General features: G+C 39.1%; 1 protein-coding gene across 2 annotated transcripts; it reads right to left on the bottom strand.

Moving 5' to 3' along the window:
- Nucleotides 1-6,347: 6,347 nt before the first annotated feature.
- NUDT9 (nudix hydrolase 9) lies at nt 6,348-37,634 on the bottom strand. 2 transcript variants are annotated; one of them, XM_027853367.1, is made up of 8 exons: nt 37,529-37,634; nt 27,043-27,282; nt 24,305-24,400; nt 23,108-23,194; nt 15,654-15,765; nt 10,548-10,694; nt 9,491-9,575; nt 6,348-7,242 (listed from the first exon to the last, which is right to left on the bottom strand). In XM_027853367.1, the coding sequence occupies exons 2-8, from the start codon at nt 27,237-27,239 to the stop codon at nt 7,067-7,069; spliced, it is 900 nt and encodes a 299-aa protein (XP_027709168.1). In that variant the 5' UTR covers nt 27,240-27,282; nt 37,529-37,634; the 3' UTR covers nt 6,348-7,066. The 2 variants fall into 2 exon arrangements, with proteins under 2 accessions (XP_027709168.1, XP_027709169.1); XM_027853368.1 differs by having other exon boundaries at nt 27,043-27,279; nt 37,529-37,603.
- Between the last annotated feature and the right edge of the window lie 14,452 nt (nt 37,635-52,086).

The raw sequence follows: 52,086 nt of genomic DNA on the forward strand, positions 1-52,086 counted from the left end.
CTATAATCCAGCCATATTGCCTAAAGTGCTATTTCTTAAACATGACACTACATCTTTCTCATCCGTGACTTTGCACTGGTTGAACCCACCACCACCACCACCACGTTTAGAATGCTCTCCCTCCTCACTTTCACCTCTTAGAAAACGTGGCTTACTTCAAGATTCAGTTCAAATGCCAGTTGTTGCCTCTCTTGTTCCTCCAGTTGGTTTAGCATAAGACCTTACATTTCTAAGTTCTGAATCGATTTGAAGATTCTCTTGGTATTCAGCAAAACTTAATTTCTGCTTTGCGGTTTTTGTCGAACGGTCAGTCTTTCTCTCAGTAGCTGGGGGATCTTTGGACTCATTGAACTTGGTTACTATGTATGTTTGCTTCCATATGCTGTGTACCTAACAGGTCCTATTGATCAACTTTCCTACCCAATAGTGTTGATGATTACTACTTTGTAGTATAGTATGAGACCTAATACAGCTAATACTCTTTGCCTTCAACCTTTTATTTTTCATTATTTCTCTTAAGATTCTTGACCCCAGATAGATTTTGATATTTTTTTCTAGCTCTATAAAGTAATCTTTTAGAAATCTGATTGGTATGGAACTGGATAAGGAAATTAACTCGGGTAGTATCATTTTTATTACTGGCACAGTCTAACCCTGAGAAATGAATGTTTCTCCAATCATATATGTCTATCATTTCCTTTAAAGAGTTAACAATCCAGTTAAGTGGCATGCCCAAAATATCACTGCAAAGCTTTAGCCCTAGCACCAAGTACTCGTTGAATGAACGACTAGAACCCAAATCTCCTGAGTCCCGGCCAAAAACTCTTTCCAACATACTATGTAATTTAAACTGGAAAAAAAATCCCAGAAAAACATTTGTTCAAAAAAAAGTATTAAGATGACAGTAATAATAATGATAACTGGAATTTATAAGGCTTACAAAGAACCTTGCAAATATTTATTCCTCAGAATAATCATGGGAAGTAGATACTATTATTATCCCCATTTTTACAGATGAGGAAACTGAGGGAGACAGAGATTAAGCAACTTGCCTAGGGTTACACAGCTAATTAAGTATCTGAGGCTGGGTTTGAACTCAGGTCTTCCTGACTCCGGGTCTAGCCCTCTATTCACTGCTCCACCTAGAAAACCATCATAAGAGGCCATTATCTAAAGCTTTTTCCTTAGTCTTCTTTTCTTCTCTCTCCCCTGGTAATTTATCCATTTGTATAGCATATATGTGTGTACATATGCAGGTATACATGCATATACATATATACACATACATATATACATACACACATACATATATACATACACACGTGTCTGTGTGTATACATATATATGTATATATACACTTTTTTTTCCTATCCCTGTTCCTTCTCTCAAGTTTCATATGAACACAGGCCATAACTATAACTATTTGGCACTCTCACTAGGAACTCAAACTCAACATGTCCAAAATCCAATTTACTATTGCCCAAAACCCACTGTTCCTTCCAATTTCCTTTTTTCTGTCAATAACACCCCCTTCACCTACTCTTCGGTGTTCAAAAGCCTGGACACTACTTTCATTTCCCCTGTCTCCTTGATCTTTCAGAGCTCTCTCATCATCTCCTCACTTATACTGGGTATCAATTCCCGGTTGGTTATGTTTGTGCCACCATTTCCCGTGTAAAGGTGATTCTCTTTGGCAGAGAAAACGACCCGAGTCAGAACTGAGGAGCTCTGCTTCCCTCTGTCATCCCATCCACCTCGAGCCAAAACCCTGCCCTTTCTGGGAGCCTCCTCGTTCTTCCAACAGAACCGAGAAAGCTTAGAAGCACCAAGTAAGACAGAGATGGACAAAGAGATGACACTTGTGTATGACTCTCCAGAGAATCTGCCTGTGCGGGTTGGCGCTCACCTGAGAATATATCCACGCTTGGTACTGATTTGGTTGAAACCGCAAACATCTCCTGCAAGAAGTGAATTGGCATCCAGATGAGAATAAAAGCACCAGGGTATCTCGGAGCTGAAAGGAGCCTCAGCAGCAGCTCTTTACCTAGCCCAGTAATGACCAAGAAGCCTCTCTACAATATCCCCCAGTTCATCTTCTGCTTGAAGATCCCTGGTGAAGGAAAAATCCCCAAGGCAGACCATTCCACTTTCAGACAGCTCCAATTGCTATGAGGTTTTTCTTGTGCTAACAAGAAAAAAATTTTTTTTTTCCTCTCAAAATTATGGTAGGAAGGGTGTGTGAGAAATACCGAGCATTATTTGTTAACTTTTATTTATCAGGTATGAATTTCAGAGTAGATTTAGCTACACAAGGTGTGTCATTGTAATTTGGCTTATTGAATCAGATATTAAAAGCAAGTTCTGCCTTTTCAATATATACAATTAACCATTTGCACATTTTTCTAACAAACTTAGGCCTTATTGAAGATTTCTGGTAAATCAAGGAAATTTATTTTTAATCACAGTTTAAGTAGAACATCCTTTCTATCCTGTGTGAGGAAAGAAAGGCGCCTTGTCTCGGACATCTGGATCTTCTCTCATTGTTTTCTTTCTATTAGAAGCCTGCACAAAGCTGGGAATGAAATTCATAGGCCTTTTGTTAGGTGGAGTTTCTGTCTAGAACCTAGGTAAATTAATTTTATGTGAATGAATCTCAAAATGTTTTTTTTTAGTTTAGTAATTATTTTATTTTTTCATTCTAAACTTGACAAACAATAAAGGACATATAAAAATATATGAATAACAAAGAGGACTGCATGTGAATCCAAGAAGTTTAATTATGTATGGCTTGTTTTAAAAAATAAGCATAAATAAATTCAACACATTAAATTCATTAGTTACTTTGCTTCTTGGTACCTCCTTCTGAACTCCCTTCTCTTCTGTTCATTTTTAAAATGTTTCAATAACCCACTTTCTCTTTTTGGCATAATTATATTGATCCCCATTTTCACCCCTCCCCCCTGACCATTTTGGGGAAAAACCATTATAACAAGTAAGTAGAGTTGAGAAACACAAATGCATACATTTGTCATGTGCTCAATATTTCTCCATACCTTTTCTGCCATAATTTTTAAAAGAAATTTTTTCACATTTGCACTAGTCTGACCTCCTATAAAGACTTAATAACAGTTGAAAATCAGTAAATGAAAACTATTTACCTTAAAAAAAACTTAAACATTGTTCATACTTCCCAAACTGATCTTAATTAGAAAATACGCCTTCCAGGAGAAAAACTGTGCATTTGCTGTAATAATCAGGAGTCCTGTTCTGAACATGTTAGCATCCAGAAACAATTTGTTCATGTAATTCCTACCTCATGTTAGCAGTAAAATATTTTTAGGGACAAATGGGAAGGCCAAAAAATGTAAGTCACTTATAATAAATCCAACCTGTACTATTTGTTTTGACAGAAGTAATACAGAGCTTATGAAATATGAAATATACAGTAAGTATTCTTTACACGGGACAGGTAAAAATTATAGTCTATCTGGTAAAAGGCTGAGTTTTTGCAGTTCTGCAGAAAAACTGAATGAAAAGTTTTATCTTTGTTCTTGACCATTTTAAAGTAACTCAGCGTCAGATTGTGTCTACATTGGACAACGAATGATTGTTGAAGGGAGGAATAAAAATGAGCCTATGGCTCATAAATGAGTTTCCAGCAACTACATAAACAATTTATTTTTGCAAAGACGATATTTTAAGTCAATTGGTTTACTAAAAATTACACATTTTTGTCCTTAAAAAGAGCCCCTTAGCATAATGAAACCTGTATCCTATGAAAATGATTAGTAATTAATTATAACAACTTAAGCAAACTAGCATTTGCTGTTAAGGCAGTTATGTTTGTATGAAAAAATTAAGAATTAGTTGTGTTTGAAAACACCAGAAAGACAAGCAACTGGTTGTATCCCTCCAGTTATTAAGGCATTATCAATCCATAAAAAAGGTTGTTCATGAAAATGGGGCAGTTACATTTAAAGAAATTATCCGTAACTGCATCATTATGGTTAACTTAGTATATTACATTAGCAACAAATATTCTCTCTCAACTACTATCTTTCCTTTCTATCACAAATCCTAAGAGATTCACAGTACTTAATTCCAGTGGGATACCACAGTAGATTATGAAAGCTACTCATTACACCTGATTTTAAGAACAAGCTATTAATAATAAAGTGGTAGTGATGCTTTAACAGTAGTTTCTTTTTAAAATATTTTATGCAATTTTCCTGTTTTGCAAATGGATCTGGAAATCTAAACTTATGCTCCTAATCTGAATGTGGTTTACAGTAGAAAAAATACCATTTTGTAGTCTTTAAGGGCTCAAGTAAAAATTCCATAATCCTGCCAAGTGTTAAGAATGTCTTCTTGGCAAAGAAAGTAAAATCAAGGGGCAGCTAGGTGGCACAGTGGATAGAGCTCTGGCCTTGGAGTCAGGAGGACCTGAATTCAAATCCGGTCTCAGACCAGACACTTGACACTTACTAACTGTGTGACCCTAGGCAAGTCACTTAACCCCAATTGCCTAAAAAAAAAAAAAAAGTAAAATCAAACTGTTTTGTAATCTTATGAAAACAGCAGAATATGTATATATGTGTGTATAGGTATGCATGTATGTATATGTATGTATATATGTGTGTATATATAAGTGTCTATATATATATACACACACATATATACATATATATATATATCCCTTAACAAGTGCCTATTTCTTAATCAACCATTGCTCATCATTATTTTCCTTGCTTGTCAGAATTTACCTAAACAAGTAAATATAGGCTACAAGTAATTCCAAAGTATTCTTAAGACTATTTTTAAGAAACTTCTATTTTAAAGACCTTTATCCAGCACTATGAAGGAGCATTGTCTTTTCCTCAAACAGCTGCAGGCAGCCTCCATCAGTGGCTGATTCCAAGATCTTTAGGTCCTTTCTGCAGTAACCACAATGCACAAAGCCTATTCCAAATCAGACCCACTGTAACAGATTTTCCCTCCTCCTTAAAAAGAAAAAACCACTCCCTTTTACCCAGGACCTAAGTTTTACTCTAGTCTCCTCTTCCCCGACATTTTCCCATGTGAACTGAACTAGTATAAGAGAGAATGAACAGGTTGCCCATGGAACAGGGGTAAACAATGATGTTTTACTATCCTAATTCAGAATTATGATTACAATTCCCAAACAATGTTTTGAAAGGTGGTTAGTAATAGTTTTTAATAATACAGATATAGGGCTAGGGATTGGATTTGTGATTTCATGGGTATTCAGCTAGATAATGGGCTAAACCAGATAATGCAGGCTAAACCAGATAATGCAGGCTAAAGTTGCAGCCTTGAGGCCACATGTGGCCTTCTAGATCCTTAAGTGGGGCCTTCTGACTGAATCCAAATTTTACAGAACAAATCCTCAAAGGCCTCAAGGTGGCAGGTTCCCTACCTCTGGCTAAACAGTATTTTATGGGCTGGCACAAAGGCCATCTAAAACAGTATTTATAGAAAGTCATGTTCTAAATTCCAAACAACAAATTACAACTATATTTTTGGCAAACAGCTCATTTATAAGTTAAGGGTTATCTGTACTATCAATAGCATAACCTGCTTGCCTTCCCACGCATTGAAAATCTCTATCTGAGGGGCAGCTAGGTGATGCAGTGGATAGAGCACTGGCCCTGGAGTCAGGAGGACCTGAGTTCAAATCCGACCTCAGACCAAACACTTGACATTTACTAGCTGTGTGACCCTGGGCAAGTCACTTAACCCCAACTGCCTAAGCAAAAAAATAAAAATAAAAATAAAAAAACAAAATCTCTATCTGAAAACAAGCCCTCATGGATTCAGCACCACCACTTTGGCCTTGATTCCAGGGATAAAGTTATTTCAGAATATACATCTAACACTCAAATTTTCATTATATATTAGTAACATTCTCAAGCCTTTGAATTCTCCTCAAAAACTAAACAAATAAATCCCTAAGGTCTGTCTTTAGTCCTGAATTGACTTCAGTTCCTTATTAGTGAGGCAACCTGGCACAGTGAATAAAGTCCTGAACTTAGAAGGTTAGAAAAACCAGCACTAGAACTGCATTATCTTGAAAATGGTCCTACGTGACTCTGGTAAGTACTTACTCACTCTGAGTCCAAGTTTACGCATTTATAAAATGGTAATAAGAATGACAAAAAATCTACCTCACAGGCTCATAAGGATTAAATAAGATAGTGTAGGAAAAGGATTTTGCGAACTTTAAAATGCTAGCAGTGTAAACTCTTATAATTACTAAACCATTTTAGTAATTTTAAGGTTGATTCATCATAAAAAACCGTATAGGGAGAAATAAAACATGACATCAATTTAAATTGGTCAATTCCTAGACAAGTTTTTATTGAGAAGAATTTTCTAAAATGGAAACAATGTGAACTCTGGTTCTCACCATTCACGAAAAGGCTAACTAGAATTTTTTCATAAAATTGATCCTTTTAAAGTCAAGAATGCCCAGAAATGTTCAGTTCTTAAAAGCAGGTTCCGCATGGCCCCCAAAACTAAATTTGAAGTAGGTGATACAAAAGGAATTAGGCTTTTTGGAGACTCTCCAGTGGTGCCGCTCCTTCTGGAGTACACAGCGTCCTAAAAGCAGCTGCAACACTCAGAGCTTCGAGTACAGAACAGCAAGAGGGAAGGAATGGCAAGAAAGAAGCAACCAAGCCAGCTGGGGAGAAAGTGGAGAAGATGGTCATCAGGCACACATTCATTCAGTCAGTCATGTCTTTATTTAGATCTGCAAGTCTTCAAAAAGCAGCAGTGATTTAATTTGGTTTAAGCCATGGCTAAATAAACATGTACAGAAGGCTACTTTTCATATTCCTCTTCTCCTAGCTAGAACGCTTTTCTTCTCTGGAAGCATGCCATTCTATTTTCTATCACACCCACGACGCAAAAACGTTCAAAGACAATTTCAGAAATGAATAAAACCACCATCACAATTAGTGACCTGCCCTCTCTAATCCGCGTTCTGTGCCCTCCACCACTGTTCGCCTGAAGACGTGAAACATACATGGAGATTCTCCAGCCCTTATCCATGGCAGCCCGGCTCTGAGTCCTCACTCCAGTGAGCTCCTCGCTTCTCAGCCACAAGTTTGATGAACTGGGAATGACTGGCATACAGCTTGAGCTTGTCACTGATGTCCACCCATTTCACTTTCCCAGCATCATCTCCTGCTTCTAGAGCCAGATTATCCATCGTCTCACCTGATTACAAAACAAAAACAAGCATTAAAGAAAAAGGCTAAGTATTTTTTTTAAATATTACCATATCTTTCTTCAAGCATTATTGTCAGAATTGAATTTAATACTGCGTAATGAGTGACCACCACCTCCCAACTGCCTAAAAGACAGCACAATACAATGGAAAGAGCGCTAGATTTGGGGTCAAAAGACCTCAGTTCAAATTTCTGCTCCAACACTGTGGGATCTTAGGCAAGTTACTTCACTTCTCCAGGCCTCAGCTTCCTAATGCCGTTAAACTCTAATAAGGGAGACAAATATATTACACAGCATAAAGTGAATAAATACAAATAAATCTACAATTCCATAATCATTTTCAATTAAATCCCTAAATAGAGATAAACCTGTTTAAAATAGTATCACAAAGAAAAAAACTTTTCTATTTAGGTTATCTATATATTCCAGCTCTTAATTATCCTTAGGAGTCAGCGCTAACAAGGAAAATTGAAATATACAAATAATTCAAAAATGTCACTTTAAAGTGATCTCTCCCATCCTCGATGTTTCTAAAGCACTAATTCTTAACCTTTTTGTGTCTGGTGAAGCTTAATACTACTGTGATTTGTTGCCTATATTATTAATCAAAGTAAATATTAAATTTCAGCTAGAGGTTAGTGAAAATAAAGATGTATTTTTTCCCAAAACAAGTTCACAGACTGCTTGAAATCTATCTATGAACTCCTTGGTAAAGAGCCCCTATTCTAAAGAGAATCTATCTCAATTTTTTCCTTGCTCCATCACATTCTTTTATCATATTTATTTGTGTATGCATATCCCCTATACATTTATGTGTGTATCCCTTCCACCTCCCAATATTGCTTCATTTGTTTTGTGTAATTTTGCATTTAATTATCTTTCTAAGTACAGTTTCCCACAACAGAATGTAGGCTTCTTACTATATATAGTCTTTGTATGCCCAGGGCCTAGAACAGTACTGACCCTGACACACAACATATTAATAATATTGCTCAATGAAAGGGCTTCCTCTCTTTCCTCTAATTTTCTAATTAAAGTTATAAAAAGTAAGCAAAAAAGAGATGTGGAACATGGGAGTCTCTGAAAAATCAAGTTCATTTTAGAAACAAAACGAAGTATTTACATTTTAACATGACAAATCCTCACAGGTTGAGAACAATGAATCTGCTTCTTCCTTCGACATAATTTTTTTTTTAAAATTACCCTATTTATTTGTGTAATTCTTTGTCAAATATTTGCTCCAGCAACATGAGCCAATGTTAAGCATGGTCAGAAGTCATTCTGATAAGAAGCAAGCTTCTTGAGAGCAGAGAGGAACTATTTCATTTTTGTAGTTAATGCTTGCCACACAGGAGGTCCATAAATAATGCTTGTGGATTAATAACAAATGGTGCTTGTATTCACTAGGAAAACGAAAGCAATAAGAGTCATATCTTAAAAAACTGTTCACTTTTCAAAGCAATTTTATATGGATTGCCTCACATGAGGTCATGGATCACAGTTCAGTAGATAGGATGGGTACTATTATCTCTACTCTAAACAGAAGATAACAGAGACCCAGAAAGGTTAATTTACTTTTTGGTGCTGATACAGTATAAAAATTAGGACTTGAAACCAGAACATCTGATTCCTAGTCCTATATTCTTTCCAGAATAATTTACCCAGATAAATTTTACCCTATTTCATCATTAAAATACTAAACGTGGATATAGAAATTATTCACTAGTGGTTGGAAATTTCCCTCACATCATTTTCATCAACAGATTTACTCAGAGATTCATGAAAAAGCCAGCATTTATTAACCCATAAATTTCAGTTTTCATTTTCTTACAGCATTTATGACATAAATTCAGTACTTTATATAACATCTTGAAGCTTATTCTATTAGAAGGAATTATATATTTTGATTGTCCTATACCATTTTAAACTTTTGAGCTAATAAGGTACAAACTAAAATTTTAAATACTAATATGAGTCTAGGTGATAGGCCCTATTGTTTCCATGACCACTGGGTGAACTTTTAATCTTGGTCAGCTATTTCGCAAAAAAACAAAACCAAAAAAAAACCTTGGTCACATGAGGAAACATTTAACTATGTGAAACAAATTCCTCCCCACTACTGAGAAGACTCTTAAGTTTTTTGTCTAATTACAACAATAATACAAAAGGCAGCATGTTATTAATGCAATGTCCACAATAAGGAAGGCCCTCAGTACATGCTAACAATATTCTCTACCTGTTTCATCATGGTAGTTCACAGCTTCTGTCTCCATCCATGCATTATCAGTGTTCCGAGGGTCATCCACATATCCCTTATAAACCTGGTATGAAAGGAGGTAGGTAACACAATGTGCCAAAGAGATAGAAAGACTACGTTAGGCATGGCTAGAAAAATTAATATATATCAGGCCAGTTCAAATTCAAGAAAAAATGTCGGGAATTTTTTTAAAGTTTTATAATTTTTAAATCCAAAATAACTACTGAGTTCAGTAGCTTAAGATGAATGAATGGATATACATATTTATCTCTCAATAACTCTTAGGAGTTTAACAATATGGGAAAGGAAAACCTTCATAATTCAGCCTCTACTAACCTTTGCAATTGGTGTAATTCAGATAGAGGCTGTGTGATTAAAAAGTTCCTCATTTTGTATGTATTCTATGCACATAACTTAGAGGAAGGCAGAAGGTTGTTCTTTCTATGTTCTGACTGGGAGAAAGCTATATGAGAGATAAAAAACAGTGGCCCTAGACATTTGGAGAATACTACAGAAGACACATCAAGAAACAAACAAACAAACAAAGCAACTGATCTAAGAAGGTAGAAGCAAACAGGGAAAAAGTTTGGGGAAAGTATCACCTTACTGGACTAAGCTAGATGCCAGAGGAAAAACCAGTTTAAGAGATAGAGGGCTTTTGGGTTCAAGCTGGGAATAGAAGAGGACCTTGCCTAGGTTCACAGCAGTTGTGTGGTGAAACAGAGTTGTGCCTGATCATCTTTAAACATAACCTTATTTTCCTCAAGAACTTGGGCAAAATTTCCTTGGGCATGGAAATTACTCTAAATTTTAGTAACCTAAAGCAACTATAAACTTCAGCTAAGTTTGGAGAGACTCAGCACCAGTTAAGATGAACTCTAGAGCCCTCCAAAACTCTAGGAACTTTACAAGTCTGTAAGATGCTTTTGGTAGCGCAGAGCGGAAACCTCACTTCTGCTTAGCACAGTGCCTGGCACACAAGAGATGCTCACAAAACGCTGACTATCTGACAAGCCGCTGGGAAGCAATTTCTCACCACTAAGTGTTCTTGGCTGAAGAGTTTATGCAGCTGCTCTTCCATCTCCTGCTTCTCGGCACTGGACTTCTGTAAGGAGTTCATAGCCTCTTCACCAAACTCGCGCTTTAAGGTAGCGCTGATTTTCTCTCCTGGATCCACCATCCCCTAGCAGACACATGAAAAAGCACATCTGAGTATCTGCCTATCCATCTAAAATGTATGTTTATACACATCAAGATCTAGGGGTACAGACACAATCACACTCCCTGAGGGCAGAGACTATCTTTCCATCCTCAGTACACTGGATTCTGGATGGCTGATTGATCTATCTAAAATGTATGCTTATACACATCAAGATATATGGGTACAGACACAATCACACTCCCTGAGGGCAGAGACTGTCTTTCCATCCTCAGTACATTGGATTCTGGATGGCTGATTGATCTATCTAAAATGTATGTTTATACATATCAAAATCTATGGGTACAGACACAATCACACTCCCTGAGGGCAGAGACTATCTTTCTATCCTCAGTACACTGGATTCTGGATGGCTGATTGATTTTAGCACAGGCAGCTACAAAAATTCTATCAAGTAGTTAATGAGTTCACCAGAGGAAGTTACTTCATCAATGTGAAGAGTTTATAGGGGGTTAAGTTTTTGTCTGAGACCTTGCATTTCCCCATAGGGGATGCGGATATCTCAAGGAAAGCATCAAGGATGACCTAATTAGCTCAGAACCAATTCTTTGAGCCAGACCTATAAAAGACAGTCTTTCTGCAATAGCCTCCCCAACCCCTTTTTCTTTTCTCAGAAGACAGACCACAGAGCAGCCGGGCCAACAGCAGGTTTGGGTTCAGAAGCTAGGAGTCAGGAAGACCTGAACTCAAATCCTGCCTCTTTATATTTACTAGCTATGTGACCCCAGCCAAGCGCTAACCTAGGAAAGCTGCAGGGTAGTCTCTAGAACAAATTAACTTAGTCATATATGTCTTAGTAGATACAGTTTTCCAAGCTGAAAAAAAATCATAGAGCCTTCCCAGCCTTGTTTCCTACTCATTGTGCCTGCTTGTGGTTTGGAGGTGACCTTCTCAAAGTCTCTGAGATGTACGCTCTGGAGGCCCTACTAAGTGGAAAGACTCTGAGTACAGGCCCAGAAATGAACTTTGTCTCTATCATCTGAGGCTCATCACTACCAGGGTGGATGCCAGCTAATGAGTACTGATGCCTCAAGAATCTCATTAAAGACATGAAGGCATTGTGATGAGGAAAGACAAAGGAATCACCTACAATAGCTAAATATCTTGCATCTTTTCAAAATATTCAAGAAGTATCACAGCCTATCTGTTTTGGCTGAAGATTTCTGAGTAGAGGAGTTACATGGTCAGACCTGTGCGTTAGGAACATAATCTGGCGGTCATGTGTAGAGAGGTGATTAGGGAAGGGAGAGACAGAAGAGAACAATCAGGAGCCTACAGAAGGCCAGCCAGGCAAGAAGAGCTCAGGGTGTGTGCCACAGCAGGGGCCGTGTACGTAAAGAAGGGGAAAGATGTGAGAACTGGGGTGGAGGCAGGAAGAGTAGGACGTATCCAAGGTGGGTGAAGAAGAAAGAATCAGAGATGACTTCAGGGTGTGAAGGACACGTGGCACCATCATTAGAAATAAGTCTGGAGGAGGGATGGCTAGTTTGAGATGCCAAGGATATATCCAGATAGAAATATGTAACAGGTAACACAAGACTAAAGTTCAGGAAAGATGTTAGAAAAAGATCTACAGATTTTAAAAGAAATGATAGCTAACTCCATGGGAGCTAATCACTAAGAGGACACAGAGAAAGAAGAAAAGAGTCCCAAAAAGAGCTTTTTGGAGAAACCTATCCCAAGTGTGTAGGAGAGGATGACCAGCAAAAGAAGGGTCAGACAAAGGAGAGGAGAATGAAGAGCAATGTCAAAGAAGCAAAGAGGGGAAAGACTATCCAGGAGGAGGGAGTGGTAGGCGGTGTGAATATCTGGAGGGGGATGAAGCAGGATAAAGCCAGAGAAAATACCATTATGTTTAACAATTAAGAAATCATTGGTAATCATGGGGAGGGCAGTTTCAGCTGAATAGTACTGGTAGGAAGAGAGCTGAGAAGTGAGTGAGAGATAAAGAAGTAGAGGCATTGAGTGGAGACGTCTCCAAACTAAAATGGACCAATAAATGTTTAAGTTAAATTGAAATAAAAACATACCTACTCATCTTAGCAGTCAAAAGCTCTGAGTTCAAGTCCTTGATCCTCTACTTACTAGTCACACGGCCATGGGCAAATGACATAATTTCTCTGAGCCTCAGGATGCTCCTCTGTAAGATGAGAACACTGACTAGGTGACCGTTAATTTCCTCCTAGTTCAGACCCCCTGCCTCGGGCCATAACAGTTATGTGACTGAAGCCAAGGCTCCTAACCTTTAGTACTCCAGGCACCCTTAGAAGACGTAGACTGCAGGGCGAGAGCTACTGTGCATCAACAATAACTCACGCTCTGCAAGCACAGCACTGTGCACACTGTAGGTAATTAATGTTTGCAGAACCTTAACTGCTATAGTGTTTTAGTGCACTTTATCCACAACAGCTCCACAAGGTAGTAAAACTATTATTGTTTTCTCATTTTACAGATGAAGAAATATACTCAGGAAGGAGAATTGAGATTAACATCATTTTAATCCACATCCATCCTATCAGTTAAGGAAGTTATGTTAAAACATACACACGAGAAATTCATTTCATTCTCTTGGTTTTAACACCATTTCCTATCTTAATCCAAACAGATGAGATCTGTTACTGAAGTGATAAATTACCTTGCTTACATAAGTAAGCCTATGCCCCAGTGAAACATTCCTAGACTTTTCCTGTGATTACTGGTGTAGTTTCATTTTCCTACATACTCTTTTATCTTTCAAACAAAACAACTGTTTAAATTAAAGAGAATTAATAGGAAGGAAATGTTAAATCCTTAAACTAAACAGTTATATCTAGTTCTCAGAACTTTTTAATCTTTAAGATTCATTTATTCAACCACTATTTACTAAGCATATGCTATAAGCATGGCATTATATGAGGGATATAAAAGAAATCTATCTTTAATGGCAGAAAGCTAATTAGAAAGAAAACACATAATACATGAAAATACAAATACGTAAGACATCACGACTAAAGAGTACAAAAAGATAGCAAACAAGATAGTACCTTATAATCTGGAAACTCAGGTAATATATGACTAAGTATATATTTGTTTAAGACCCAAATGAATAATAATTTATAAAGAGGGGGAAAAATCAGAATAGGATGGAATATTTAGGGTAGGTTTCATAAAACTTGAACGGGGCCACAAAAAATACAGTGGACTCAGATAAATGAAGGGAGCCAGAAGGGTATTCAAGATTGGGTGATGGCATGAACAAAGGTACAGTAGTGGAATAATTGAAATGTGTGAATAAATAAATAAGGTCAATGTGAAGGGTTCTCAGAAATTTAAAAGGTAAACTGGAGACAGATTAAAGGAGTTGCTAGCATGAAATGTAAAAATTTGAAGAGCACCTGGTTCAAATCCTGGCTCTGCCATTTCTGTGTAACTTGGGCAAGAATGGACCTAGAATTTTTTTCATCTACAAAATGAAAGGAATGGAATAGAAGGCCTCTTATAGTCTCCCCAGTTTTGAATGAGAGGATGGTTTCAAAGACTTTGTAAACCTTAAAGACTATATAAATGTAATTATTTGGGGCAACTAGGTGGTGTAATAGATAGAGTGCCGGGCCTGGAGTCAGGAAGACTCATCTTCCTGAGTTCAAATCTGGCCTTAGACATTTACTAGTTGTGTGACCCTGGACAAGTCACTTCACCCTGTTTGCCTTGATTTCCTCATCTGTAAAAATGAGCTAGAGAAGGAAATGGCAAACCAATCCACATCTCTGCCAAGAAAATCCCAAACAGAGTTACAAAAAGTCAGACATGACAGAAAAAATAACTGAACAACTAAAAATGTAATTATTATAACTACTGTATTAGATTATAACTATTATTATTATAACTATAAGATTCTACGATCTGATGACTACAGATGTTACTAATAGTTCTAAGTGCATTATTTCATGACCTTAGGAAAACCAAACTAGTCAAACAACTCTCAGCAACATGTCTTAATTCGAGAGTCACTGTGCTGAACACCGGGGAAACAATGGCAAAAGTGAAACAGTCCTTACCCTAAAAGTGCTTCCATTCTAACAGTGGAGACAGCATGTCTATAATACACTCATGAGATAAACACAGACTGGATGGAAGGTCATCCTAGAAGCAGGAGGCAGAGGAGAAGGGCAGAACAGGAAAGGCCTCCTGCTTCAGGTGGCATTTTGAGCTAAGTCTTGAAGGAAACCAGAGAGCCTGGAGAGACTGGAGGAGGGCGTTCCAGGACGGGAAGACAGTCACTGCAAAGAAATGGAAATGGAGTGTCCTATGCAAAGAACAGGCACAGTGCAGATTAGATAGGAAGGCTTGAGGAAGTGAGTCAAGTGAAGAAAGGAAGGAAGGGGCCAGGTTGAGAAAAGCTTTAAATGCCAAAGAATCTTACATTTCACCTTGAAGTTATTTAATAGGAAGCCATGTAGGCTCGCTAAGCCAGGGGATGACAGGTCAAACCTATGCTTTGGAAAATAACTTTGGCAGCTACACGGAAGCCCGAATGGACTAGAAGAGACTTGAGGCAGCTCAACAGAAGGCTGTCCAGCTAAGAACGATGAAGGGGAGTGGCTACGCAAGTAGAAAGAAGGGGACACATGAAAGAGATGCTGGTAGAACAGCAAAGACAAGGTTTTACAAGTAACTGAATATACAAGTGAGAGGAAGGAGTCCAGATTGTCCAGACTGCAAACCTGGATGACTCAGAGGATGCAGCATCCTAGATGATGACAGGGAAGTTTAGAAGTGGCACAGGTTTAGGGTTACAGAAAATGAGTTCTGTTTTGCACGTTTTGAGGTATTTCTTACTATGCAAGTTTATTTGGTTATTTATCTTTATTGGTGATTATTAAATCAGTAAGAAAATGTTAATAAATTTGAAAAATATAATTTTTACTTATTTTTAGTTCTTACCCCTGGGATTGCCCATTCTCCACAGTCTTTCCTTTTGATTGCTACAAATTGTAAGATATTTTTCCCAGAATGAGGATGAATGACTTTATTTCCACTGCTGTCCCTTTTCCACCTGAAAATAATAAAAAAAGTCTTTTAACCTAGAATAAAGTAGGTCAGAATCTACATATGCTTGAGAATAAACAATAACAATCATAGCAACCTAAGTTATTATAAGCAAAGCACAAATCCAATTTCATTTAAGCTGGCTAGTTTCCATTTGTGAATTAGCATTATGAGCAATGGTCACTGTCTGTATTAAAATAACTTGAATTTAACACCAGTGCAAAACTAGGCCAAAAATCTATCATACTTAATACAATAGTCCTCTTACTACTAATTCTCTCATTATTGAGAGTATATGTAGTCCTTTAACATCCAGGGCACTATAAAGAGTGTTTAGGGAATTTGTGGTATAACACAAACATAGACTTGGGAAGAACAACAAGAATTTCATTTTTAGAGAATTACAGGCCTCAGACCCCATCTGTACTTGTAAAAGGAATTTTTTTTTACAACATAATAATCAAATGGTTTTTCAGATTTCTCTTAAAAATTTCCAAGGAGGGGGGAAGTAAAAAAAATACCTACTCTGAGGCCAGCTCAGTGCACTTCTGGATAGGTCTAATTGTTTGTAAATTCTCCATACATCAATCCAAAATGAATCTTGCTATAACTTGTAACCACTGCTCATAGTTCTGTCATCATGTTTCCTACCACGTCTTTGCCCCAAATCTCTTCCCCAAGCCAAATACCTCCTATTCCTTCAATTGATTCTGTTTATTTATTTATTTATTTATTTTTTGGCTAGGCAATGGGGTTAAGTGACTTGCCCAGGGTCACACAGTTAGTTAAGTGCTATGTGTCTGAGGCCGGATTTGAACTCAGGTCCTCCTGACTTCAGGGCCGGCGCTCTATCCACTGCCCCTCCTTCAATTGATTCTGAAAGGACAAGGTCTTAATGCTCATTTTCTAAACAACTTTCACGGTCAACATCCTTCCCAAATGCGATGCCCAGACCAGGACTCAGTGCTCCAGGTGTGCTCTGACCAGGACAGAGGACAAGAGGACTATCAGCTCTCTCCTCCTGCATTCTACACCTCTCTTAATGCAGCCGAAGATTACACTGGCATTTATTTTTGGCTGCCTTGTCTGGTCACACTAGTAACCCACATTGAGCTTACCGTTCACTAGATCTTTTCAAACAGCCTGACTGTGTGAAAATAGGTCATCAGAAATTTTAGGAACGAGAGAATTAAGATCCACTACCATTTGCTTTTATTTTGGGAATTTGCCCCATATTATTAGATTGAAAGCTAAATCAATACTAAAGTTTTTCTCGGTCTCTAAAAATCCCAGAGTTCAAATACACCATCCTCCCCAAAAACAAGTTCGTCTTCATCCAACCAATGCCCATTTGCGCTGAGGGTTTGACTATCCCAGTTTCGCAATCCTGGAATCATCCTCCTTTTCCTCCCCTCTCAGTCTTGTCAATCCCACCTCCACAACGTAGCTTACATCCACTCCCTTCTTCCTACTCATGGGGTACACACCACCTTAACTCAGGTCCTTGTCGCCTCTCCCCTGAACAACAGCCTCCTCATCGCTCTTTTTGCCTCAAGTCCCTCCGCTCTCCAAACCGCCCTCCTCATGGTCAGTCAATCAGTGATCACGTATAAGGTATTCCTCACACGCCAGGTACTGCGCTAAGTGCTAGGGATTAAAAAAAGAGGCAAAAAACAGTGCCTGCCCTCAAGAAGCTAACAATCTAACGGCCAAGACAACAAGTAAACAAATACACACAGGAGAGAAGGCACTAGAATGAAGAGGGGTTAGGGAAACCTTCCTGAAGGAAGACAGGGAAGGTAGGAGGCACAGATGAGGAGGAGAACATTCCAGGGGTGGGGGACAACCAGAGAAAATGCCCACAGCTAAAAGACAGGGGGTCTTGTTTGTGCAAAAGTAAGAAGGCCAGCATCACTAGAATGGAGAGTAATTTGACAGAGCTATCAAATTACGACTTCTACAGCACAGACCTGACAATATGAATAGGCAGAGGAGAGCAAAATGTAAGAAGACTATAAAGGTAGGAAAGTGCCAGGTTGCAAAAGACTTTAAATGCCAAAGAATGTTATACTTCATACTGCATTTAACAGCAAGCCACTGGAGCTCAATAAATAAGGGGGTGATACGGTCAAACATAGGCTTTAGGAAGATCACTGTCGCAGCTCAGATTAGGATGGATCCGATGGGGAGATACTTGAACCAGTATGAACGACCAGGCGACACCTGCACTAGTCCAAGCACGCACTGATAAGAACCTGTACTACTATGTGAGTGGAGAGAAGGGGCCGTAAAACAGAGATGTGAAGGTAGAAACAAGACTTGGCAGCAAACTAGATGTGAGGGCGAGGAAGAATGCGGAGTCAACACCGGCGTAGTGAGAGCGGGTGACCAGGAGGACAGCAGTGTCCTCAACAGTAACAGGAAAGTTGGGAAGAAGAAGAGGGCTTGGAGAAGAAGAATGACGAGTTGCTTTGGAATGGACGGAGTTAAAGACGTCTACAGGACATCCAACTCTAGACGTCCGATAGGCAGCTGGTGATGCCAGACTAGAAGTGAGAAGAGAAGTTAGAGCCAAACAAACAGACAGAATCAGAGCTAACCAAACAGATCTGAGGCTCATCTGCATGGGGAGGATAACTGACCCTGTGGGAGTTGATGAGATCAAACCAGAGCACACAGGGGAAAAGAGCTCTCAGGACAAAGTCTTGGGGACGCTCAAAGTTAGGGGGCATGGCCCAAAACCAGAAGGGAGACTGAGTAATCAGACTGGTAGGAGAAGATACAGGAGATAACAATGTCACCAAAAAAAATGAGAGGAGGGAGAAAAAGAGACCAGGATGGAGAGGGTTTAGAAAAAAAGTAAGAGGAAAGGACATGGAGACACCAATTCTAGATGGCTTTCTCAAGGTAATTAGCCACAAAAAAAAAGGAAGAGAGATATCAAATAACAGCTACTTATGATGAATGGATCAAGTGACAGTTTTTTAAGGATGGGGGAGACAAGGGAGTGTTTGTAGTTAGCAGAGGAACAATCAGAAGATAGAGAGAAACTGAAAATTAGAAAGAAAATCATAGAAAAGGAGGCCATCTGCTGCAGAACATGGGATGGAATGGGATGAAGGCTGCAGGGAGAGGGGTTTGGCCTTTTCAAAAAGGTCCACCTCTTCAAGTGAGATAGGGATAAAAAGGAGATAGTGGGGAAAGACGTCTGAGTGAGCTGAGATGGAAAGGAAGAAGAGGAAAGAGGGAGTCATTAAAAATGGCCTTTTCTAAGGTTATGAGACAAGGTCCTGAAGGAGACTATGGGGGAAAGGAGAGTCGTAGGAGATTTGAAGAGATATGAAAAGGTCTAGAACAGCCTTGGTGGTGAATCAATCATACATGTGTAAAATGGAGAGGGCCTTCCTTCAGTGAGGGCCCAGTCAAGATGATAGAACATAAATCTGTAATAGATCTAGTCAACAGAATTTTGTGATTTTCTCCAGCTCTGTTCAATAGCCCACGAATAGAAGCAAAGACTACAAAAATGGTGGGACTAACCTAAGGGGCTCAGTAAGGCATGATCACCAACTATACAAGAGGGAAGGGGCCTGAGTGTAGATAACAGTGTAGAGATGGGGGTAAAGACAGGGAAGGGAAGAGAGCATACCCAGTGCTTCGAAAAGAACCAAGATGTGAAAAGATTGGAGGTCACAGTAAGGAGAAATAATAATTCCTAATATTTATGTGTTAGGGCAGCTAGCTGGCACGGTGAACAGACTGCCAGGCCTGGAGTCAAGACAACTCATCTTCCTGACTTCAAATCTGGCCTAGACACTTACCAGCTGTGTAACTCTGGGTAAGTCTGTTTGCCTCAGGTTCCTTATCTGTAAAATGAGCTAGAGAAGGAAATGGAAATCCACTTCAGTATCTTTTGCTCAGAAAACCCCAAATGGGATCATAAAGAGTTGAAAATGATTGACCAACATAATACTTTAAGGCTTGCAAAGTGCTTTACACACATTATTGCATTTTATCCTCCTAACAATTGGGAGCTAGGTTATCCCCTTTGTACAGCAGAGGAAACTGAGGCAGTTAGAGGCTAACTGAGTTGTCCTGGATCATACAGCTAGTGTCTGGAGCCAGAACTGAACTCAGATCTTCCTGATTCCAGGTCCAGTGCTCTATCCATTGTGCCACATAACAGGGTTAGAGATTTTAAGGCACAGGTAAAAATAGAACGATAAAAGATTATGATCAGGTAAAGAGATTTCAGAGTTCACAAATACAGAAGAACACTTGTGGGTGATCAAGGGAATGACGAACTTGGTGTGCACCTGACATAGAACAGAATAGTGAGTCATGGGAATTAATAGAATGAGTTGGTACAAAGCTGAAGTCTCTATAAAGCAATCTTGTGCTGGTTCTCAACCAAGAGAAATGAGGCCCATTTATTGAAATTCCAAAAGAATGTCATAAAAATTTATCTTCATTCTAGACCCACTGCATAAACACTGAAAACTGTGTTATTACAATAATTTCATATGACCAAGATATGACTAATCAACAAGCACTTATTAGGCAGAAGATGACAGGAAACAACACACAAGAAAGGAGCCAAGAGAAAAACCTTAAGTTTCAAATGTTCGTATATAAACGCACAAAGCTCAAGCTTCGAGCATGATCAGTTAGGAGTCCCAGGACAAGAAGGCAAATATGACCTCAATGGTGTCACTGCGGGGTTGGAAGGGTGAGACCAATACTTGCAGTGTGGCTCTGTATACGTAGATCTATTGAACTGAATAACAGAGGGAAGATGGTGTTGACACAATGTCCGAGGTTAAGAAGATATACTCATGTATAAGAATCAGAGAAGGCAAGCATGGTAGAGACCAGAGGTGAAAATCAATGAAGGTAGAAAAAGAAGCACTTACTGCCTCGGGCCCTCCTTATATTATCTTATTTGGTGGCGAGTTCACCAGCACCAAGTTCAATTACTATCTCAAAGCAAATGATTCCCAGATCTCTTTACCTACCCTAGCCTCTTTTTTAATCTCCACACCCACATCACCGAGATGCCTACTATTGGACGCTTCAAAACAGATGTGCCAGAGGACTTTCAAACTTACAGCTCATCGTATTTACACCCAAACCCTCCCCTCTTCTGAACTTCCCTCTTACTGTTGAGGGCACAACCATGAATGAATGAATGAATGAGTGAATGAGGTAAATGAATAGATGAATGAAAAAAGGCATTTATTAAATGCCTACTATGTGCCAAGAACTATGCTAAACACAAGTGAGACAGCTCCTTCCTTCAAGAAATTTACATTCTAACGAAGAAACGAAACACATATAGGGAATCTAGAGGTGGAAAATGAGGGAGATGAGTACAGACAAGATGGCGGTGTAGCAGAAAAGAAGTGCAACTGAGCTCTCCCCAACAACTCCTCTATAAAAATCTAAAAACTGCACCAACCAAATCCTGATTGGGAAGTCCAAGGAAAAAATCACAGTGAGTCATCTTTCCAGGCCAAGTCAGTGTAAGGAGAAAGATGGAGAGGTCTGCAGACATTAAGATGAGGTCTAGCTAAAAACAACTGCATGGGACAAAAACAGGATTGAGGCTGGGTATCAGGGCAAGAAGAGTGCCAGACCCACAGAAAGGCCTGACTTCGTGCAGAATGCAGGATGATTCCTGAAGCATTGTCATTCGCTTCCCCAGTTCCAGATCACAGATGCAGGGGAGACTGAGGAACAGATCTGCACCTAGTAGTTCAGATCCCTAGGCTATGTACGTGCAAAGACCAAGATCAAGAGAAGGAGTTGTGTGGCTCTAACCCCAACAGCAGAGCAGATGACCAGTAGATTCTTTCTACCTCTACTTTGCCCTCTAGTTCTAAGAGATCTGGAGAGGGTGGGGTTTTTTTCTAATGATTTCTTGAAATATGGTGTCTAGGGCTGGGGGGTTTTTTGGAGGGAAGGGGGATTCACAGCTTTGAAGTAATCCAATGATTCTAAAATTATCTCTCCTTGATCTGTTTTCTGTGTCATTTGTTTTTGTTATGAGATACCTTACATTTTCTTCCTTTTTTCAGTCTTTTGACTTTGTTTTAATATTTCATATTGTCTCCTGGAATTATTATTATTATTTTAGGCAATTGGGGTTAAGTGACTTGCCCAGGGTCACACAGCTAGTAAGTGTCAAGTGCCTGGTCTGAGGCCAGATTTGAACTCAGGTCCTCCTGACTTCAGGGCTGGTGCTCTACCCACTGCGCCACCGAGCTGCTCCTATCTCCTGGAATTATTAACTTCTATTTGGGTTAATCTAATATTCAGGGAGTTTGCTGCTTAGGTAAGGTTTTGTACCTCTTGTGCCAAACTGTTAATTCCCTTTCTAATTCTTTTTTCCTTGGCTCTCATTTATTTATCAATGTTTTCATCTAGTTCTCTTATCACATTTATAAAATATCTTTAATACTTTTGCTTCTATTCTTCCAGGAATTCTAGTTGTGGACAAGCAGTATGATTCTCTGACTCAGTCTCCACATCTCCAAAGAGTACCTAGTATAGCACTACACACACCCCCCCACCCCAGGTTCTCAAAAGACAACTGGTGAATAAACTAAATTATAGATCGTACTTCTATGGCAAATATAATTTTTCTCTTTTTGGTCTGGACCTGTGATTTCACTCATGTAAGAAATCCAGATGAGAAAAATCTCTTTACAGCAAATTCTCTGTCAGAAGGCAGGATTTTAATCGAGGTCTTCCTGACTCTGAAGCCAACTCTCTTATTTATTAAAGAAGTAGTTTTGAACTCAAATAGAATTGGAGGCCACTAATCTATACATAGGAAACCTTGTGGGACACATACTGACTTAGTTTTAAAATTCACTATTATCTGATTTACCGTACTTTTATTTATTTTGTTAACTATATCCCAATTACATCTTACTCTGGTTTTGGCCACATTTGGGAGTGTTGTGTGCCATGCGTTTAACGCCTCTGCACTACGCTACGCTGTACGTAAGGGGACATGGCAAATACGATTATGCAATATAAAGCTACAGTATATTTAGAATGCATTTTCAATTCAAACAAATGTTTATTCAGCACCAACTACGTAAGAGGCTGCAGAATGAGCTGAAGAAGGAAATGGCAAACCACTCCAGTATCTTTGCCAAAGAAAACCCAAACGGGCTCACAAAGAATTGGACATGACTGAAAAATGACTGAACAACAACAAATGTGAAAGACACTACGCTGGGCACTTGGATATAAAATACCGTAAGTGAGAGTTTAAGGACGAAGTTTATGTTTTTCCTCAGCCTTTCATTTCTTGACTTGTAAAGTTTCAGAATTTCTACCTAGTAATGATGGGATCTGCAGCATGGTTTGGGCCCCAACGTCCCAAAAGGCCCCTGCCGATCAGTCCTGTCCGACCTGCTGGATTTCTAGAAGAGAGAAACAAGACAGTAATTTGAATTTTATATCTTTTTTTATTTTCCAAATAGAGCCCCATCAGCATAATCCAAAAGAAAGAATAACAACAACTAGAAGAAAATCTTGTCTTTAATGTTATGGCTCATTGATATCTATGAGCCGTTTGGTTTTTAATCTTATCTTGCTCTATTCTATTTTACCTCCTGGACTTAACCCAAACGAGAGATTTCACTGACTAAAAAAGCTGCATATCACAGAAGACCCTGTGATCATTCCACTCTGAACCCACACTTTTCAGGCTGGATTATAACCAAAACTGGACTCCTGAGAATGGTCAGGTGAGATAACAAGTATTCATCTGTTTGATGACTTGTCTATCCAGATGATTTCAAATAACCCTGACTACCCTCTTTTCTTGCTTACTCTCCTCCTCCCCCCCAAAAATTCATATCTATAACCAAAAATAAAAATGCTTATTAGGGATGCAAATTTTGTTTCATTTTTTAAAATCTCAGAAATGCTGATTTTACAAAATTTAAGAAACAAAATATAACTTAAAAAGTTGACTGAGACTCAACAAATAGTAGTAATTCAATGACTCAACAAATTTCTTCCAGGTAAAATGTTCTTTGAAAACCCAAGTTACCGTGGTGTGGTGATAAAATTTCCTTATTAGCAATCTTTCCAATTTGCTATAGTTCCCATGATTTCCCCCATATTTCACTGTCTGGCGGTATCTCTTTCAAATGCTTATTTCTCTGTGGCAGCTAATTCATTTTTTTTTTAGATGCACAGAATCCATTCCATAGCAGACATATGAATCCACAAATTTAATTATACTGTTTTAAGGAAAACTCATTTGTTTACAATACAAAATGGTAAAAAAATAAAATATTCTTGTTCTCAAATCTATTTTAGAATGGGATTTTGCTATACAACATAGCAAAAAAAAAAAAGTTTTATTTTCACTCCCATATGTTTAGTTGACTGCATAACTTCAAAATGTATTCCCACCAGACAACTGCACTAAATTTACAACTCTGAAATCAATTCCCTGCAAAGTTACCCAATAAACTAGTTATGCCACCAGAAACAACTGGTGGTTCAGCCACAGTACCTACCTAGGTCGTCCATTTTCAATCTCATACAAGCCATTCTGGCTCTTTCGTTCTACATGTCCATCCTTTTCATTAAACTTTGGAGAAAAATTTCTTTCACTATAAAGAAAACAAAAACCAGTGCCAAATAAGTGGTGATAATTTAATATTTCCAGGTGTTTAAAAACTCAATCAGTTATTCCTCAAAGATAGGTAAGGCTGAAATAGAATTGTTTCTATCTGCTTTTAAAAGCTGACTTTCACTTTCCATGTTCACATCCATATCTCACTTCCAAATAGTAAAGAATAAAACTAATTTATGCTTCAATTTTTACAAAGATCATTTGAGTAGCTTACTAATAAATACAGTCCACACATTATCATAAATTTAAAGATATACTCATTAGGTTATGTCTTAAATTTATGCCCCAACATCTTTTTTACCCCAGTCTAGGCATGTGATTTCATCAGTTCAGGGAGTTCCTTGGTGAAGAAATTCCATCTACTACTACAGATCAACAACTGCTCGGCAACTACATCTCACAGGAGTCACCTGGGCACTAAGAGATTTAAATGACTTGTCTAGGTTCATAAAACCAGTGTGGGTCAGAAATAGGACTTGAGCCTAGGCTATTCTGACTAGGAAGCCAGTTTTCTAACTATTTTACTAATCTGCCAATATTTACATGCTATCTATTGTAAAAGATGAAGAGGCAGAGAAATTCTATGAAGAACTTGATAAGACCCTGCTACTTAAGTTAACATATGTTTTAATATTTGATAACTTCAAATGCAACAGGAGAGGAGGACAGAGTAAAATATATTGGAAAGTGAGATTCAAAATCAGGAAACAGAAGAATCCAAAGACTTGTAGCCTATACAAAAGCCTCACAAATGCCTTACCATGAGTACTTTTCTCAGGAAGGGAATTAGAATTAGTAACAACACAGAAAACGAAATTGACTAATGTTAACAAACATGAAAAGGCTAGTTACCAAAGTGAGTCCAGCCCCAGCAACAGACCAAAGATGCTTTCTGAGACTGAATCTACCTAAGCACACCCCAAATAAGCTAGACACACAAATGACTTAAAAAGTACAGAAAAGTAAAATCCCATCATGTTTATTGTTTGATCAAAACACAATATATTTTGCAAAGCAAAATACCACCTTACAGATACCTCTTAGGTCCATATTAAGATCATGAGATTCCTTGAGAGAAACAACAAAAATAATCTGGTTCTGATTATTAATGTCAAGGAATAAAACACAGGTATGCACGCTTGCCAAAGGTGTTTGCCACTGTTACAGAGGCCATCCACTACAAAAACAAACAAACAAATAAATAAATAAATAAACAAAATAACAAAAGAGAAAGAGAGAGAGAGAGAAGAACAATTTCCTCTAGGTGGTAAAGTCCTCCAGTTGCTCCTGTTTCAAATGACATTCTGCTCATTGCAATAAGCTCCACAAAACTTCAGCACCTCCTAAATGAGACTCACAAGCACTGTGCCAGACACAGAAAACAAGACAAAGGTGAAACAGTCCTCTTCTTCGCATGGGGAACCGACAAATGGATATGGAGGGATATGCAAAAGAGATACAAAGCAATTTGGGAGAAAGGTGGCTCTAGCAGCTGGAAGAATGGTAGGACTCGAAAAAGAAACAGAGGAACTTGGGAGGGGTGGGAGGGGAGGGAGGGAGAGGATGAGCTGTTTTGAACATGTTAAGTTCAGCTGCTCAGTCATCACCTACATCTTGGACAATTTGCTGCAGGTGTAAAAATAGCTGGGTTGGTCTCACAACAAAAGCAACAGCTCCTTATGAGCGGGGATTACTTCATTCTTCATATTTGTATTCCCAATGCCTGACACACAGCAGGTGCTTTATAAATGCTCAATGATTCATTAATAAATTTTCAAAAAACCCCACAAAAACAAAGGATAACAGACGAACAGACGACAAGCTGAAATCGTCAAGAGACCCAGAGTTAGACAAACTAAGACATCGTAGGCAGGATTCATTAGATCCTGGAATCACCGACTGAAGCACTAAAGAAGTATTCGTGAAAGGAGAGGAGAGAGATAGAAGAAATTCAAATCAAAACACAGAAATGAATACAGCTTACTAATGATAAAATCCATAGAGCTCTTTGCTAGTCCAAATTACTCTAAGACTGAGTCTGACTAATTTTATCACTTATTTAATAACAGAAGAGCCAGATGAAATGCTGACTTGAGAATATATCTGCATTAACCCCATGCAGATGAATTTGCAAAATTTTTATAAAATGTATACATATATGAATAAGTTCTGCACTGCTATGAATTTAGATGAAATTTTCTCATCTTCTCTTGAAGATTTTCTCCTGTCTGTTAAGCTTTCTTTTTTATTTTTCAGTCCTTTTATAATTCCTTCTTTTTTCATCCCGAGGGCTCATACACAACAATGAGAATTATATATACTCCCTAAATATTAAACTAGGATAAGTTACAGAACAATCACTATGAGATGTGCCTTGTTGGAGGAACAATAAACCTGATAAATACTGATAAACTGCTACATTGCTAATCCTATGTATCTGGATCATCACAAAAATCAGCAAAAATAAACAAGCACTATATGTCAGTATTACAAGGAGTTAAAAACAAACATGTAAAATTAACAACTGCAACGTTCAGTACTTAAACTCTCAATTTACTAATAACTTCATTACCCCTTAATCAGGGTTCTTTTTGATACATTTATACCTAAATTACTTACCTGATCTGTGGGTCTGCCCACATGGGTCCAGCCAAGACAGAGACTGCAGTATATTCCACGGGATTATACTCTTGCCACTCAACAAGCCAGCCCACTTTCTCATTGGGTACCTGACTACGTTCAACTTTTGAACCTGGATAAGGTGACGTCCGAGCCTTATTGTGGGAATTTTCATCAGCACCATTTGAAGCTGACATTATGACTGGGTTTTGATGGAACAAATGCGATGAAAAGGAACTACTAAAAGAAAAAAGATAAAGGTATTACATAGATACTCCTTAAAATTAAAGTTAAAAAAAAAAAACCTGCCTTGGAGGATCTGAAAACATCATTTTTTCAAATACTTTAAAAACTGAGATTAACAACACTGCCTCATATTTCCCATGCATTCAACAAACATGCATGAAGCACAGTGCTGTCCTCCAGAACAGTCTCTCCTCTCCAGGTTTTCCTGACACTGCTCTGTCCTGGTTCTCCTCCCACCCATCTGACCACCCTCCCTCAGCCTCCTCTCTGGAATCTTCATCTGGGTCAGATCCACTAACCTTAGGTGTTCCCCAAGACTCTCTTCTGGGCACCTTCCCCCCTCTATTCAGATGATTTCCAGAACTATAAATTCAGCACTGGTTCCTCTCCTGAGCTTCAGTCTCACATCACCAACTGCTTTTTTAATAACTCAAGCTGGATGACCCACAGGCATCTCAAATTCAACATGTCCAAAACAAAACTCCAGGTCCTTCCAAGTCCTCCCCAATATTCTCAAAGTCACCCAGGCTCACAACCTTGGTCTCATCCTTAACTCATCATCTGCACTCACCCAACATATCTAATCTGTTGTCAAGTTGTCATTGCTACCTTCATTCACTCTAATATCTCCTTTCTCTCCACTAATAGCCTACACACTGGTGCAGGCCTTCAGCACCTGTCATCAGGACTACTACAATAGCTGCCCACTTGGTTTCACACTGCCTCAATTCCAATCTACCCTCCCCTAACCTGCCAAAATGATTTCCCTAAAGCACGAAGATCAGGAAACAAAAGAGGCCAATGTCCTGCTCCTCCCATCCCAACTCAATGAACTGTGTGCGGTTCCCCACTGCCTTTGGTATAAAATATCCTGTGTTTGGTACTCATAGCCTTTCACAATCTGGAATCTTTCTATCCTTCCCCCCATGTACATTACAATCCAGCTATTCCTCACATACAACATTCCATCTCCAGACTCCAAACAGTGATTTTGCTGGCAGGCCCACCTGCCTGGAACGCACTCCCCCCCACTTCCCCCCCACCTCTGCCTCTTACTTTCCTTGACCTCCTTCAAAACTCACCTCAAACCTTCAAGAAGCCTTTGCTGGCGGCTCCTCCCCTCTACACACACACACTGATAGTGCCTTTCCTCAGAGATTACCTTCCATTTACATACACACATACACAGATGTACATACATACACACATACACATATGTATATATCATACATATATACTTTATTTGCATAGTTATTTTCATGTTGTCTCTCCTATTTGAATGTGCTCTCCTAGAGGACAGAAATCACGTTTTGTCTTTCTTTGTAAACCTAACACTTAGCAGATTACCTGAAACATAATAAGCTCTTAACAAACAAATAAATTTATGTGGTGCTTAAGAACCACCTAGTACATTTACTAACTCTCCCCTCAACCTTGGAAAGAAAGAGCTTTGTTTAAATGAAAGCAAATTATTTGAAATAGGTTAAATTTAATTTTACAAGTATGTTTTACCTCATCCCTGTGTTCTTCTGTGAATAATTTAACAGAATAAAAATAACTAACATTTATATAGTGCTTATTATATGCCAAGAACTTTACAATTTATTTCATTTAATTCTCAGAACAAACCTAAAGGTAGGTGCTACCATCCTCATTTTACAGATGAGGAAACTGAAGCTCTCAGCAGTTAAATGACCTGCCCACAGTCACTCAGCTAGTATCTGAGTTGAGTTTTGAACACTGGTCCTCCTGACTCTAAATCTATCCATCTATCCACTTCACCTCCTAGCTGCCTCTAACTTACTTGCCTAGTGAATTAGAAGCAACGTCATTTTAAAGGAATTGGAATACACTGCAGGAAGGTTTTTAACATAGTGAAGGCCTCCTTCAAAATTGGATAAGTGGTCTTATCCTACTGTTGAATAAAATGCAGACTGAGGACAGTCTCTATCCAGGAGTGTAACTTTTTTGATCTCTAAGATTATTTTTCTAGAGAGAAGATGTTTTCTCCAAACTCAGAGAAATTTCCATTTTGATCAGGAAAAAGTAAAGTTTTACAATTAATTGATATTATATAATAAAGCTTGTGCCACTTTGAAAAGATTTCAGTGTTATAAATAAAATTAGTTCTGTAGATGTGGACAGCTAGGTAGTGCTGTGGATAAAGTGCTAGGCCTGGAGTCAGGAAGACTCATCTTCCTGAATTTAAATCTTGCCTCAGACACATACTGGCTGTGTGACTCTGGGTAAGTCACTTAACCCTGTTTGTCTCAGTTTACTCATCTGTACAATGACCTGGAGAAAGAAATGGCAAACCACTCCAGAATCTTTGCCAAGAAAACCCCAAATGGGGTCATAAAGAGTCAGACACGACTGAAAACAACTGAACGACAAAGTTTTGTAGATAGACTGGGATATGACTGGGAATTAAATACATAACAGATACAGGAAGTAAGGATGTGAAAGGTTAAAAAATATTGTGGACAAAGTGAGGTGCAGTTTTGGAGTGCTTTAATCAAAGTCCATAGAGGATTAAAGATTGTTCGGACGTAAGGCTTAATGAGAAGGCAATGAGAAGTAAGAGTTTAGATTTCCCAAAAGGCAGGTATATAAAACTAGTGATTTTCATTACCCACATTGGCATAAAACAGGTCATTTTTGCCAGCTATCAAAATGCCCAGCACAGATCAAAAAATAAAGAACAGCACAGAATTTGGTAAAGTATTACAGAAAAGTTTAAGTTCAGTCTTGTATCTCATTTGGATTGAGGAACAAGAATTTCATGCATATTAAATCATTTAATGTTTGTTTCCTCCTTACCCAAAAGCTAATTTTGAGATTTCTCATGATCTCCAAGCTTTATTTCATCTATTTTGACATTCTTTTTGATGTGGAAAAATAGTTGGAATCATGTAGCACAATTTAAAATTGTCAGTATTCTATCCAGTTACAACATTTACCAAGTGGATAAATATATTTGCATCACGAAATTACTTTAGTGTACTAAAATTAGGGCAGCTAGGTGGTGCAGTGGATAATACTGGGCCTTGAATCAGGATTCATCTTCCTGAATTCAAATCTGGCCTTGAACACATACCAGCAGTGTGATCCTGGGCAAATCACTTAACCTATCTGCCTCAGTTCCTCACATGTAAAATGAGCTGGAAAAGGAAATGGCAAACCACACCAGTATCTTTGCCAAAAAAAACCCAAATGGGGTCATAAAGAGTTGGACACAGCTGAACAACAAAAACACTAATATTCTGTCCTTGAAGGCTCAATGGAAGGGTATATTCATTATGAGAGGAATATATATTCATATATCCATATATTTGCATAATATATAAATTCATGTGTGAATACTGATATGAGATTCACATGATGTGTAAATATTCAGAGAATATATTAATATTCATATAATATATGAGTACATATTCATAATTCCACTGCAATGTAACAGAGATCATGCTTACAATTTCCATGCTTTGAAAGACCCTCAGGGTCCCCAAAGGAGGAACTGAAAATGCAAGACTGTAATTACATTGATCTTTGGCAGTTAACTTACTGATAGTAGAAAGGTCTATAATTTGAAGTGCTGACCATGAATGGTCCTTGGGAAAATTGAGATTCTGTATTTGTAATTGTAAATTCAGACTAGGTTTTACTGAATTTGCCCTAAACAAAATTGTAATGAGTCTCATTTAAAGTAAGATGTGTTTTTCCCTATTAGGACAATTGTCTTATTTGACCCTCTGCAAGAACAACAGATTTTGACAGAAAATATACTTAAAATTTGGCTTTAAGGTAAAATGTTTATAGACTGCAAGAATAAGAGCTACTTTTGTAACTTATGTGCAAATGGATTTTAGTTATTCTATACTGGTCTCTGAATATAACTAGTATAAAATGCATAAATAGATGCATAAAATTATTTGTTTTTCTATAAGATTACTCAGAAATGCATTCAACTGGATTAATGTCATTTACTGGGTGAAAAGTATTATTCTGAGTTTATGTTTTAAATATTGTTTTATGTTAAAATTATGCCTGATTTCTTGCATTGTGATTCTGGGAAACTATTGTATAAGAAATGCTATTAATCTGAGATATGATACCTAAAGCGTAATGTATTTGTTGGAGGTTGTCTCCTCTTTTGATCTGAATGCTGTGATTTTATAACTATGAACTGTTACTAGGAATTTTTTTTTTTTTTTTTTTGCTAAAAGGCAGAGTGCCCTTCAGGTTAAAGATTATAATATTTTAATGGGTATGCCCTACTTTGCTCACTTGAGCCTGTGAGATGCTTTGCCAGACCCATTATATTAAGAATTATGAAACTGCATCTGGAATAGTAAAATTATATCTTTGAGCCAACTTACTATCAACAGGCCTCAATTTAAAAACCTTACCTAATGCAGTCCCTTTAATACAGCCAGGTTAATGGTGGCCAATTTTGTTTTGTTGTTTTTCTGGGTTATGAGTGAACTATTACATTCTATTAAAAAAAACCCAGAATGTGACTGTTTCTTAATCTTTGATAACTGATCATTATATCAGGATATCTGTATCTGTATACAATTACATATGCAATTATATACATAATTCTTAGTCTATAATATTTTACCTTTACTTTTATATATGTTATAACATACATATGAGAAAGTTTTTTAAGAAGACCATTTATGTAATTAAGTACTGAAGATAAATGTTTTTATTATTTTAACTGAATGGTGTTGCAATATGAAAAAAAACTATATCCTGCTCTAAACTATAAGCAGTGGAATTTGCTATGTAAGGTGGAACAGTAATTTGCCTTGCTTTGAGTATGGAATTCTAACATAACTGGTGTTAAACCAGTACCCTATTATTCAAGTGAAATGTTATGAGCTGCTCAGAGAGAGTGCTTTCTGAAAATACTGGTGTGTGTAGATGACTGGGAAGAGTGGGAAGATAGCTTTCCAAGATTCTCTTGACCCAAGTTTTTCCAATGTTTTATTTCTTTTCTGCCCAAAAATATTTCCCACCTGGTTGATTCTGAATCTGGATATGATATACCCTATGAATAATGTAGACCTCTGTTTCATGATTAGCTATTTCAGAAGTTGTCTTATGACCTGGTGCTAGTATGAAACAACGCTGGGATTTTGTTGCAGCTGGGTTCATCCAGGGAGTGAGACCCAAGTATTGTTGTTATGCCAAGCTCAGGGTACAGCTTGCTAGTTGGGCCTTAGCTCTGGAAAACAGTGTCTCCTAATAGTAAAATGAGAGGGGGGTCTTGACATGCGGATCCTGACACCAGAAATCAAACAGAACCAAGGGAGCTTTTCCATTTCTTACAAACATGTGTTACCTCTCTTCATAGTAAATTTCTCTGACTATTGCAGGAGAACTAAAATCTTTATAATGGGTCTTTTTGTTACAATTATCTAGCATCTCTGAACTGCTATAATGAGATACAAGCAAAAGGGACTCTATTGATTTGATTTCACTGTGTGACTTTGTGGTCATTACTTGTCTCAACTTCCTACCCTAGGAAACCAGAGAAAATGAGTTCTTAAACTTACCATCTCGTTCTCATTGGTTTAATAGTTATATATTCACATATAAGTTTAGGTCTGTACAGTATCACATCTTTTCAGAAGATGAGGATAACATATATCCTCAAAGGGGACAGAGGATAAAGATGTGAAAGTTTTCATTTTTAATGGATGAGTAAACTTCACTTTGTTGAAAGCAACAAGATCAGATTGTTTCCACTTGACAACTAGGATATAGGGGACTGGCTTTCAAAAGTTTTCCATTGGGTAGAAGAATATACTTAAAGGATGTCTGACAACTGTAATTATATCAGTAGCCTTAGAATTTCAATTATTGTACCAGTAAAAAACAATGGAAAAAACCAAGTAAAGACATTGGTCCTAAATGATATATTTTAAATGCTATTCTGGAAATAATAAAGAACTATTGAACTTCTTTCAGGTCCAACTGAATATTCACAGATACCTATCCACACAAATCCCAAAAGACGGTGAGCTTTTAATGTGTATGTTTTAGAAATTGTTTTAAAGTATCAAATTGGACTGAGCCTTTCACACATAGAATTGTTTTAATTAGTTGTCAAGAAATTTTTAAATTATGACTTTAATTTTATCTATATAGATCTACAAATAAATATACAAAATAGTTGGAAATAGGCTCATTAAACATAAAAGGTTTATATAATCACATAATCCTAAAGGGCTGTTTTAGGAAAAGATTGATTTCAATTTGTTGAAGCTCATAAATTAAATGAACTGGTTATCCAAAGCACTTCACTATGTACAAGACAGTTAAATGGTTGGTTAAAAGAAAAAAACACACACAGTTGTATCTTATTTTGGAAGCTCTTACAGAGGAGATTGATTTTTTTTTTTAATTTCTGTTGGAGGTCCTCCGATAACATCAAGAGACAAAAGTATTTATTTTATAGTCATGTCCTGAGGGAATTCTTTTTTTTTTTTTGAGATTCTTCTCTAGCTCATAGACAGCAGTATCCGTACAACATGCAAGGCTAGAAAGAACAAATCATATGTGAAGACTGAAACTCTCCAAACTTTCAGATGAATTACAGGTAGCTTAATTTGAGGTTCTTTCTAACACCCTAATGCTCATGAAGTAAACTTCCTAAGACTTGCAATGGCTTTCACCACATGAACTATCTGCTGGAAAGCCAACGTACTTGGACTTCATCAGGCCTAACCAAATTGTACTAAAGTCTTGTTATTTGCAGGTTTAAGCAGCATTCCCTAAGAAAGCTCCAAAAGTGGCTTGGAACCTGAAAGCCAATCTATTATAAGAAACCCCTCCACAAATCTGCCCTTGAAACAAGGCTCATTCCAGATACTGTTAACTACTGACATTCCGGTTAAAAACACCAAGATGTTAAAGGATACACGTCTGTGAGTCTAAGTGAACCACACTGGACAATTTGTGAACAGTGGTCCAGGACAAGCCTCCTTAGATACAGAATTTCCAAGGGAAAATAGGGCAGCTAGGTGGCACAGTGGATAGAACACTGGACCTGGAGTCAAGAAGATGTGAGCTCTAATCCTGCCTCAGATTCTTACTAGCTGTGACTTGAATCAAATTGCTTAACTTCTATTTGCCCGTTTCCTCATCTGTATTAAAAAAAAAAAAAAAGACATGATAGCACCTATCTCCAGGGTTGTTGTGAGGATCAAATATGATAATAATTGACAATAACAGCAAAGCACTAAAGACAGTGCTTGATACATAGTAGTTATTATTAAAATGTTTCCCAGAAGCTGACAACTTGAAACAGCTGAACCCAAGAAAACAAAGTAAGAAATCTGCTGCTCAGATATTACTTGAATATTGCACATTATGTATTTGACTAAAACCTTACCACTATCCTGCACTGGAATTGCACTGAGGAGTTAGGGAAGGGTCTGGAGATTCAGTATAAAGAGACTGACTGGGATAGTTGAGATTGGTTGCCAGAAACCAGGCTCAAGAAAGTTTTGTGTTTTGTAATACTTATAATTACTATTATATTAACTTGCTCAATTGTTGTGTTAAATGCTTCCCAATTCTTCTATCTCCCTGTGGAAATACCTGCCAGAAACTTTATATTAATGTATCCAGAGATCGATAGGATATACAGGAATGTAGTAGAGATCAATGCATTATGTGATACATGATCAAAGGCGGTAGAATTTCTGGTTTACCTGTTTTTGAAAGTGAATTTTTAGAACATAACTATTCTGTTGTATATTTGCCATTTTACTTTGTATGACCCCTGCATGAACTGTCAGACCAAGAGCTACAGTTGGTTCTTCTAAGTATCTTTCTAAGGGGTTTTTTGCTCCCCCTAATTGGTACAAAAAGACTGAATTGCTTAAAAAAAAAGTTTAGTCTCCCTCCATTAACTAGCCTATCAGGTAGTTAGTTCTCTTTGATTTAGTGAAGCCAGCTTACAACAAGGACATACCTCTTATTCATTTCCTGTAGCTAATAATACACATTCTTCTTAACAAGTACAATTTACTTCTTTATATTATGAGTAGCCATCTTTTTTTTTCTTTGTTTCATGTAATGCGTAAATTGTTGTCCTTCATTCAGTCATGACCAACTCTTCATGACCCCACGGACCATACTGTCCATGGGATTTTCTTGGCAAAGATACTGGAGTGGTTTGCAATTTCCTCCTTTAGTGGATTGAAGCAGAGATTAAGTAACTTGCCAAGGGTCACACAGCTAGCACGTATCTGAGGCTAGATTTGAACTCAGGTCTTCCTGACACCAGGCCCAGCACTCTATCCACTGAGCCACCTTGTTGCCCCCAATATATAAATACTACTACTAGCTTAATGCTGAAGGATTCCCATTCTCATCACCTACTGGTGGGATGGATCACACACTCTTGAGTGTATTAAAATCTGTGCTCTGATTCATGCTGGCTTATTGGCATCATCGAGTCAAACTGATGTCTAAATTCATGCAATGGGCTCAATTCCTTTGTCTATGCAGATGATTCTCAGATTTATATATCTCCTGACATCCAGTTTAGGTTCACCAACTACCCAATGGTGGCATTAAAAGGTGGTTGGTGCTTCTAGACAGAGCACTGATTGTCCTGTAGCCACCACAAACTCTCTTCTCACATCTGCCTCCTGGATCTCTTGGTTTCTTTAAGACTCAGCTCAAGTCCCACCTTCAACAGGCCTTTCCTGCCCCCCCACTGCTCACACTTTCCCTCTGAGGTTATCTCCCATTCACACTGCAGACGTCTAGTAGGTACAGTTTGCAAGCTGTCCCTGTTTTTTGTCTTCGTATTCGTCCTAACTTTTAGCACAAAGCTTGGTACAATCAATGCTTAATTAATACTTGTTGACTTAATGACTGGGAAGATAAGTGAATGATTCACCCAGACTCTACATAGCCTGTAGGTTTCAGTGGTGGAACCAGAGTCAGGCCTTTCTCACTTTTGTTGTTCAGTTGTTTTTCAGTCGTGTGCAACAATTCACAACCCCGTGTTTTTTGTGACAAAGATGCTGGAGTGGTTGGCCACTTCCTTCTTCTCCAGCTCATTCTGCAGCTGAGGAACTGAGGCAAATGGGGTTAAGTGACTTGTCCAGGGCCACACAGTAAGCAGGACTTCCTGACTCCAGGGCCCACACTGCTTCCTAATATACCCTTGGGTTCATAGCAGTGTTTTCAAATGCAGAACTAACTTTTTTGCTGGATCAAGTCAAGGTTTCTTTTCACATCCTTAAGCTTTTATGACACGGAAAACAATGTTTCCTGTGTGGAAACTGGAAGTCTTAAAACAGTTAAGTTTGGTCTTTCCTAAGGTGTTTTTTTAACAGAGAAATAGGCATAATTATGGATGTCTCATTCTTGCGTTTTGAGCAGAGGAAATGGGGAATAAAAGTGGCATAGGACTTCCAACTTCCATCCCTATATGTGTATAATATATACATATACACACGCACCATACATAAACGTATTCATACGAACAGAAAATGTAACGGTATATACTTCCCTATTGGTAGTAAAACCTGACAGCAAATACGGAAACAAAGCCCTTCCTTAAAACATAGTTATCTATAGAAACTAACAGCCTAATTCTGTTTTTTACACTCACAAAATTCGAAGGCAAAAGTGTCACTTATGAATTTGCCCAATCAAAAGACAATGTAAATGTTTTGCATGACATACATAACCTACATGAAATTGCCTGCATTCTGAAAAAGGGCCATGGGGAGGGAAAGAATTTGGAACTCAAAATTTTTTAAAAAGATTCTTAAAAATTGTTTTTAGACGTAATTGGGAAAAAATAAAATACTAAATCATAATTGTAATTTAATTATGTATGTTTGCAGTACATGTTTATAATTTACATAATTACAAAATAATAATAGAAATTTTTTTTTTTTTTTTAACAAAAGTGATGTAAGCTTGCTTGCTAGTGTGCGCATCGCCCTTCTCCACCCCCCACCCAGTGTCTAAGAACGCCCGGGGATGCTCGGGAAATGGACTAAACTGGGATTATTTTGGCCAGACGGGGGAAGTAGACCGTGCACAGCAACCGGGAACAGCGGGGGGTGCCCATCGGGGAGGGAGCACAGCGGGGAGCCTTAGCGCGCCCTCCCCCCGACCCGAGAGCTCCGGGGCCGCTCCCCCGGGCGTCCTCCGCCCAGGGCATGCCCGGCGGGTCGGGGCCGGCTTCGGGGGGTACCTGTAGGGCGGCCCTCGCCCCGGAAGCTGCAGAGGAGCCGAGCCGCGACCGCCGGGGGCCCCGCCGGTCACCCAGGACAGGCTCGCGCTGAGGCACACGGTAGCTAAGGCCTGCGCCAGGCCGCGCGCTGCCATCGGCGTCCCGGGCACGCTTCGGGAGGCTAGGCCGCTCGGGCTGCCGGGGCGGCGGGAGGCGCTAGGACCGGCCGCTCTCCAGCCCTTGAGCGGGAGCGGGCTCCTCATCTATCTCCGTCACTCTCTCGGCAGCGGCGGCCCCGGCGGAGACCCCCAGGAGGCTCCGGGGGCTCCTCGGGCAGCCCAGCCTCGCGGCCGGGGAAGCACCCGCGACCCCCGCCCTCGTGGCGACCTCACCGCCCGACCTCCGACCTCCGACCCAGGCCACGGAGCGTCGTGACGTTACGGCCGCGCGCCTGCGCGCAGGAGGCGTGGGCGTCCGCGGGGCTCCATTCCGGAGTCTTCACCGCGCAGGCGTGTTCGGGTTGGGCGGGGGGAGGGGCGCGCAGTTTAGGATCCAGGCAGCTTGGGACATTGTGTAGGGGCGGGAAACCTTTGTGGACGCCTGAGGTGGCTCCAGAAATGAGTTGGGCTGCCCTGGTTCAGTCTCCCAATTTGGGGAAAGTGGCAGCAGGGGGCATTGCAAGGAAAAGAATGGAGAAAGTACAACTTGAGACCCTTTGCAGAAGTGGGGGACTAGGGGTGTGGAATGCAGCACCTGCTGCAAAGCATAAAAGCAAAAGTGGTTGTGGTTATTTCCGAATTCGTCCTTGTCTGGAGCTAAAATAAGGGGAAAAGTAAGGCAAGGAGAAGCAAAACTCCAGTGATCTACCGCATAGAATCAGTTCCAGCCTCTTGCTCTCCAAAGCCTGTTTAAAGATATTCCTTCCAAGCAGAGAAGTTAAGATACTAGAAAAGCCAACCACAAATTGAAGAATAAGTTCCTGGATAATGGAATGGAAGAAAGCAGAAAATGCAAACTTGCCCAACGACCCACGTTCCTGCACCAACTCTAGTGGGGGGACTATGGCAACCCACGCTGAGTTAGGCTTAAATCACTTTTATGCTACCACAAGGGAAGAAAAATAATTGCAAGCTCTTATCAAAGTCTAGAGCGCAATTTGCTATAGAGCAAATTATTGCTCAAATTTATACAGTTTTAGACAAAGGGGCAGCATGATACCCTTAGGAGACTGCTCTGTTTTCTGCAGGACCAGTGAAGTTAGAGTATTTTCTAAATTACTAAATAAGGAGTGAGGGGCAGGGAAGTCAGGGATTTAAACCTAATGGTGTCATTCATTCAAGATGCTGAAAAGGGTAATTGCTCAGTCTTTGGTTTTATTAGCTTTGGTATACTTGCATTCTGGGGAGCTGGGACCATCCATACCAATCAAACAATTTTTCACCAGTTGATAACTCACTGTCTCTTCCCCATTTCCCCCTATCCCAGCAATCAGATCAAAAGCTCTTTCTTCTGGGGCATGTATAAGAGGGATGATGGAGGAATTATCTAGCTTTTGATGTATACAATAAATTATTGTCAGGGTTTGTGGCTATACCTGTCATACAGAAAACCTAGGTTTGGAAGGCACTTTAGATCCACCCTGGAGTCAAGTGACATCCATCTGTTGCCAAAGTTAACTGCCATTGCTATTGCTTGAGTCAGGAACAGGAAGGAGTTCAATGTTGTTGGCTTCACAATCAAGGAGCTGAGTGTTGGTGGGTTCACAGTGGGGTACCTGGAGAAAAATCTATAAAATGAAGAGAGTCTCCTCAAAAAGCAGAAGCATCTTCATGGTACCCATGAGTCTGGCTGCCTCTACTCTATAGATAATGGCCAGGGGTGAAGATCAACTGGAAATTCCAACAGGTCAACAGGAACAATGAGAATGGAGTCACAGCATCTCAAACAGTTCCTATCCAGTGTCCAGTTTTACCTATGAAAATCAAACAAGGAAGAATGCAAGCCAGAATCTAGGGTTCTCCTCTTCCATCAGTCCATTTCTTCCTGTCTAGATCTAATCACTTCATTTGCCACCAACATATAGTTGGACAAGGAGGCAAGACCTACAATGTCTGTTTGGTTCTCTGTCCCAGTTTCATCACCTGGTTTCCACCATATTGTTCCCCCTACCTCACCTTGGAGGGCCTACTAGTCAGTTAATAATCATTTTTTAAGTGTTGGGCACAGTTTGAAGCACTGGAGATAAAAAGAAAGGCAAAAAACAAGACTGTGCCCTGAAGGAGGTCTCAGTCTGGTACAGAAGCCAACAAGCAGACAGCTATGTACAACAAACTATATACAGAATAAATAAGAAATCATCGACAGAGAAAAGACACTAGAAGGAAAAGGGATTGGGAAAGATTTCCTTTAGAGGGTGGGATTTTGACTAGGATTTGTAGGAAGCCTGGAGGTGGAGATGAGAAGGGAGAGCATTCCAGGCATAGAGGACAGCCAGTAAAAATACCCAGAGCACAGAAATGGAGTATTTTGTTCTGGGAACAGTAAGGAAATCAGTGTCACTGAATCAGAGTATATAGGAGGAGGTGGGGGAGGATTAGGTGTAAGAAGACTGGAAAGGTCAGGGGAGGTAGGTTACAAAGGGCTTTGAATGCCAGAGCTTTTTGTGTTTGACCCTGGAGGTGATAGGCAGCTGCTGGAGTTTATCCAGTAGAGGGAGAACATGGTCAGACCTGTGCTTTAGGAAAATCACTGTTTCTGTGTTCACTGTTTGGAATGGTCCAGTTTCATGGTCCCATTAGGTGGCTGTCTTAGGGGAGATAAATGGAGCCTTGAGAAGGGTGAATGTAAAAGACATTTGGTCTGCCAGCTGGACATGGCCAGCAGAGATTAATACATCCAAGTTGGTATCAAGTGCAATGACCGGTGGACCCTGCTGAAGTGTCCACCCTCCGGCTGGATTGGGTAGAATTTTAAAATAAGACAAGTCTAGGTACAGCCATTGGGTTATACACCACTAAATGTGGTACATAGGTAGGTTCTCTACCCTCTATCCCCTGAAAGTTTCAGCTCACATCTGATATAGTAGAGATTCAACATTTCAGGGAATGATGAGTAAATGAATATCAGAGTAGAGTGCTTGAGCCCAGTGGTCCATCCAACCAGAGAGGGATTGCCTGTTTTCATTGGTATGTAGAGTTTGTTACAGACATCTCTTCTTTTTTCTCATAATGCTTAGGGTGATATTGTTCATGGAAGACCCATCTTATGCCCTGAGTTCAGGTTGGGAGGGCTTTACATGATCCACATGCCAAGATCTGGCTAGATGTATCCCTAGGGGATCTTCCTTAGGGTTCCCTTTCCTATGGCAATGCAGTTGGTAGGAAATGTCATCAGCCTCATTTCCTTGGCTTCTTGGGTGAAGTGGAAACCCCTTTGGTGGGCCCAGTCCTACATAGCTCTTAGAGATGTCACTCCACATCCCTGTGCATTGCACCCATAGGAACTTGACCAGTTGGGATTGTCCTTGTATCTTGTCTGGGTTAGTTGCCCATTCATCTTGTTCCAATTAGACAGCCAGGTCAGGGCCCACTTCTTCATAGTTATCCCCACTATATTGTATGCATGTACTGCAAGACTATAATGTCAAAGTCAAATTGTCCATCCCACCTCTTAGTGGCAGATGACAGAGCTATTAAAGTATCCTTGAAGCAGGACAATAAAGCTGTACTGCATTCCTTGCAAGTAAAAGCAAATCAAGCTTGGTTCTCCCTGAGTGGGATAGAAAAAAAGGCTTTGGCCAGGTCTACCAGAGCAAACTACTAAGTGTAGTCACCAGAGACACAGTCAATGTCTGACGTAGCTGTCAACCATATCCATAACTTGATTTAGCCCTCAATAATCTCAAGTTCATTGCCTGGCACTGTTAACCATTCTCACTTGTCTTTGCTGCCTTGTTAACCTGAGAGATGGGCAGGAGCAGGGGATTAAAAATTAAATAGAAATAGATCCCTGTGAGCTACATATTGACTTAGAAAACCACAAATTAGCATTATCTATGTTGTATTGTATTTTTGTTTAACATTTTTTAAAACATTTCCAAATTGCATTTTAATCTGGTTCTGACCCACACTTCCTTCAGTTTGATACGCCTGGCAAAGAGTATAACTCCAGTGTCCAATAGTTCTTGTATTAAGGCAGTGGTCTTTCTCTCCCCACCTGGAATTCTACATTGCTTGAGTTAGACCACCTTGGTGAGAGAGGCCAATAGAGAGGGAGAGAGGGGTCATAAGCTTCTACCCATCCCACACTTAATGGAATAAGACAGGCAATGGTAATGGACCATGGCTAGCTAACATAGCAGTTTGCCCCTATAAAGCAGCTCAGGAGGTCAATGCCAGTGAAAAATTCATCATTAGGGATTGCTGCTACAATCCATTTAATAGGCTGGAATAGTGACACTACAATTATAGCAATAATTGGAGTGTCCCACAAGGTAGGACCTGGGCCTAAGCCACTGAGGGAGCCTATTTCATTGCCCCTTATATGTGGACACCTTAGATACTACAGTCACTTGGGCTCCACTATCTAGGATACCAAGAAAATGTCTAGTTCCCCCATTTGGCCATTAAATAGTTCCTGAGGCTTATGGCCTGTTATCCCCTAACTAGCCTGGGGGTCAGTGCCCTACTCCTGTTGCAATTTGAAGGAGATGAGGTTAGAATGGAAGGCAGATATTTGGGTGTATCTTCTGCCCTTACATTGGAAGGAGGTGGGAATGGATTTCAGATTTCCAGAGCTCAAGTCCTTGGAGCTAGCTTCTTGTCCTCATCCTCTGAGGTGTTTGGGGTTCTTCTGTGATCCTTTATAAAGGTGATCTGCCTTCCTACCCCTGGGTCATCCTCATGATCTGATTTAAAGCACTTTTCCCACCTAATCATCTGGATTACCTTCCTTAAGGTCTCCCTGCGTCAAAACATCCCACTACTTCTATATTTCTGCCCCAGGAAGGTGGGGGGGGGGGTGGCAGCGAGGTCTGATGTATATCCCCTAAACATTAAGCAGCCACCATGGCATGACCTTTTGGGAAGGAGCTTCTGGGGCAAGTTCCTCTCTCCAGTCCCTGCTTCCTGACTTCATACTCCCAGAGATTATTCTTAAAGTAACTTTTAGAGTGTTTTATGATAACCTGAATGGATATGATTATAACCCAACACATCATTGATGCATTAATAGATGGAGGGACACCCAGGTGACCTTTCTTGTGTTCCTTTTACATCCAGGAAGTTTTACAAGTGAAAAGTATAAATGCCCTCATCTCTGGGTTTATTAGCCTTGGCATCCTTTTATCCTAGGAGGGCTGAGGCCATACCAATCAAACAAATTTTCACTTTTAAAGTTCTCAAAGGAGCCCTACCCCTTATCCTAGTGGTCTCTTGTCTAGTCTTATTTATTAACAAAACATTGCTGCCTCTCTCCCTCCCTTAGTCATTTAGGGGGCAAAAGCTTACTAGAGTAAGGGTGTCCTGCTGGTCCATGGTTCCTGGATGTAAAAGGAACATTAGGGAGGTCACCTGGGTGGTCCTCCAGCTACTAAATGCATTAGTGATGTGTTGGGTTTTAACCATATCATCAGGGGAGGTATATTCATTGAGGCTATCACAGACACAGTGACTGACTGCCTCTTATCTTGTGGGAGAAATTGCTTTTGTGAGATAAACCACCACCTGCCTATAACCACTGGGTAATCCTCCCTCCCTATTGTGTTGAGACCTGTCTTGACCACTACCAAGCTCTTTCTCACTATACATCCACCCTAGTCTGTAGCCTGCCATTTTGTAACTGAGTAGTGGGTGTTACCCAGAAGATTCTGGCTGTCTGTGTTATTCCTGGGTCTGTCCCTGCTGCTCCTTCCCCCTCCTAAGTGAGACCGTCTATCACTTTGAGGAATAGCTTTGGCTCCCTTGGGGTTAATTTCCTGTTCCCAAGCAACCCATCACTCAAAACCCCAGGGCACCTGAGAAACAAGTTCTCTTCTACCCCTCTCTATTAGGAAGATTCCCATTCCCTTGCCCTTCCCTTCCTTTAACTTCTTTTCTTTCTCCAAAAAGCCATTGAGTTGCCAAAAACAGTCTTTCCACCTCAGCTACCACCAGTTTGTAAAGCAGAGGAGTACAGATGAAAAGTTGCAGTCCAGACAGATAGCTTTAACCAACTTTATCTCTACTCACTGTAGGAGGAGAACAGCTACTAGCAGGGGCAGTCTTGGTGTATGGCAGGAGTGTGTTGGAGCCAGTTTATACTGCTCACAAGAGACCATTATTAAATTTTCAGTATGGGCATTTACACCTCAGAAGTCAGCAAATGCTACAAATCAATTTTGTTTTATTGATTGTCTAGACTTAAGAAAGTTCACATTCCTACACAGGAAGATAATACTTTTAACTCTTGAGAACTCTATCACTATTTGAACAGTTAGGATTGCACATAGACAGAAGGTGTGGGTACAAGTTGACTTTGATGGGATGATATAAAAAAAATTAAGGGGTGAGAAAAAGGATTGCACTGGGACAAGAGAGAAGGGAAAGGTAGAATGGGATAAATTATCTAACATGATGAGGCACAAAAGACCTATTGCAATGGAGGGAAAGAAGAGAGGAGGCATAAGCATTGCTCGAACCTTGCTTTCATTGGAATTGACTCAAAGAGGTAATAACATACATAATCAGTTGGGTGTACAAATCTATCTTACCGTATAGGGAAGTAGGAGAGAAGGGGGACAAGAAAAGGGTGTAGAGGGATTGATAGAAGGGAGCGCAGATTGAGGGAGGTGGTAGTGTATAGCATCCAAATTTTGAAGGAAGTTAAATGAGTTACAGGAGTAAATAGACAGTAAAACTATACTAGTGGAGGGCCTCAATTTCGCCCTCTTAAAACTAGATAAATCTAACCACAAAATAAATAAGAAAGAAATTAAGGAGGTAAATAGAATTTTAGAGAAGTTATCTATGATACACCTCTGGGGAAAATTGAATGAGTATAGAAGGGAATATACTTTTTTTCTCAGTGTTATATGGCACCTACACAAAAATTGACCATGTGTTAGGGCATTAAAAACCTCACAATTAAATGTAGAAATGCAGAAGTATTAAATGCATCCTTTTCAGATCATGATACAATAAAAATCACATTTAATAAAGGGCCATGGAAAGATGGATTAAAAATTAATTGGAGACAAAGTAATCGTAAAGAATGAGTGGGTAAAAGAACTAGAGGACAAAGTAGGAATAAAAAGAATTCACCAATACTATTCTTAAAGAACCCCCCCAGATGAAAACACCCAGAAACATCATAGCCAAAGCCTGGAGTTTCTAGGTGAAAGAAAAAACCATATACTGCAGGCAGCCAGAAAAATAGAATTCAGGTACTGAAAACTACAGTCAGGATCATACAGGATTTGGCAGCCACTACTATAAAAAGAGCAGAGAACTTGGAATGCAATACTTCAGAAGGCAAAGGATATGGGCTTATAGTCAAGAATAAAAGTATTTTTAAAAGACTTAAAAGTCAAGAATAAAACTGATTATAACATTGGGGGAGGGAAGGAACAGAAATGAACCTTTGATGAAATAGGGGACTTACAAGCATCCCTGATTAAAAAAAAAAAAAGACCAGAACTGTGTAGCAACTTGGAAGTTCAAGCACAGGATTGAAGAGGAACATAATAAAGTAAACATGAATGCACAATATTAAAGATTAAACAAGGATAAATCAATTAATTCAAATATAAGGAGATGATACACATGTTCCCATGGAACCCTATCATCAGGGATCATAGAGGGAGTACAGTTGAACAAGACTTGGGAATAGTTCTGTTATAAGTTGATGATCTTAAGGAAAGAATGAAAAGAAAGAGAAAGTAGGGGGGTAGGAAGAGAAAAGGAAAGTTAGAGAAAAGTATCTTGCATAATCAAGGTGCACAAGTAGACATCTATACAAACAAAAAGGTAGGATTAGGGGAAGTAGCTGACACTTGAAGCTCACTTTCAACTGAACTGGTTTAATGAAGGAAGAATACATACACACCCAGAATTGGGTACAGAAATACCTTTCACTCAACAATGAAACAGGAGGGAAAGGGGAGAAGGAGACAGTGGGAATCTGAGGGAGGGGATTAGAGATTAGGCCTAAGCAAAGCAAAACAAACTCTAAGGATGCACAAAAATGTTTATTGCTCTTTGAAGTGGCAAAGAATGGAACTCTGAGGGAGTACCCATAGTGGATGAGAATGGATGAACAAGTCCTAGTTTATTAATATGATGTAACGCTACCATACTGATCTCTTACCAGTGTAATGAGCAACCATGATTCCAGAGGGCTAATGATGAAACATACTACCTCATGAAAGATAGGTGAAGTATTCAGAATGTAAAATAAGACAATGGCTAATTGTACATTTTGGACATGGCCAATGTGACATTTGTTTTGATCAACTATCCATATATGTAATAAGTTTTGTTTTTCTTATGTTCTCAAGGGGAAGAGGGAAGGAAAGATTTTGACTCATTAAAATAAAATATTAGACACTTTAAAAATAAAATTAAAATATATCACTCTAATAAAAAACCCATCAGTTGCAAAAATGACTGCAATACAGTGAGATTTTTCATTTTGTTTATTTAAATATTTATTTCATAATTATCAAGATTCAAGAATGTTAAAATTCTTTCTATAGAGGTAATGTAAGTACTGACCTCTTCCTAGAATAATAGGTTTTTTTTCTCCACTGTGACTTCTGAAGGCAAATGTAGATATGATTTAGTATGAAGCAGGGTAGAAACCCAACTAAACTGGAATCCCCAAGACATTCAGTTTAAGATGAAGAACCAGGAAAGAGCATTGTGCCTAAGGAGGTGATGAACAGTATTAAAGTCTACAATGGGGTCAAGAAAGATGAGGTGTGAGCAAAGGCTATTTATTCTGAAGCAAATGAGCCCAGACTTAATATAATATCTACATATTGTTCACTTCCAGATATAGCATAGCCATGGCATGAGTTTGTATCTCAGCGACTGTTGGGCTGGGTCTCAATGGTTGCTTCTTGTGCCTTAGGGCCTCTATCCTGCACTGGATGGTTGCAAAGCCCAGCATGGACTACACTCCTGGAGCTTGGATGTCTAACTCTCCTGACCTCACAAGGTTGTAGCTAACCCTAATTTGCTTCACCAAAAATAGGAAGAATCAACACAAAGAGAAGTGGCCCATATTCAGGGGTATGTTGGAGCCAGCTCAAACAAACTCTCGAGTCAATTTTTTAAAAATTACACCTCAGAAATGAGCAAATATTGACCAGGTCTTGATTCATTGTTTTGTTGATTATCTAGACTTAAGAAAGTAATAGAGAAAATGTGCAGATTAAAAGTAAAAGTGTGTCAGGTCACGTGTGGAATTTTTTTCCCAGAAAGCTAGTTATTAAACATTTACCAGCACACTGCCATCCATACTCCCAAGTTAAATTTCCTCATTGACTGCCTTAGTCTTAGTCTCTAGGACATCCAGCATTATAGGATCCAAAGGTGGTAAGGAGTTAGACTAAAAGGGTTGCCAAGGTTGCCTAGTGCCTTATGAACATACTAAAGTTCCAGTTCTATAGTCAATCAAAGAGGATCCTTTCTACCATTTAGTTAGCGAAACAGAGCCAGAACAGAACAGAATATCTGCATGTGGTTCAAAGTCCACATTGGTTTTACAACAGCTGAGCACTCTGTACATACTCATGAGGGCTGGGCTCATTAGCCCATCCCAAGTTGTGTAAGAATGGGAGGCACATGGGCATGTTTGCAGGCAGCAAGGAGTGATACAATAGATGAGGAGAGAAAGACAATTAGAAAGAGAAAATGAGAATCATAAATGGGACACTCTGTTGGGGAAGATGGGTGGGGAAAATGTAGTTAGATAAAATATTCACTATCAATAGGAGATGCAAACAATCTGAAATTCTAGTCTAGAATATCCAAAGTTGACCCCAAATCTAAATTATATTACTCTATGTAGGGAAAAGGTTATTGACTATAACAGATCCTTAAATTTATTAATAATTGGCATTTATATGGCACTCTGAAGTTTGCAATGAACTCTTCAAGCATTATTTCTTTTGTTTTGCAATAGCTCTAAAGGTATTATCCACATTTTACAGAAGAACCTGAAGCTCAGAAAGGCTATGTGACTAAATACAGTAGAGCTTATCCAATTGCACAGCCAGTAGGTATCAGACATTGATTTGAAAACAGGTTTTCTTGACTCTGTGTACAACACTCTACCTACCACATTATAATGTCCCAGTACTAGCTACATAACAGAGATCAGCCCATCTCCAATTTAACTACTTAGTACTCCCTAAATCACCAAATTACTGATTTGCTTTCATTAGAGCACTTGTTTAGATCATTACTTTGTGGATAGAAATTTCTTACCAATTGCTGGAATTAAAGATCACAGTTCTCTAATATTCCTTACATCAATAGTCTAAAATCTAGCCACTACATTTATTTAGTTCTTCTACCTTGGCATTAGAGAAAATTTAAAAAAGAAATGAAGCTGAGCTTACTTGTCAAAGTGCTGAAGAATTGAGGAGAGTTGAAGGCTCCCATAGCAATTTGCCACTGCATTTTTCCAAGATAGCTACTAGAAAGAAATCATACTGAGAATCTTATTTCTAGCAATTAGTTAAAGCAAGAAGAATTTTGCACTAATCTGAAAAATTGAGCAATGCTTATAATTCTGCCAATGTTTGCATTTTCACTGCTGCTAAATGACTGCTTCTACTTATGTTCAAAGCAGAGGCTAGTCTTCTAAATGAGAATTTTAGAATATAAGTAAGTACTCTATAGGTTATCAAGGAAAATGAAGTGTTCCTTAAATAAATCGAAGAAGAATTTCATTATAAAAATGAAGAAGGAAAAATATTTAAAGAGGCACAGGGGAATCTTAACCTGTGTCAGGCGACTGGGAAGTAAAAGAATATCACATCAGAAGGAGAGGAAGAAGGACCATTGAGCTCTTGGAGCTCAAAAACAGATAAAAAAGCTTTTCCAGAAAAGAAGGGAGTTGGATATTCTAGAAAGGAAACTTTTTTTTATGATAGCAAAAAACAAACAAAAAAAGGGAGGAAAATGGGTTTCCATCAATAGAGTAATCTCTGAATAAATTGTGGTTTATAGAGGTAATGTAATACTATTGTGCTGGAAGACATTAATAATATGAGGAATTCAGACAAACTTGGAAAAACTTATATGACCTGATGCAAGGTGGGAAATGACCAAGGGAACAATATACACAATGACCACAATAGTATGAAGGCAAAAAAAAAAAATCAAAAGGTATCTCAGTTGAGATTATTAATGTGATGGCCAATTGTGATTCCAAGGAGAAGGTGATGAAACATACTTCTCTTTAAAAACTACAGTTGCATTATGCTGCCAAACATGAATGATGCATTGATTTGGTTTGTTTTATTGCTTTTCTTAATCACAAGGAATGGTTCTATTGATATACAAGGTGAATTATTGGGAAGAGACTGATATTAAAAAAAAATCTATACTCATATAAGGAAATCCAAATACCACAAGGATTAAACATGATGGGGACATTGAAAGAAGGCAGAAAAAGAAGAGGTATTATCACTAAAATTTACTGTATTCCACCTGGAATAGGGAGAAGAAACAGGTTAGGAATTTAGGAAATAGATCACAAGCCTAGGACAGAAGCATGGGAAGAGTAACGGGAGAATTATCTGGACAACTCCTGAAGCCCTCTCCTTTCCAAAGCAGAGCAGCTAATTATTCCTTGACTTTCTTATTGATGATATCAGTCTTCAAAAGGTGGAAGGACCAACAAGGGGAAATTCCATCCTAGATCTCATTATCAACAACAAAAATGGCTGGGGTGGAAATGATCAGATTCTTGGGGAAAATGATAACTCTATCTTGGACTTTGTGGTAAAGAGAGAAAACCTGAGTATGTCTGACACATACACCGGATTTTGGGAGACTAGATTTCAAAGGCTTCAGATAAAGAATAGATAGGGGCCCTCTACAGAGGAGATCAGTCCATTAAAAGTAGGAAGCTCCCAAAAAATGAGATTCTGAACCCACAAATAGAAAGTATTATGAAGAAGAGGAAGATCAGAGTTGTCCAAAAAGACAAATGTGAATGAGCACATCAAACAACTCATTTTTCTTTTTAAAAAATGTACAGAAGATGGAACAAGGATATGTAACAGAATGAATACGAAGGTTTGGCATGGAAGCTTCCAGCCAAGACAGGGTATAACCAAACCCAGCTTCCCTAAAAAATTACCTATCAGATATTTAAAGGGCATCAAATAAAACAATGAGCAATGAAATCAAAGGTAAACACCACTGAACTCCATCTAGTCCAGAGCTCTGAGCAGGAATGTGCAAGGGAGGAATGGAGTAGGTCCAATCTCTAGAAAACAGAGCCTCAGCTCTTACTTATCAGATCCCCAGCATGTGGCAAAGTTAATGTAACTTCTGTACCAAAAAGGACTGGGAGGTGGTTTTTCCTGAAGGACAACTCTATGACTCTGCATGCTTTATATACAGAGGGAAATGTGGCTACTATTTGGTTGAGAAATTGCAGAGGATAAGATACTGCATAACTGCATAAGGGACAAAGACTTCAGAAGACTTTGAGAGGCAAGTGAATGTTTTGAATGGTGGAGAAAAGACCTCTCAGAAACCTCAGACATGTCCCTTGACTTTCAGTATAAACAGCCCTAGACAATGCAACGAGTAAACCTTTGCCCCATCTGACATCCAGTTTAAGAGCTCATTTACCCTGATATCTTCTGATGTCTATTCTAATCTGTCTAACTTCTCCAATTTCTACTTACTGCTTATTTTGATAAAGAGGTGTGCTAAATATGCCTGATGATCTTCTGTGTAACCATTATTTGGTGGGTGGGAGCTAAGCTGACTATCGTAAGATAAGTAGTACTATCCCCTTGAGTGATCAGAAAAATTGATGTTTATCTTAAGCGCCAAGGATTAGCCTCCTAGACTACTAATATTTGAGGTACTGTAGATAGATAAAATCAGTCAATCAGTCAGTAAGTATCAAGTACCTACAGTGTGCCAAGCACCGTGCTAAGCATTGGAGATACAAAGAAAAGCAAAAGACAGGCCCTGCCCTCAAGGAGCTCATAATCTAATGGGGGAGACAATATACAAACACTGATGTACAAACAGACTACGTACAGAATAAATAGATGTTTGCCCTTCATTCTTGAAGAGGACCATGGCATGGAAGGTGATGGTAGGACTTGTAAGTAAATTAGATTTAAGTGAGGGAGAGTTGTGCAAAGTCATCAGCCTCACTTTCTCCTCCATAGTTATCTGTGTCCAGTGGCAAGATAGAGATCAGGACAACTGGAGATGACTCCAGTTGCAGTGGGAGACCTTGGCTTTTTTAAGCTAAGGTCTTTCCCAGGTCTCAGTTTGACTGAGGCATTGCCCATTCAGTTGTTAAGGCTAGGTAAGAAATGAAACAAAGAATGTCCTCTTTAACCAAGTTAAAAAAAAAATCAATCTGGGAGAGGAAGACCCTCTGGATGTCTGGCCAAAATAGAAATAATTGGTATTTACATTCACTCTGAGCTATCAGGGCCCAAATAATGACCACTTAGTGGGGCTTAGGTTGGGACCTATTGCTGGTCAATCAATGAGAGTCAATGTGAATTGCGTTTAAGGCATGGTCCTTAAGAAAGAAATCTAGCCACCAAATCTCAAAATATTTTTCAAGGTTTCAGTGATCAAAATTTACTTTCCTTTGGGCAGAGCACCCACAGGTAAGGGTATGATACCCTATGCGGACAGAAGGAGAGGAAGGAAAAGAGGAGAGGAGAGAAGGAAAAAGAAAGGGGAAAAAAAGGAAGCTGCATTGCCCAACTGGAACTGGCCAGTTGGGTCCCCAGTGGGATAACCCATACCACTTACAGGTTGTTGTTTGTCTTTCATTCTCAAAGAGGACCATGGCATCAGGGAGGTGATCCTGTGAATTGAATTGCACAGGGAGGGCTGTGCAAAGTCACCAGCCTCACTTTCTCCTCCAGAGTCATCTGGGACCAGTCGCAAGATAACTTTGCCAAGAAAACCCCAAATGAGGTCACAAAGACTCGGATATGACTGAAACAACTGAACAACAGCAAACCAACTAACAGAATAAATAGGAAATAATCAATAGAGAAGGTTCCAGAATTAAGAGGGATCGGGGAGACAGAACCAAAATGGAAGAGTAAAGGGAGCATTCCAGCTGAGCTCTCCCAACATTCCCCTGTAAACAATTTCAAAATAATATGTCAAATTAAATTCTGAAGCAACATCACCAAAAAAGCGTTGGAATGAAACATTTTTCTAGCCCAGCACGATTTAGGGAGGCAGGAGGAGAGGTCTGTGACATTGGGGTAGGAACTGGCCAGGAGCATAGTACATCAGCAGCACCAGCTGTGGGGTAGGAGCTGGCCAGGAGCATAGTACATCAGCAGCACCAGCTGTGGGGTAGGA

This window comes from Vombatus ursinus, unplaced genomic scaffold (assembly GCF_900497805.2).
Source record: "Vombatus ursinus unplaced genomic scaffold, bare-nosed wombat genome assembly UNPS02009975.1, whole genome shotgun sequence".
NCBI lineage: Eukaryota > Metazoa > Chordata > Mammalia > Diprotodontia > Vombatidae > Vombatus > Vombatus ursinus.

Bases quoted from the DNA above. Each gene is read 5' to 3' on its own strand.
- NUDT9 (XM_027853367.1), bottom strand. From the start codon at position 27,239: ATGTCAGCTTCAAATGGTGCTGATGAAAATTCCCACAATAAGGCTCGG. The intron at 24,401-27,042 runs GTAAGTAATTTA...TTTTCTTTATAG, and splicing joins TGGGCAGACCCACAGATCAG to TGAAAGAAATTTTTCTCCAA. The intron at 23,195-24,304 runs GTAGGTACTGTG...TCTCTCTTCTAG, and splicing joins ATTGAAAATGGACGACCTAG to AAATCCAGCAGGTCGGACAG.